The following is a 71,226-nucleotide window of genomic DNA, read 5'->3' as shown; positions in this document are numbered from 1 at the left end:
GTAGAATGAGCATCTATTTTCTTGATTCCATTAAGAAAATCTGGTGGTCTAATGAACTGGGAGTGGGGCAAAGACTCCTCACCCAGAAGTTCCTCAATATGTTCCTGCTCATTTCCGGGCGAGGCGGGGGTCCATCCCTAAGGAAGCCCACCTGCTGAGAAGGAGTTAGAAATGGGAACAGTCAGCTGTGGGGCCAGCTGGGAGCTCACACTCTCTGCAGGACATGGCAAGCCTGATTACCATGAAGCCCAAATGGGAGGGTGGGAGAGCCAACCTCCAGTTGCCACCCTGACAGGCCCTGCTCTTAGCACAGATGTCTGCTGGGGCTGGCGAAAGTTGCTGGAGGCCATCAGACCGCTCATTTCCTCCTCGCTCATTCAACTGTTCTTCATCTTCTGTGCTCCCAGGAGCCCTGGGTAACCAGGGACCCAGTGAGCACAGCCACCACCTCCTTTCACATCCGCCAGGCAGCTCAACTGATGGTATCTAGTTCCTGAGACCCCGCAGTGAACTCAGACCCCAGATAGTCTCTCTCGATAAAAGCCTGGTCCCTTTTCATCTCTTAACAAACCTCAAACCCTGGCTGAGGCTCAAACTTGTGGCTGGGGACCAACTCCTGGCTCAGAATCTGGGCTGCTTTCCTGATGCAACCTGATCTGCAGTGGGTGGTGGGAGAGAAGAGGAGAGTGAGCTTGGTGCCCATGCAAGGTACTGCTTCTCTTTGGTAAACTGAGGCTACAGACCAGAAGTGTACTGCTTGCTGGCCTCTATACACAGTCACCCTGTTTGGGGACAGCGCCCATCATCATGCCCAGGCTCTTGACAACTCTGTTGGCATCTGGCAGATACTTCTGCTGCTGCCGCCTCATGCATGGCATTTCCAACATGGACCCATCAACTCTGAATATAGCATGAACCAGTGGGAAGACAGAATTACCCAGAGGGCCTGCACCAGCGAGTGAAGGGCTTGCTAGGCATGCATGGGGAAGACCTGAGCCTGGATGCTCGGCCCTTACATAATTGCAGGACACTCACATACACCTATAACCTCAGCACTGGAGGGCAGAGACAGGCAGCTACACAGAGCTTACTGATCAGCCAGTCTGGGCAAAACGATGAGCTGGAGACCAAGCACAGAGAGAGCCTATTTCAAAAACAAGGTGGAGAGTAAGAAGCAGGAAAGACATCAGTGTTGACCTTTGACCTCCACCTATGCTTGCATAAGCACATGCACCCATATAAACAAGTTCACACTACAACATACACACACATGAGAGAGAGACGAGACAGAGAATGAGGTGGAGGAAGAAGAGGATAAGACGGGGAGGAGGGAGGGAAAGAGGATGAGACAGAGATGTCAGAAGTTAGGGAGAATTTGCCTAAATCAATCTGGCAAGGTTGTTACTGAAGACAGGCTAGCGTGATCAGGTGTCATCTGGTAGGTGACAGAAGGTAGGAACCCAGTTAGATCTGAAGACGCAGTTATTGCTAAAACCGTGTCATACGAGAAAGTACACGGGGCCGAGGAAAAGGTTGAGCAGGCTGCTTGAAACCTGACCAAGCAGAGAAAAGAATTCTCTCCAAAGAGAACAGGAAGTAAGGGACATAGAGTTCCAAGGCTGGGATGGCCAGACATTGGGCAAGATGACAAGGTGCAGGCAGAGAATGGGATATGGGTGTGCAGGGACCTTCTGGACCTATAGATAAGGTTCTGGGGTACGCATGTACTACTTTGGGCCATCTTAGGTCTGAGTTCTGGAAGATGATGCTTATGAGGCAAGGTGAGGTAAGGAGGGACTTGGCAAATGGGCTGAAGAAGGGCAGGGACCCTGGTGTGAGGGGGAATGGCAGGGAGTGTGATGGGAGAGTTCTGAGTTGTCTAGGGCCCACACATTTTGAAAGCCTCCCAGGCATGGGACTGCCGAGAATGTTAACAGGAGTGAACGAGCTGAATGAGCTGGTTCTTGTCTGTCTTTGCAGGCCTTGGAGACAACTGGAGTGACTCCCAAGGCTCACACCCAGGGTTTCCATCAAGAACCTAGACAGTGTAGAAAACTTCATCCAGACACTAGAAAGCACCCCCTTTTCTGGGGCCTTCATGATGCCTTGCTGGTGCCCAGCAATGACCCACTTCTCCCCTAAGTGTCAAGTCCTCCAAGTCATGGCCAATCATAGGTCAGTCTCCACCCTGAGAATGGCCAGAGGGACATCACCCCTGTGACCCTGGGGTCCCAACAAAGGATCCCTCAAGAACCAGTATCGTACTTTTCCTTGCAGGAGGAGCGAGACCCCTGGAGCCCACATCTCTTAACACACCTTGTGGTGAGGTGGGAACCGTTTGTATATTAGGGGAGGCAGCAGCCTCAGGTGGACACATTGGGCAGTAGAAGAACAAGAGGAAGATCCAGGCTCTGCTCTTCTCCGGCACATCTGTACACTGACTCGTGTCCTTCCTCCCTATGCATGTTCCTGCTTAGTTCTGATTCCAAAGGCACAGAAAACCATGATGAGTGACCAGCTAAGTGTCCTCACTAATAGACCAGTCATTCAGATGATCCTGAAGAAGGTGGGCTCAAAGTCCTAGGGGGTGGGCAGCCCAGGCACAGTCCAGACATCCCTTTCCACGTGTCCTTGATCAGAGAGCATCTGCCCTGATGACATCACCTCGTGCTGGCCATGTTATTAGTCACAGGATTACAGTCTCTTAGGCAGTTCGATAAGATTTATAAACGCCCCGGGCATGACGAAGTCTCCTTGTGAGTGGGCTGCTTCCTGAAAGAGACTCCAGGGACGGCTCACAGCTTAGACGGAAGAGTGCTGGCATGGCCATTGGTGCTTGAGATATTCGTGATTGTTTTCTGTGTGAATGGCCTCCGTGTCAGGGAGAACACTGATATCTCTGTGGATGACTTGTACATGCTTGAATGAAATGTGGAGGTACTTGGAAAGACTTTGTCCCTAATACCTAGGACATATTTGGTACCCATCCCCTGGAGACTCCCTAGAGAGATTCCCCCGTCCATAGTACGATGGGTGGCAGTTTCTAAAAATGACGGAAATGTTTCTGTCCCGTGTGTTCCCCCAGGGTCTAATTAGTCCCAAGAAATGGACCCTGTTTCTTCTTTCTTTGAGTCTGAGCTAGCTGTTCGGTGTCCCACAGGCTGTGGAGATACACACAATGACTGTGGGGACTTCTGAGACTGCGTCCTACAAGATAACATGCTTTTGTAAAGTACCTAATTATGTTAGTTGAATTTTACTTAAATTGGTTTTTAGTTTTTTCTTTGACAGTTTTATACATACATATAACTATTTTAGTTGTTTTTATCCCCCCCATTGCCCTCTCTCATCTCCCACGGAAACCCCTTCCCTTCTCTAACGTGTGTGTGTGTGTGTGTGTGTGTGAGAGAGAGAGAGAGAGAGAGAGAGAGAGAGAGACGGAGACAGAGAGAGAGAGAGAGAGAGAGAGAGAGAGAGAGACGGAGACAGAGAGAGAGAGAGAGAGAGAGAGAGAGAGAGAGAACATGCATAGGCATGAGGCACATTGAGGCACATTAGAGTTGCCTGAATGAACACAGGTGGGAGATTATTTCCTGGACTTAACGGTGGCTACAGTGACAGTCCTGCTCCCAGCAACCATCAGCTCTCCGTGACGATGAAACGTTGATGGGCCCAATCTTGTGTGGGTCTTTTGTGAACAACCACAAGAGCAGCACACTTTCCCACTCTTTAGCCTTACGTTTTCCTGTCCTGTCTCCCTAGATGTTCTCTTAGCCTTGGAGAGGGTGAGAGAGCTGTCCCATTCAGGGCTGAGCACACCACCATGTAACATGCTTTTGATTGGCATGTTGTAAGAAGCTCAGACCCTCCTGGAGAGTCCATGCTGTGTTCCATGGAAGGTCCCAGCAGACAGCCAGCACCCATCACGGGCTATCAGATAACAGCGATGTGGGAAGGATTCAGATGGTGCAGCCCCAGACATCAAGCCACCAGTCAGAAGCCAGGCAGAGCCCAGAAGGGCCAAGCAACCCTTGTGAGTGATGCTCACACCGCCCATCCGCGGGCAAAGGAAATGCTGGTGCTATTCTCAGGCACTCCATTTGGGGGTGATTTGTTATGCAACAGTAAACAAAGAGAACAATGCCCTCCGGTGAATTCAAGCTTCTCTCAGAGCCTAGTGCTTGTTCGTAACTGTGAGAAAATCCTGACTGGACACAGGGCCAGACCCTGACAGCATCAATGGCTTGCATCCTGGTGAGGTCTGACCAGGTACAAGTGGCTTCTGGATCTGGGGGAAGAACTCTAAGTGCCAATGTAACAGGAGCCCAGTGGCCGTGGTAACAGGAGGCAGCATGCCGCATACAGGATGCTCTGACTGGGGTTTCTGTGTGATGGGAAATGTCTTCATAGCAGCCGCAAGCTGTGTATTCACCTCCAGAATTGGGCATCTCTAAGAAGGATCAGTAAAGTCATTATTACTCCAAGGGGCGAGCATGTTATAGAGCTTCCCAGAGCCTTCTCCACTGAGGGTAATATGCACACATCTGAAATCTGATCCCACCAAGTTACTCCTGAAAACTGGAGTTTGTGCGGTCGATAGGGATGAACAGGCCCCACACTGAAGGATATCTAGCCATATCTACAAAGCAGATGGTCATCATGACAGGTTATGCTAGGATAGACTGACTGACCACTGCATCCAAGAATGTGTTGTATCTTAACATTTGCAATATTGATAGCAATGCAGTAATCCAATAGCAGGACCCCATTAATATTATTTTTTTTCTTAGTCAGAAATTTTATTGGTTTTGCTTTAGATGTTTTAGATTAAAAATAAATAAAGTAACCCTCAAGGGAAATTTCTGTTGAAAGATTTAAAAATAGGCCATGGATTGGTACCAGCAAGAACCACTTACCTTTGGCATTTCATGGTCAGTTATGAAGCAGGTGTGATGGCTTGAATGTAATAGCCCCCCTCCCCGTAGGCTCATAGGGAACGGCACTATTAGGTGTGGCCTTGTTAGACGAAGGATGTCACTGTGGAGATGGGCGTTGAGGTCTTTATGCTCAATCTAGGCCTGGTGGGGAAGTCTCCTGCTGCCTGTGGATCCAGATGTAGAACTCTCAATCCTTCCCCAGCACCACGTCTGCCTGCATGCCATCATGCTTCTTAGCATGACAACAGTGAACTAAACCTCTGAAACTGCCCCAATTAAATGTTTTTCTTCATAAGAGTTGCTGCGTTCATAGTGTCTCTTCACAGCAACAGAACCCTAGCTGAGACAGTGGGAAACTCTGCTCTGGCTTTCACATGTTGTCTGACAGCCTTAACTTTTGAGTTTGTAGAAGCAAGAGTTTTGATAAAAAGTCATTCAAATTGTTTATCTCAACATAAAAGGGATACTGAGGTGGGCAAAAATAAAAAGACATTAGAGGAGCTAAAGATCTCCGGAGATAATTCTGGTGTCTAGTCTGCACTCCCCAGTCAGGGATCAATCAGTTATCAGAATCTTCCAACATGGGTATGGCTTTCTCATGCACCTTCAATTCAGGAAAGCAGGGCATGAGAAAGAAATGAAGGGACTTGAATAAAAAAAGAAATCAAACCATCCCTGTTTGAAAATGGCATGATTCTATACTTTAAAGACCCAATTAGAAAACTCCAGTAGCAGGATACAAAGCCAACATATATAAATCAGTACCTTTTCTATATGTCAATAATGAATTTGCCAGGGAAGAAATCAGGGGGACATTTCATTCACAATAGCCAAACGGACAAACAAAAACACCCGAGAATAAACCCATCCAAGGAGGTGAAGGACCTCTACAAATGAGAAGTTTAAAACCCTGAAGGAAGAAAGTGAAGAGGAGAGACCTCTGATGATCGTGGATTGACAGAACTAATCTCGTGAAAATAGTCTATATTACCAAAGCAGTATGTAGAGTCAATGCAAAATATCCATAAAAATTTCAACAACATTTTCATAGACTTAGAAAGAAACTAGAAATTCATTTGGAGGCCCAAAAGATTCCAAATACCTAAGATAATCATAAGCAGAAAGAACTGGAATTTTCACAATCTTGGATCTCAAATTATACTACAGAGCCATAGTAACCAAAGCAGAATGGTGCTGGCACAGAAATATGAAACAGAATAAAGACATAAACATGGAGAGATACAGCCATTTAATGTGACAAAGGTGAAGAAAAGAGCCATAAATGACACTAGGAAAATTGGATTTCCGTATGTGGAAAAATGAAACTAGTTCCACATCTCTCATTTCACATGAAAAAAAAATGGATCAAAGAACTGAATGTTAAACTTGAAGCTGAAACTTTGAGAGGAAGGCACAGGGAGATGCCTCCAGATAACAGTCACATGCAAGGACTTTGGGCAAAGGACTCCAACAGCACAGGAAATAATCCTCAGAAGGAGGGAGGATCACAGGTTCAAGACTGAGCAGGAGAGATGGCTCAGCAGTTAAGATTACTCGCTGCTCTTTCAGAGGACCCAGATTCAATTCCTAGCACCAACACGGCAGTATCAGGAGACCTAATGCCCTCTTATTATATCCATAGGCACCAGGGCACCAGGGCACCATACGTGCAGGGAAACACTCAAATAAACCTGGGGGGGGAAAAGGAATTTCAGATCATTCTTGAATGCATAGAGAATTTAAGACCAGCAAGATTCAAAAATCTAGAATACGTATGCTCTCTCTCTCTCTCTCTCTCTCTCTCTCTCTCTCTCTCTCTCTCTCTCACACACACACACACACACACACACCCCACCCATGAAAGCACAAGAGGACTAAGAGGAGGGAAGACCAGGTCTAAAGAAAGGAATACAGGAGCAAGAGACAATGGGAATGAAGCAAAGCAGTGCATGTTCTCTGTCATATGTAGAATTTAATTTGCATTTAAACAGGCTAGCTAGCCGGGCGGTGGTGGCACACGCCTTTAATCCCAGCACTCAGGAGGCAGAGGCAGGTGGATCTCTGTGAGTTCGAGACCAGCCTGGTCTACAAGAGCTAGTTCCAGGACAGGCTCCAAAACCACAGAGAAACCTTGTCTCGAAAAACCAAAATAAATAAATAAACAGGCTAGCTATACTTGTGTGTGGGGGAGAGGGCAAGGCAAAAGAGAAAGGAGGGTTGAAGCAAGTGCTAAATAGGAGCAAAATACCAATTACATATAATGCAAGGATCACAATGACGCCCATTATTCTGGGCAGTAACTAAAAGAAGAAATTTAAAAGGACTGATCATGCTTGTAGCGCCCAGCTCTGCCGGATCAGAGGCTGAGCGCTGGTGGAGCACCCACCAGACTTCTGCAGGGGCAAAGGTGGAGCACCCACCAGACTTCTGCAGGGGCAAAGGTGGAGCACCCACCAGACTTCTGCAGGGGCAGAGGCTTAAGCGCTGGTGGAGCACCCACCAGACTTCTGCAGGGGCAGAGGCTTAAGCGCTGGTGGAGCACCCACCAGACTTCTGCAGGGGCAGAGGCTTGAGCGCTGGTGGAGCACCCACTAGACTTCTGCAGGGGCAAAGGTGGAGCACCCACCAGACTTCTGCAGGGGCAGAGGCTTGAGCACTAGTGGAGCACCCACTAAACTTCTGCAGGAGCAGAGGTGTTGAGTGTGTGTGGGGGGGGGGGTCTGCAATACATGGTAAGAAGTTGGCACATCAGGGCTTTAGGAAGCCTGATGGGCAGTCATCTCTGAAGGAAAGGGACCAATGGGGAGCTTGGGCCTGGAGGTAGAATTGAAGGATGAACACCTGTCCCTCAGTCTTGACATCATCTCTCCAAGACTTCCAGATTGAGGAGCAGGTACTAACAGGCTCCTCTGCCCCCAGGAGCAGGACTCAAGGGAAACAAAGGAATCGCCTAGGGAGAGATACCTATGGCACTCTCCTTCCTCTCCACTTCAGTGTAGCCCTTACCACTGAAGAGCATGGGGGACCCAACACTGGCTCTGCCCTGCAGAACAATCAGCCCCACCCCACAGAGCTGGGAGGCTCATCACCTCGTGAGCTGGAGCCCAACCTGAAGCTCCTTACAGGAGAAGGCAGAGAGGCAGTCCAGAGCCAGGCCAGGGAGAGCAGGGACTCATCAGGAATAAAGCAGTCTAGTTGTGGGAGTTGGGACTCAACTGCTGCTCAAGCATGCTTCATCATAGCCAACATGTTTAGGTGATGGAAAAACTAACCGCCAGGTTTGGTGATCGTTCATGCACTGGAATACCATAATTTCTCCAAATACACAAACAGTCCTGGTGTGCTGATAAACCCTTGTAGATAAACAAGACTGAGTGCCAGATGTGGTGGTCACACCTTTAACCCCAGCACTCAGGAGGCAGAGGCAGGTGGATCTCTGAATTTGAGGCCAGCTTGTTCTACATAACTCCAGGACAGTCAAAGCTACACAGAGAAACCCTGTCTTGGAAAACAAAAACAAAAAAACAAGAAAACAAAAAAGAAAGGAAGGAAGGAAAGAAAAGAAAAGAATAGAAAAGAGAAGAAGACTGGATGTACTAATGCTGAGTGGAGATCTACTCCCACCCCAGGTCCTGTAGGAAGGCTGTCTGCACCAGCTGTGGGCAGCCTGGCCTGGATGCCTCCCACAGCCCCTGGGATAGCTTACCAAGAAGGTTCATGGGCCAGGGCACCTGCCAGTTTCATCCAAAGTCCTTCAGAGAGGCTGGGGGACAGGCAGGGATTAGACAGGTCCCCTACTCCCTCTGGCCTCCAAGCAGACCATCTGCTCCCTCTGGCCCAACCCAGGAGGAAGGCCCAGCTGGCCCCATTTCTCATCCCTATTGATTATTGTGGCAGAAGCCCTAGGAGCAGAATGTAAATCAGTGTCCCTGGGGTATTTAACCTAGGGAGGGTTAGTTGGAGGTGGCATCCCTTATAAGTCCCACATCTGATGTTTTTATATTAATTCCTATAGTGGCCAGATTAATTTTTATTCCACTGACTGTTATCTCTTCTTCATTGACTGGGAGACATTTCTCAGAAGTGCATATCGCAATGAGTATCAGTCATTTAATGGGGTGCTGCCCCGGGGCTGCAAGGTTTTCATTAAAGAATGAACATTCCTTTGATCCAAAGACTCAGTCTTTGGAAATAACAATGCACAGGCGAGCCCAAGTCACTGTCACAGCCTTCACCACCTGTGGGGGAGGGTAGAAACCGCTTAGGAATTCACGACCATAGGCAGAGGGTGCCCTTCCCCCACCCACATCTCCCTCATGTCTTACCCATGCCCAGAATCTGACTCAAACAATCAAGCCACCACACTTGGCAGAGGCGCCCTGCCCACCCCCAGGGATGGACCTGTGCTCCCCAGCCTTTGCTTTGCACTAGACACCCACCATACCTGTCCCGAAATCAGCACCCCTTTCCTTGAAAACATAGCGAGGCTGTTGCTATGGCCTTTGGAAAGCAAAAAGAAAGCATTAGGCGGAAATCCCCAAGTCCAGTACTGAACTTGGCTACAGATCATAGGTAGACGGAGGCTCAGACCATGACAATGATCTGCATCTTTGCTGGTGTGGCATAAGCAGTAGACTGGCAAGGGTCAAGGAACCTGGGTCTGGCCCAGATAAGGAAGGAAGGACTGGCAGAACCACAGTGATATATGCAAACACAGGTGCCTGCAGAGGGCAAAGCGAGTAGGTTTGGGGACTCTAACTGAAGCCAGGGCTGTGGGCACCAGTCACCGGGGCAGAAACTGAAATCAAAGGAGCCGCAGGGAGAAGGGGCACAGTACTGCAGGGAGAGCTGGCTTGCTTTAAACACAAGGGAGCCCCACTTCTCTCTCCTGCCATGCCTTGCATTAGAACAGTGGGTTTCAAACGTGGTCTGAAACCAAGAGCATCTGAAGTCGGAAAGCCTGTGACAAGCACAGCACATCCTCTCCCACCTGACGCTCGGGGACAAGCTCTCCACTAGCTCGAGAGGACAAGCAGAATGGAACAAGAGAAGTGTGGTAGTTTGAATGAGAAATAACCTCATAGGATCAAGTGTTTGAGCCTTTGGCCCCCAGTGGGTTCGTGCTCTTTTAGAGAGGTTATGGAGCCTTGCTGGAGGATATGTGTAACTGACGCAGGCTTTCAGGGTTTATAACGTTGTCTCGCTTCCATTTTTTTTTTCTCTTTCTACTTCCAGTATGCAGAGAAAGATGTGGTCTGTCAGCTAGGCCTGCCACCTACTGCCATGCCTTCTCCACATTTGCTGACTCTCTCTGTCTGGAACTCTGAGTCAAACGAAATGCTTCCTTCTGTAAGTTTCTTTGGTCATGGAATAATAATAACTGGACAAGGCCTTCAGAGAAAGAGGACATGCTATTATGATTTGGATTTTAAATGATCCCATGAACTCATGTGTTAAGAGTATGAACTCCTCACCATGAAGGTCTGGTAGATGGGGTTCCTCGGGATGTGACTTTGAAGGTGATACCAGGATAGCCACGCTCAGGTGAGCAGTCTCCTCTGTCACATGCCTGCTGCTATGAGGTTCTTCCATACAACAGTTCCGAAGCAGCTGGGCCAAGCTTTGGAAACCGTGACTTAAAGCACAATGCCTGTCCTATCAGCTATGTTGGGTATTTGGCGATAGCAGGGAAAGCGACTAACACCAAGCTTGGGCCTCAGCGACCTCACGGGTAAAGCAGAGATCATGTCACCATCTGGAGGGGCTGCGCCCCTGAGTGTACTCCATACACTCTGTGTGTGTCACCTCCTAGGCTGCTGCCTTTTCTAGAGGACATGATTCTCGGAGATTTACCTCTCAGAAAGAGCTCGCTTGACTCACCCAAAGTCAGGCATCTGTGATTGGACCAGGGCCTTTAGGATTTGGAGAAAGTTGATAAATAACAGAAAGCAAACAAGTAGGCAGGCCACACCCCCTCCCTTGTGTATCTGTTCTGGCAGACCAGTCTCTGCTCTCAACCCACACACGATTCCTGAAAGTCCAGAGGATCCATGCCCTGTTTAAGGAGCTGCTTTTGAACTTACTGGAAACTGCGTCCAAGAAACCATAGGTATGGCTGTGAGCAGTGTCTAGAGACCAGCTGCATCCACAGGCCTGAATTCTGCAAGGAAGTCTAGGATGAGGTGGGGTCTGTAAGGGAGGGGGCAGACCTGCGGAGAAGGAGACCCAGGTCTGGCTCAGCCCCTTTGGCATCCACTGCCTCATTCACTGCCCCAGAAAGCCAGATGGTTGGTCACACATGATCTTATTAATGAACAGTCTTAGGATCCCTCATGAGGAATGGAAGACTGGGGCACAGTGGGGAATCTGAGGCAGCCCTTGAGGGCTAGGCTGGGGATGGTAGGGAGCAAAACAGCCACGGAAATGAAAAATCTAAGACAGATTTTTTTTTCCTCAGTTCTAACCACTGGAGATGCAGGAAACATGGCTTCAGGTATAACGGAACACATGAGCAGAAGGCAGGCTTTGTGAGGCCCCCCATTATCACCAATGACTTACTAAGAGCCCCCACTCCCCACCCCCAACACATCCCTGGGCTGCTGCCTCTCTCATATTCCTGCCTGTATGTTCTCTACCAGCCAGATCCAGGGGCCAAGGTGCCCCCACCTCCTTCTGCGTTCCATACCATATTCACCGTGCTACAGAGACAAGCTCACCAGGATCCTACCCTGGAAAACGATTCTAGCACAGGCCATCTGATAACGTATTTCTCTGGTGCTTGATAAAATACAATTTGGGAGGAGATTCAGACAGCAGAACGAGTTGGGAAGACACACTCAGCTCCCCACGTCTTACCTAAGCTGGGCCGAAGGCAGTTCGGGACCTGACAGAGGCCAGGATGGGCAGGTAGAGGCCCATGTCTAAGCCCCAAGAGCAACTTCCAGACATGATTGCATCTGACCTTCTCCTTGAGTCTCCTGTCTCTGGCGCAGGGCCCATGGTGAGCTCAGCTCCTTCATGCTTCTGGGCTTCGTTGGAGAGAATTTTGTAACGCGTCCAATCTACAGAAAATTGCCAACTTCTGGAATCATCGGAAGTACCCATGTCTGCACAGGGAAAGCCCTCTTCATCCCCGATGACCGCTTGTCCAGTCTCCTCTCTGGGGATGCAGTAGGCTGGGGAGGGGGAGCTTCCTTGAGCCAGCAGGATGCTTCCAGCCTTCTACCTCAGGTTTCCAAGAGACCTCCCAGCCCAACCCTGCTGGCCTGAAGCGCAGAGGCCTCCAGAACCTTCCTGAACATTCCTCAGTTGAGCAACCACAGTCCAAGCCAAATCCCAAAGGAACCTGGAGTGGGCAGGCCCCTCCCCTTTCTGAGGTGGCTCAGGAAGTTTAAAGGACCAAGGGAAAAGCATTCCTGAGCTTTTTAGAGAGTCTCCACAAAACACTTCCTGATGTTTGCCTGACACTAAAACCCTATTAAAGTCGTAAACTTCTCCCGCAGAACGCTTCTCAAAAATGTATTTATCTAAAGGGCATCTGTGTTTGGTCTCAAACACAAATGCTCCAAATGTCGGGCCCCAGGTGATTTATTCGGAGCGCTTTGTTCTCGCCCTGCCTAAGCCCTTTCAGCTTCAGACCCTGGCTGCTTGGCCCCTTTACTCCTTCCGCTTCCATCTGAGGGGCAGCCCAGAGGGAGAGGGGTACAGGGGAGCCTGTGAGCATCCAGTGGGAACTGCAGAGAGTGGGGCAGGGGTTACCGTTACAAGATGCTCATAAAGCCCTCCTGCCAGCATGGCCACATTCCTCCATGGTGGAACCCTGACTAGCCTCTTTACCCCCCTGGGATTGCAGGTCAGCTCAGCACATTCGGATGAGGCTGCTCCTGGGACCTGGTGCAGCATCCACAGAGCATCTGAGCCGGAGATGGCTGCTGAACAATGGAGAGTTGGGCATGCAGAGACCCAAAAATAGACAAATGGTGGGGGTCAGTGCTGGGGAGCCCCCTGAAGTCTGCTCGTTGGGAAGACAGGTGGGCTTTCCTTGGAGGGGAGAAGCGCTAAGATCCCAGCTTTAGTGAGCAGGCCTGAAGGCCTCAGGCTGCAGCACAGAGTCCCCTGACAATCCTTCATTACAGCATCTTAATATGCATGAACTCATCAGCCCCTTTGCAACGAGGCCCTGGAGAGCAGGCCCTGCTGGGGCTGCACTATGTTTGCTGGCAGTGGGAGAGGTTTCAGAAGGCCTGGGAGGCTAGGGACTCTGCCCGAAGAGGGATATAGGACTCTCAGGGTGGGTGGATGCCCAGAGGGTATTCCCACAATGCTACACTTCTCTCTGGGGCCTTGGCATCTTCGAGCCATCAGAAAGCGAGTCCACAGAGCTGCTGGGGCAGTCTGTTGAAGCCACCATGGCCCTCCAGCACCATACTGCTTCTCTGCCACTTCACTGCAAGAGATTAGGCCAAATGACCATCTTCCCCTACAAGAATCTCATGGGAGAGGCTGGGAGGGCGTTTGGTGGGGGTGGGGGGATTGTTTTAGTTTAGAGCCATGCTGTCTGATAAGTATACTAGCCTCATGAAGCTATTTAATTTTACATAAATAAATTTTTATAATTCAACACATTTAAAAATTCAGTTCTTCTGCCACATTGCCCCATGGCAAACGCCCAGAAAGCATAGAATGGAACAGGACCAGCATGGCAGTGCCATTTTCACTGGACAATGCTCTTAAGGGCTATAGGGCAGACTGGGTACTTCTGGTGAGGAGGCAAGGGCAGCATCTGGTCCATGGGACAAGTCGATGACGTCAGAAGCCTGAGTAGACCTCCTGCCAACAGCGCTGCTGCTGAGAGGAAAGCTGTGAGCTGGAGCTCCTAAGGCATGTCTGCTGCTCACTTCGGAGCCGAGTTGCAGAGCAACCTACGAGTTCCTCAAGACAGCTGCTGGTTCTGTTTACAAGCAGAGGGCTAAGAGTCACAGGGGGCTAGGAACTGCGTGGGCTGCGCCCCCTCGCTTTGCCCCTCTGACTGGCTCGTGGCACTCCTGCCCCCCCCCCCCCCCGCAGCATTCCTGTCCCCAGCTCTCCACACTCCTGCTCCCTGTTCATGGCTACTACCACGTGTGCAGCAAGCAAACAACATCCGTACCCGTGTCTACAGGCCTGAGCTGACTGTGGACACCATGTTTGCAGCCCACAGAGATCCCGAGTGAGGGAAGCATGCAGAGGCCATGACACAGCAGTAAGTCAGTGGCCTTAATATTTGTCGGTGGTCCAAAAACACAGCAGGTGTTTTGCCTCTGAAGGCAGAAACTCTCTCAGAGACCAGAGGAGAGAGTGGGGACAAAGGGTGCAGGGAGGAGGACTCATGTGGTCCCGCCCACACTTTCCAGGCAGTGTGGGAATTCCAAGCCATTCCTGTCACATCTCCTGGTATCTACGGGGCAGCGCTGTATGCCCAATTCCAGCCTCTTTGCCCAAAGTCAGCTACTCCGGGTCCCCAGGCCTGAATGCCACCTTCTGTGTCCATCCTAGCTTACATGCCAATGAGCATGTGTCTGGCAGCTCAGGGAATGTCTATGAGAAATAGTGTGGTGGGGGGAATCTTCGTTTTTTCCACTGTAGGTCTCCATTTTCTGGCATTTCAATAATATTGTAAGCACCCAATAAATACATGCCTTTCTCAAGGTGAGGTGGAAACTAGGCAGCTTGGGTAAAACGCAGCTCCACACTGCCTGCAGGACTAACTGAGACCCCTGCCCCTGTTTGCTCTGAGAAAGCCGGCCAATGTTTTCAGGTCTGGGCTATGCTCCTGGACTCGTGACCCCTCAATACCCTGAAGGTCAGGCTCCTGTCCCTGCACTAAGCTTCCCTGACATCTCTAGATGCTTCCACACTATGGTCCCAGAGGATCACATAATACCAAGTCTCTACTTTATCCCTAGTTTATCACTGCAGAGTCCGTGATAGGCTCTGGCAACACTGAGGACATTAGCAGCCAGGGTGGGACAAGAGGGTCACTGAATCCTATTGACTGACCTCTTCTTCTGCCATGGAGAGAGCATCTCTGGGTTCCCTAGATGTGTCTGCCCTCCTGTAGAACACTACTACCCAGTCTCTCTCTCTTTCTCTCTCTCTCTCTTTCTCTCTCCCTCCCTCCCTCCCTCCCTCCCTCCCCCCTCTCTCTCTTTCTCTTTCTCTCTCTCTCTCTCTCTCTCTCTCTCTCTCACACACACACACACACACACACACCACTGCACTATAGATCAAATCTGGGAGCATCATCCATCCTCCTGAAGGTTTAGCTATTTTAGTCTGAAACTTGAGAAGTTGGAGATAGGATTTGTGATGATAAAGGTAAGCTTAATTTTTCATTTCCCTCCAGCTAATAACTGACTGAAAATAGGCCCTCCTCTGCTTCCAGAAGCCAAGGGAAAGGAAAAAGCTTCCCGGTGACAGGATAATTTGTCAGAAGTTATGAGTGAGTTCAGCAGAGCTGTATAGGAAGTGTATATTGAACAATATGACACACTGGCTTCTAATTGCTTCTGCCTTTCTGATCAATAATACATGTTTTCAAAAAGCCTTCTGTTTGCATTTACACAATGGACGGTAACTACTGCAAAGGATCCATTAAGACCTATTTTAAAAAGTGCATTCTTAAAAAAGTTGTCTAAATCTGCATTACAAGGCAGATTATGAAACTGCCCTGGGAGACGTTTCTTCTAAAAGGCAGCCTGGCCACTTCTGCCGGACCTGCCAACTGTGCTCACTGCCCTCTCCATGGCTTGCTGGCGAGCCAGAAAGCTTTCTCCGCTGCCCCAGATGATGCACTGAGACACAGTCAAGCCGGAGGCCTCCACAGCGGCCAGCTGAGCCCTCCGCCAGGACACAGAATGAGCAAACTCCCCAGGAGTCCGGGTAGGTGCAGCCATACATCCACCTACTGCTCTTGAAGCTCGGCTAGAGTCAGAAGTGGCAAGGGGTGGGCTCCGGGGTTCTGGGACTCTTTCCTTCCAACACACCTGTGGGTCAGAAGGCCTGGAGCCAATAACCAAGTCAGGAGGGTGGAGGACAGGAGTTAGCTCAGGTAGGCCAGGCTTGCATTTGATACAGTGGGGCTTCCTCTGGCAGGTGGGAAACCTGGCACAGAGGCAAGCAAGCAGTGTGGAGAAGGGACCACCAGGCTTCAGACGCTACCTTATCAACGGCCTCTGATTATCTCTGGCTTTCTACTTCTAAACTTCATGGGAACACTCACAGGGCTATTCATCGAGACTGTGGTGGGCTCTGACTGTGGGCTCCCTCTCAGGGAACCTGGGGATAAGGGAGCTTCACATGAGACCACAGACTTGAGACAGAGAAAAGCCTGTAAGATGAGAAAAGCACCCACTGTCCACCCAGTCTGTCTAATTCTTATTGCTTCAGCGCAAAATAACACAACTAGGCAGTTGTCTTGTTAGACCGGTGTTAAAGAACTCTCTGGAAGATGCTGAGCGATGTAGTCAACCTGGATCTGCTACTGGGTGAAAAGAAAGGGGTGGGATTCCTCCAAGGAAAGGGACAGGGACAGGGGGAAGAAGGGGGAGGGCGAGGGGAAAGGAGAAACTTGGGAGACCAGGCAAGAGGAACACACAGGGAGCTGGAGAAAGAAGCGAAAACAGTCATGTGGGGTAAGGTCTGTGCAGTCCCCAAGGGCCTCAGTTAGGCCCTGTTGTCTGCCTTCATGAGGTAGGGACTCAGGTCTCAGGTGTGTCTAGTTAGGACCCAAGAAGGTAGAAGAGGTATGTATGTCTTCTCACAGACTTAAATCCCATCGACAAGTGTCTTCGGTGGGCACAGAGGCTGGCAGCCAGGCAGGATCCCCAGGGACCAGGCAAAGTATGGCCTTTGGCTATGCTATGCCAGCCCAAGCTATCCTGTGAATGTGTTGATGATGCACCATACCTACTTGCCTCCACTGCGGTGCCCTCGGAGGTAGCTGTTGGGCATGCCCCTTCTTCTAGCCGCTCCCTGGAGGGCAGCCAACAGCAGGCAGGGAGGCAAGCTATGGAGGAGCAATAGGCCCACCATCACCCACCTCAACACCGCACTGAGGTAGCAGAGTGCAGTGGTAGGTAGGTGGAGAAGAGGTGTGTGGTACCCACAAGGTCACAAGGTCGCAGTATCCGTGCTCCCAACTATTGCGTCACATGGCCTGTAGGAGAGGTGTCCACATCCACTCTGAGGGACCTAGGCTTCTACGGCTTCCTAGTCTGGGCTGTACTTATGGACTTGTGACTCCTCTTTAAAGACTCTGAGGGCCACATTCCTGGCCCTGCCTTGAGCTTTCTTGATACCCCTGGACCCTATGTTCCCTACACCTATGCCTCCATATTCCTAGAGCACCTTGCCCAGTCTCCCATTCCAACGTAGCTCTTTTCTACCAGAGCTGTCCTGCGCCAGCTGGGATCTTTGTTTGCTCTGAGCCTGGCCTCCACCCTCTTGTCCTTGTGTTGTGTTCCGGGGACAGACCCAAAGGGCTCCAAATGGGCCTCACATACTCAGAATCCAAGTATGCCACGTTCTGCAAATACACCATGTGAGTTGCCTACCCATTAATTCTTCCTAGCCATCAGTCAGCTCCCTGGGCGGATGACATGGTGGACTCAGGTAGAACTGCGGGAAGACCAGGATCCAGACTCAAACTAAGTCACTCCAGAGCAGCAGCCTGCACCACAACCTTTTAGGGAGATTTTGCTTTAGATCGTGTATGAGTAGCAACTTAGTGGTACAGCATTTGCCTAGCACACTTGAGGTTCTGTGTTTGATCTCCAGTATCTTTTTGTTTTGAAAGAAAGAAAGACAGAAAGAGAGAGAGAGAGAGAGAGAGAGAGAGAGAGGGAAGGAGGGAGGGAGGGAGGGAGGAAGGGAGGAAGGGAGGGAGGGAAAAAGTTTCTCTGTGGATGAAGTTTAGTACCTACCCAACCATACCCAATTCTAGCTCCTAGAGCACTGTGGCCTTCAGTGGAGAAAGGGTAATGCCAAGGTCAAGTTCTAGGGGAACCCAGGCAAAGCAATGGTTATGACTTGCTGAGCACATACTCAGCATTGACACTGAGTTCTGTCCACAAACATACTCCTTTTTAAAAACAATATGTCCTTTCTCTGAGAGGAAGATGTTTACAGTTGGGGAAACTAAGGCTCAGAGTAAATAGATTAGGAAGAGTCAAAAAGGGACCTGCAGACTCTCCCTCCCACAGAAGGAAAAGGAAGGGAACAAAGGGCAGGGCTCCCTAGGTGAAGCACAGGATAAGACCTTTGCATTGTAAGACAGCCTGGCCTCAGACCTGCGCAGTTCCCTCTGGCTGTGCTCAGATTCTTTAGGCTCATGTAGAGCTAAGTTTTGACCTTCCACACATTTTCTCAATTCCAGCAGGTCCAGGACTTCCCTTTGATCTAGACACTGCTGTCTCTAGACAGTTCCTGGGCATGCACGAGGGAGGGCAACAAATGAACTCAAGTACATAGGTGTCTATGCATAGGCACATGTATGAATGCATGCATATGTGTGTTTGGAGTTCACACAAGAGTCCACTCAAGATCTTCTGAGAAGAGAGAAATGTCCCCACCATGGTATCTGGACACTCGAGGGCACAAAGACTTGAGGGACAGACAAGAGTGAATTCTAGCACAGGTGCTTTAAATGGCTGGAGTTTACCCTGGTATCAGTGAAGGAGGGGTAAGAGGGAGGCTGATTGAATGAGTGGACCAGATCTTGTTTTCCCTCTGCATTCTACTGGAAAACAGCCACAGGAACCTGTTTGTAGCCAAAAGCTACAAACCTTCCTCCCTTCTATTCAGGTCCCTTCCTTATGCTCGGGACCAAGTGATAATTCCGGAAGTCAGGTGTATTGGCACTCTGTGACTGACTCCAGCTTTGTAAACCCAAAGACCAGGGCTCTCAGGATGCCTCTCCACGGCTGGAAGGCTAGTGGTCTGGACACCCACCCACCAGCACACAGCTCTGAATAACATCTCAGCTGGCCTGCTCCCAAGCCAGTCTGTGTCTTGGCAGCTTCTGCTCCTGCCTGTGAGGGTGACTTCACTTTGACTTCATATCTGCAGAGTGATGTACAGATTGCTTATTCAGCCCTGAGCTCAGCCAAGCAGGAGGGTGGGGCTCCGCATACTGCAGGAGAGGAACAGCTGAGCCCTCCCCAGACGCAGGTTCTGGGACCTGTTTGTTCACTCCAAGATCCGACAAGAGTCTGTTTTCCTTTCCTTCCACTAGGTGCAAACCAGGCTTCAAACGGCAGCTGGGAGTGGGGAGAGCTGGGCTTTCCCCCACAGAGATCTAGAGCCCACATCTGACCTTCCATTTCCCGTGTAGAAGCGCCCATATCAGGGGTAAATATACTTAGGCATAATTTCTTTGTGGGGGGAATTAGATTCTTCTGGCAAACTTCTGTTTCCATTCCCCCAACATGCACGCACCCCTGTACCAGCTGCCGTAGTCTGTCAGCTCACATCCAAAAAGCTCTTCTATCTGGTAAGAGCATACAGTTCCAAGAACTGTGTTAGACTACGGCAGTGGGTCTCTTTGAAAGGCGTGCCATTAGCCAGTTTCTTGATTCTATTGGTTGGACCGGTCCTGGGCATAACAAACAAGCCCAACAAGACCCCCACCCTCTCCATCACAGGATATATATCACAGAAGCAGGCTCTCTGGCCCTCTTTCTCTTGGTCAGGGCTCCTCCCCTCTTCCCGCCTCTAGCCCCAGAAAAGGCTGCAGGCTCCAAACGCACTTCCCACTCCCGCCCCCCTGATAAATGGCGGAGGATGCTCTCGAGTCCAGAGACTGGAGGAACATCCGTCTAGTGTCTGGGTCTCTTTTGAGGGTATAGGTAACCAGTCGGCCCAGATCTTGAATCTTCTGTGTTGCTCTTTCTGGGAGGCGGGAAAGGACAAACGCAACAGCAAGCAGACGAGCAGGGTGAGAAAGTGGCTGTACCGGCAGATAATCATGAATTCAGACTGCCTATAGTGGACCAGCACCCGCACGTCAACCTAAACCCACCCAGTTCCAACCGGCCCTCAGTAAGAAAGGAAATCGCAGTTCCCGCAACAGTCGGGTGCCGCCCCACCTTGCCCCACGTAGTACCTGGAGCCCCGCCCCTACACACACCCGCACCCCCCGGTCCCGCCCCTCCCGCTGCCCCTCCCTCTGCGCCCTGCCCTGCCCCAGTCCGCTCCCGGGGCGCAGCCAGCGCAGGTCTGCAACTGGAGCAGTACACGCAGTAGCGGAGAGCGGCTCCGAGTCCGCACCTGGGAGTCGAGCCCGGACGCAACGCGCCCGCAGTGCCCGCTGCGCCCGGGCTGGCATGGGGAGGCCCGGCTGAGCGCCGCACCCCACCGCCGAGACCCGCCCGCTCTTCAACTGCGGCCCTCGCGCGCACGGGCGATGGCGAAAGCGACGTCCGGCGCCCCAGGGCTGGGGCTGAAGCTGTTTTTGCTGCTGCCTCTGCTGGGCGAAGGTGAGTCCTACGGGCGGCTGGGACGGTAGCGACCGGGGCGAAGTTAGTGCTGCGCACCGAATCGGGGAGCTGACGCGCGCAGAAGCGCACTGACATTGGATGGCATAGGCCGGCTGCGCGCCCGGTGGCCTCCGGGCCTGGGAACCGGGTCTCTGCGGCTAGCGGCTGCACCCGGAGCGCTCTGGCCGCCGGCTGGGCGGGGCTCCGGTCGGTGCGGGTCGCCGGACGAACGGCGTGGTGGGTGCTCCGCCAAAGCCGCAGCTGCGCACCCTAGGCAGGTCGCGCCTCCAGCTGCGGGCGCGTGCCCGGGGGAAGCGGACAGATCTTGTCGCGGTTGGGGAGCAGCTGCGAGCGGACGGGGTTAGGTAGCCTTGGGAAGCCCGCGACTTGCGCCAGCGCTTGAAGGCTGCTGCTTCCAGGTCTTCCTTCCACGTTTCACTGCCGCACTTTCTGTAGCTTCTCTCTTCTATCTGAAGGGAGGCTCTTTAGTAAAGGGTATTTTTTCCTTGTGTGTTTTTGCCGCGCTGGTCTTTAAAAACCGAAAAACCTGTGGTTTTTGTCGTATCTTCCCCCTGGGGGTATGTCAAGGTCTGAGCCCTGCCCGGTTTTCAGCTGGAGCGCCTGAAAGTGTGGCTTTTGGAGGTGTAATAGAATCCAGGGCTGACATTTACCCAGTGCTTTGGGCCCGGCCACTCGGGAGTGGAGTGTGGCGATGTGCTCAGCATCATACACACATAGGAGTTCTTCATTAGGTGTGGCTTTAAAGGCTGGTCACTGTTCTCATTCCAATACCCTGGCCAAACAAACCCTTAAGGATGCAGGATGCTAGTCCTCGTGGCTGCACCTGTTACTGTCCTTCCAACCTACCCTAACTTGGTTCCCCCGCTCGCTCTGGAAAATACATACATACCAAGTTTCTCTACTGATATCAGAACAGAGCCCATGCCACCGTTCTCTCCTTCCTTACAAAGGGCTTTTCTCTCTCCCTGTTTGCAACCTTTGAAAACAGAAAATGCCTTGACCATCTTGCCTCTAGTCCCATGTTCTTCAGAGACTAAAATTACAGACTAGCTCAGGGCTGTGTTTGTTGTCCTTCGAGCATCGTAGAGACGGATGCCGAGAGGGGGATGGGATGACTATTTGATCATCCTTTGGGGTGGGGGGTATTGGAGAGTATGTTCCTAGGTCTTAGGGTGCGGGGTCACAGTGCTGCAGAGGGCATGTAGGCAGGAGGCTGCGTGACAAACAGGTTAACACTCTGGAGCCTCTCTACGTCTTTGGATTTTAACTTTATAGTTTCAGGTGTGTATTCATGAATGAGCCAGGCAGCTTCCCCAAACTCTCCGAGACCTGTGTTTTAGCAAGGTCTCCAGTGCTTGTGACAACTCAGCTCAAGGGTCTGGCCTGGGCATTTGGTGGGGGTGTAGGGAGCTTTCTGCGTGAGACCCCTGGCCAATAGAATATTAGGTAGCCCCAGATCGTGTATAGAATCCAGGGACTGAGAGCCACTGCCTTATATCCATCCGTTTCTGATGGCCAAGAAACCATGATAGTGGTCCAGAGAGGGGAGCAGCAGCCTCATACCCAGGAAGAAGTAATTGGGCTTTTGGAGAAGTCCTGTAGCCTCGGCTCTGGAACAGCGGTTGTGACACCAATGATCTGCTCCAGACTGCCACCAGAGCTCGGGTGCGGTTTCTCAACGTGTTATAGGGAGCTGTTCAACCTCCTGCGCCCTCTAGTGGTCACAGTGTCGATGTCGTAGTTGCTGGACCTGTGTCCCAGGGTTTGGAATGGGTCTGTAGAAGAAAGGGAGGGAGCCTTGCTCAGCTCACACTTATCCCTCATTTCAGGTCATCATTAAGAAGTGCTCCACCCTTTCTCTTGAACTCATGATCAAGAGTCCAGTGGGCACACATGCACTCCCACAGCATGGCATGGTTCCCTTCCTACAGTACTGTAACCCCCGCCCCCATCTTCTCATTACTGTTGGGCCCAGTGTCCTAGAACTAGAGATGGCAACCTCCTTCTTTAAGTTGTTAGAATTTTCTGGATTTTTCCACTGCTCAGTACAGATACAACTTGACTGTATGGATGAGGATACTAGATTGCAGCTTCTCTGCTCCCGTACATATCCCAGAGAGCCTTGGTTCCCCCATCCCACCCCATGTCCCAGCTACCTGGCATCTTCCTTGGCATGGCATCTTGCTTAACATCCCTAGCTGTTAAGAACCAGAGGATCTGGCACTATGCACTGGGAGGGTCCCTTTCTAGACAGTACTTCTGTAAGTGTGAGGGACCTGTGTGTGTCTACACCAACAACCTTGTGATTAAATACACAACCTTGTGATTAAGCCGCTGGTGTCAGGGACACACAGATTGACCTCTTTGTTTCCTTTTTCCTCCCTTCCCCTAGTGAGCCCAGGGGATCCCAGAGATTTGTCTTGATCCTCCCAGATCCAGGCTCACCTGGGTCCTTCCTTGGCTCTAACTCCAGCTGCTGAGCCCCAGTGCTCCTTCTCCCTGCTGGGCGGGCCAGGAAGCTCCTGAGGGTGGGGCCTGAGAGCAAACAGAAAGTGGGGAAGTGACTGAGCCCTGCTCTAAGTTGCCTTTATTTTGTAGAATTGCTCTAGGAATGGGCTAAGTAAATCACTTGTTTTCTTGGTGGTGTGAAGAAAATGGGATGCATTCACCTAATGGGGTGCTAATGGCCTTTTAGCCAGGGGAAGGGAAAACTAATTAAAAATTATGGTATCTGTTGAAATGGAGCCTGGGATAGGAAGGGAAAAGGGAAGCTGGAAGTTGCTACCTCCCTCGGGATCATCTCTGCAGCCTGGCAGAGGACTCTGCCGCTACCATTTCCAGCTAACCAGCAATAACTACCCTGGTTATCCTGTGGACAGCACTGTGAGGGTTGTCATCTTTTCCCCATTTTACAGGTGAACAAACTGAGGCGCTCCCAATCTGTAGACTCTGGAGCCCATCGAAAGCTAAGGACTCTCCAGCTCCTGGTCTCTTGTGTTTAGCAAATCTTATCTCTGGGCCAAGAGGGCTTGGTTCCAGGAGTAGAAATGGAGAGGAGCCTAGGAAAAGGGAGTGTCCCTGCCTGTCACATCATAGCAAGTCACTCATGTTTGACAGCAGGTACTCTAGAGAAAGACTAGATTTGGGGGTGACATATGACACAGAGCACCACTCAACAGACACGAGGCCCGAGCCCCTCTGGGTCTGAACAGAGTTCTAAGTGAGATGCTTGCTGCTCTTACTGACAGTGGGAGTTGCATGGGCTAGGAATGAACACTAGGCCTGGCTCTCTCAGAGCTGTCCTGGAAAGGGAGCCTGTGTGCTCCAGGCACGGCTAGAAGACATGTTTGTGTATAGCCTGAGGGCTGGTGGTGACAAGGCACTCCAGGATTGCCCTCTGTGCAGTGTCTGCTGAGGCACCTGGTGCTCTAACCACGGTGCTGTGCTAGGGGAGGGGTGTAACTGTGTGCCATCATCCAGGTGGAATCCACGTACCCCGGGGCACTAGGAAAGACTGACAGAGGAACACACGCTGCATGCCCAGGAAGCGAAGGCGGAGTTGGCTGGGAGTCCAGCCTCCACTCACTCAGTAGATGCTTGGCCGTGATTGCACTGTGGAGGAGTGTGTGTTGTGTGTGTGTGGGGGGGTGCTTCTGGGGTAAGGGCTGGGGTGTGCCTACTGCTGACCTCTTACCTCAGTCTTCTTCCATCAGTGCTCTGCCTTCCTCTTTTTCCTCCTTCCCTGTTATTTTTCTGTGTGAACGCCTTGATGGTACTAATCAAAAAGAGCCTTGAGTGTTGTTTTGCAAGGAGGAGCTATCAGCAAAAACTACACCTAGTAGTTTGGGGGAGAGAGAGAGAGAGAGGTGCAGTTCAGATAGAGGTGAGTAGTTGGCAGCAAGACAAGATAATGAGGATGCTGGGCAGTCCTAGCAGGGAGCAGCATTGCACGTGGATCACAGAGGAGGTGATGGTAGTGGGGCCGCCTCCTGTCTCTCTACTGTGTGAGGGCCGTCCTCTGTGCTGTACTATGAGGTATTTTACCCTAGGAAGCTGTGGTGGAGTTGGTACAGTGATCCCCATTCGTAACAACAGCAAGGGCTTTGTGACCTGTGATTTGGGGGAGGCTGGGGCTGTGCCACCTGCAGTGGGGCTCCAGTTTCTCTCAGAGGACAGAGATCCTTTCCTGACAGAGGTTCCAGGACGCCAAAGAGCTCTTGTGGACTGTGCCTGCTTCCTCCCTCTTTGTTTCCTCAGCTGTTCCTTCCCTTATCACCCACTTCCCTGTTTGCTGCAGTGGAGAGGCCCTGAGCAAGCCTCAAAGCCACCTGATGTATTGTAGGGGGCTTCAGGGACCATTCCCACCCCCAGGCTGAGGCTGGGAATCTCTCCCGACATCTACTGACTATTGGGTGGAGTACTTTTGTACTCCAGCAGCTCCTTCCAGGCACGCTGGTGCCCCTTAGAAGGCTTCCTGGTGAGACCGGAAAGGATGCTTCTGAGGCACCACCTGGGCTCTGAGGAGAGCAGGTGGCCAGCCACAAGCAAACACTTCTGTTTGCTTTTGCCTCACAGGCAGCTCCGCTCAGCAGAGCAGCCCAGATGCTACTGCAAGTTAACTGTACCTGAACAGGTGCGTGCCTGCCTAGTGAGCAGACGGCGTAGCCTTGTCTCTACAGCAAGAGGTGCCTGTGGCCTGGATCGTAGCAGACGACCCCTTCTTTAAAACCCAGGAGTATCAGATGCCCCTCATGGTGGTCCCAGGTCTTCCCTCCTCTGTGGCCTGGGGTGCTGGTGTCTGAATTCTTCCGAGCTGTCTGAGGGGCAGTGCGACCCCATCGCAGGAGATGAGGGAAGCTGGGCAGTGTTCATTGAAAGTGATTCCACTTCCTCACGTGGTCCTTGACATTTTCACATTTGAATTCCGGGGGGTAAAAGGAGGGGAGCAATTTTTAATTATCTTGAAACTTAAGAAACCAGAGAATGCTGGGAGTGTCAGGACCTGAATTGGGGTGAGAGTAGAGTTATGGTGGACATGGTGAGTGGTGGAGAGAGTCACTGAGTTTCTTGGACGTTTCTTCCAGTGTGACAGAAAAGATGGGGACAGATTCTGGGTGACTCGGGGGCTTTGTCTTCTGCAGCCTTTCTTTATGGCCCTCTACCCTTACCCGGGGCATCTACTGAGTTGTGAAGTCAGGAATCCATTTCTGCCCACCAGCGATCCACGCAGCAAATGATGCTGGGAACCACCCCCTCCCAGGAAGGATGGCCTTAATGTGCTTTAGCACCTTGAGATGTGCTTGCCCTGGTGAGTGCCCTGCCTGGCTTGTGACTCAGCAGAGGTATTCAGTTGGAGGTCGTCCCTGCAAGTTGATCCAACAGGTCCACACCCAAAGAGCCCTCGAAAGTCTGGACTGAGCAACATTGCCAATGTTTGCTTCCCTTGCCACCCCAGCCTGTACCTGCAGTTCTGGGTAACAGACTCCCAGCTTCATCTCCATGACTTAACATGGGTGCCCTACCTGTGTGACAGCTGGCATGCCCTCCACATCCAGGAATGCCCTCTCCCAGAAGAAGCTGCACCCCAGAGCCTGTGCCCTGGGACATAGGCACAGAAAGATCCAGAGGTTGGCGGAGCCAGGTTTGGAAGGGCCTTGAGTCGCTTTGCCTGTGTTGTGAATGTCAGAAATGTCAGAATCACAACACAGCACCCATTGCAGTGCTGGGTAGCCTGAGAGTTAGAGAGAAGTGGGCCGAACCCAGGCTGTGGGGTACCCATTCTAGAGGTGAGGGGTCTCCAGACTTCCGACCCTTTCTGTTGTGATCACCACCATGATGAAAAGCAGTGTGGTAAGCAAGGGGTTAATTTTTGTCTCACAGCATACAGTCCATCATGAAGGGAAGTCAGGGCAGGAGCTGGAGCAGAGACCATGGAAGGATGCTGCTCACTGCCTTGTTTGCCACGGCTCGGCTTGCCTTTCTATATACAAACCAGGACCGTCTCTCCAGAGATGGCACTGCCCACTGTGCAATGGGCCCGCATCAATCAAGGAAATTCCCTCACAGACTTGCCTACAGGCCAATCCCATGGTGGCATTTTCTTAATTGGGTTTTTCTCTTCCCAGATGACTCTGTCTTGTGCCAAGTTGACAAGGAAACAAACAAAACTAGCTAGCCTGGAACTGTTAACTGGCCTCTCCAAGTGGGCCCCTCTGCCCATTTTCCTGGATGGTGCAGCAGGGGCCTATTCTGGGCCCTGTAGCTGAGGGTGAGGGAGGTGACAGTTTACTGAAACTGTTTCTTAAAAAAACCTTTTAAATGAAACAGACATAGCGTAAGGGTAACTTTTGAAGGGGCTAGTGCAGTGGCACTTGCCCAGTGTCCCCGGTGTCCCTCTGGTCCATCACACCCTCATTATCCCCAGAAGATAATGCATTACCATATATGCATTAAACATTGTCCACATTCTTCATGCCTGCTTCTATCTCCAGATCTGCTTGTTCTGGGCAGGCCATGTAAATGGTTCAGCGTGTATGGTCGTTTGTATGTTCATCTTCATTGTAGCGCGTGTCAGTATGCCATTCTTTAAGGGTGAGTAATAAACCACTTTTGTTTGGATAGCCAGCCACACTTTCCTTGGCCTGGGGAGGTGTGTTTTCCTTTGTGAACAGTGTTTATAAGAACGTCCTCTGGACTGCTTCTCGGCTTTTAAGACTTGTTTTCAGTTCCTAGGAGTGAAGTTGCTTCAGGCTTTGGTGTTTGGTCTTGGAGCAGCTGCTGAGCTGCCCTTCCCAGAGGCAGGGTCGTTTTCAGCCACTGTATGGAAAGGCTGCATTCCACCCACATTTTCTCCGCCACTTGCCAGTCCCTGCTGTTGTCGGCTAGTCCCTAGTTGTTGTTGGCTAGTCAGTCCCTCCTCTTTGCTAGTTCCTGCTGCTGTTTGAATAGTCTAGCCTTCCCAGTGGGCTCAGAGTGGGATTTCATTGTGCCTTTGGCTTGAGTTTCTCTAAAGACTAGACAAGCTGCTGTTTGCACACTCATTGGCTGATTGTGCGTATTATTGGACAAGAGTCTCTAATTTTCCTCTGACAATCTGGTACATGTATATAGTGCATTTTGTCTTGATTGAGAAGCAACTTCATCCAGTAGCATCTTGGCTAGTTCTGAGACGTCTCCTGAGAAGACAAAGATGCCCTTGGATGGACCTTGAATCTCCGCTGTCCACTGGGTGTCTGAGTTTCTCAGGAAGCCATGACTTTTGCGCTGCATTGAGCACAAATGTTCCAGAAATGATGGCATTACAGCTAGTGCAGGAGAAACAGATACCCTGGAACCTCCCTGTAAGGGGAGGATGCTGGAGAGCAGAGACCCACCCCACACCCAACCAGGGAACTGGCTGCCTGGGAAGCCAGGGCTGCCCTCTCACTCTGCCTCTATCCAGACTAAAAATAACTGGGCAGATTGGTCTAAGTTGATTACGGTAATTGCTGCTGTGATGTCATGCTGCAGGCCAGAGCTGTGTTGCAGGGATCACAGCCTGTGCGGAGGCAGTGGCCTCTCTTCTGCATCCCCGCTCAGGGTTTACGACCAAAACCGACAAGGTCCAGGTACCAGTGATGGGCCTTCAGCAATGGCTCCCCTGTCATACCAGGGACCCCAGGATTCCAGAGCGTTTGACCCTGGGTCCTTCGAAGCCAGAAACCAATCCTGTGTGGTCCCATGCTTCTATCCCCTTCTCCCCACTATCTTCGAAAGTGGAGGCTTGGAACTTCTTTATCTGTCTCCCCCTTCCCAAGAAGAGGCCCATTGCTTCTAAGCTCCAGAGATCAAAGTGGCCTCTTGCAGCACCTTGGTCAGGACACATTGAACTGCCCCTGACTTTCCAGCCTCAAGGGGCATCCACCTTTTTGAATTGGGAAGACATGGGTGTATCTCCCCGGTAGCATTTTCAGCCTGCTACTGTAGGCATGTGAGTGGAGAGCCCCTTGGCCTGGATCTCTGTGACCTGATTTCTCAAAAGCACTATATGAACAGCTGTCCCTGAACAGAGGAGCCTGGGCCAGGCCGGCTAAGTCCTAAATGACTCTGGATGGCCTGGGGCCATTTTCTGTCTTGGTTTATTGCTCGGCGAGATGGGAATCCTAACATGCATTAGGCATTTTGATGTGCTTCAAACAGCACTATAGAAATGTCGTCGGTGAACACTGAAGGTGACGCAGGGGGCATTAGGATGGAGTGTTTAAAAGGAGCTTGAGGTATGTGGGGTGGCCATTCAGCATGTGGCCATTTCCTCAGTCAGGCCGCTCTGCCGGGTATGTGGGGACAGCTGCACAGTCCGGAGTCGTCAGGGTCAAAGCTGGTAGTGTCGTGGCCCAGTGGCACCAGCAGTAGTTAAGGCCACAAAGTACTAGCGAGAGCCCTGGAGCTAAAAGGGCCTGGTCTCCCACACACGGTCATCTATAGACCACTTGGGTGGCCAGGCCTTGCCTGGCCTAGGAAAGAAATTAATTGTAACCTAATTGGCAGTTTCCTTTGTATAAAAGCCGGAAGAAACTGCCAGCAAGACCCCACGATTAAGTCAGTAGCAGCTGGGAAATCATATTTGGGTGGGAGCATCCTTCATCTCAGTGAGGCCAGTGCAGCTGGTCTGGGTGGGTATGGAAATGCAGGTGGTAGCTGCAGTGCGGACTGGATAAAGCCTGGTGCCCGTGTTTCTTGGAGAAGAAGGCTGGGTCTGTGTGTAGAAGGCAGCTCTGGGGTCTGGCTATCCCAATGACCAATTAAACCCTAACCCCAGCAGTGTAGTAGATCCCTCCCCTCCTGCAGCAGAGAGCTTTATGATGAGGGGGAGGCTTTGGAGGGCTGAGCCCTGGAGGCAGAACTACCATGATAGAGATGCTATGCTGCAGCACCAGTTCAGGATGGGCTGGTGAGGACCATATCTGGGTGTGCGCAGGGAGCACAGAGCCTCCCAAGCCAGCAGCAGCCCCACCCCGTACCAGTCTTTTCTGTCCAGCTGCTACCAGCCACCCTGCTCTGGAAGCCTAGTAAGACAGGTGTCTACAGAGATAGTGCACACCGAGTCTTCTGCTTTACACTAGGGGTCCAGACTTGAAGGGATGAGGTGTGTGAACTCAGAAGATGGGTCTGGAGGGGATGCTAATAGTTGTGGGAAAGATGGAAATGACAGTTATGATTGTGCAAGCGGTTCTGGTGCTGATGGGAGAAAATGGAGATAGATAGAGGTCTGGGGTGGAGATAGAGGTGTGGGGATGGAGCTGATGGAGATAGAGGTCTGGGGTGGAGATAGAGGTGTGGGGATGGAGCTGATGGAGATAGAGGTCTGGGGATGGAGAGGATGGAGATAGAGGTCTGGGGATGGAGATGATGGAGATAGAAGTCTGGGGATGGAGATGATGGAGATAGAGGTCTGGGGATGGAGAGGATGGAGATAGAGGTCTGGGGATGGAGATGATGGAGATAGAGGTCTGGGGATGGAGATGATGGAGATAGAGGTCTGGGGATGGAGATGATGGAGATAGAAGTCTGGGGATGGAGATGATGGAGATAGAGGTCTGGGGATGGAGATGATGGAGATAGAGGTCTGGGGATGGAGATGATGGAGATAGAAGTCTGGGGATGGAGATGATGGAGATAGAGGTCTGGGGATGGGGATGATGGAGATAGAGGTGTGGGGATGGGGATGATGGGAATGGCAGAAAGCATCAGAACTTCACATCCGTCAACTAAATTTTGCTCCCAACAACCCTATAAAAAGGAAGGGCTTAATCTCCTTGGGAGCAGAGGGGAAAATGAGGCACAAAATGTACAGTCCTTGCCCAAGCCAGTGTCCCAGTTCTGCCAGACATTGTGCACCCCGTCACCCCAGACTTAGAAGCTGATTTGAACTGTTGTTTCTGACAGGGCTTCTGAAGTCATGGTTTCTTAGCCCCGAGAAGCTAGACTTCCTGTCAGCATCTGCCCCTTTCAGCTCTCTTTCCTGAACTTTACATATTCTTCAGTCCTCTACCCTCCAAGCCAGGCTACCCCTGTCCTGACACTGTCTTTTCTTCACACTTCATAGGAGAGTCCCACCTCACTGGCCTACATCTGTGGTTCCAGCCAAATGATTCGGAACAAGCCGCTTGTTTAGGTTTGGATAGTTATTTTCTTGTCGTTATGTCTAAATGCCTGACAAGAAATGGCTCCTAACTGCTGGGCTATGTCTCCAACCCCTTGGTTGAGTTTTGTAAATGGCATTTGTCATAGTTAGGGTTACTATTGCTAGGGTAACTATTTCTGTGATGGAAGAGTGATGGAAAACAAGTTGGGGAAGAAAGGGTTAATTCTGGCTGACCTTTCCACATCATTAAAGGAAGTCAGGACAGGAACTAAAAGGGGGGGGGAGCAGATTCTGCTGAAGAGGCTGTGGGAGAGGTGTATTTTATTGGTTTGCCCCCCATAGCTTGATCAGCCTGCTTCCTTACAGAACCCAGGACCACCAGCCCAGGGATGTCAACACTCAACAATAGGCGGGCCCTCCTCCTCAATCACTAATTAAGAAAATGCTCTGTAGGCTTGCCTTCATCCTATGGAGGCCTTTTCTCAGTTGAGATCCCCTCCCCTCTGATGATTCTAGCTTGTTCAAACTGACATAAAACTAACCAGCAAGCACAGTATTGGACTAGTTTTAAGATTAAGGCTGAATGTTGTGTGGCTGTTAATTCCACATTCTGGGTACCCATCCATAGGCACTAAAGCTGCATCCGTCTTCGGCTGTTGTGGTGAGTACTACTATAAAATGGATGTGTAAATCACTTTGGGATTTAAGTTATTTGGGATGATGCTCTGAGATGGAGTTGCTGGATCCTATGGGGCGTCTGGGTTGCATACCTTAAGGAATCTTGACATGTTGTCTATAGTACCCACACCATTTTAAACCCCTGCAGCATGCACAAGGCTTCTAGAAAGAGCTCTTACTACTGTTTGAAACCACTATCCTGAAAGTTATTGGGCATACTACACAAAGTCAGTATACCACGAGGCGCCGCCAAGGCCAACGCCCACAGCCCTCTCTGCTTAGCATTTCTGTGACTCTTCCTGGTCTTCTGTTAGTTTGTTTCCATAGCTGTGACCGAAATAGCGCCCAGAAACACCTTAGAGGAGATAAACATGTTTTGGCCCAGGTTTGTGAAACCAAAACAGGATCTTTATTGTTGTTAAGGAGCCACATTGTGATACATTGTTATTAAGTCCCCATACCTTACAAGAATGTTTGTTTCCTGAGCCTAAGATAGCCGGAAAACAATGTTTTTCAGCCAACACCGAACTTTTAGCCCCATGATACATGTCTACTCCTTTGCCTTGCTAAACTCCTAAGCCTGTGAAATACGATTGCCCATTTGCGTTATGGAAGTGTCTTCTAAGATACCTTGATTATTGTCCTTTTGTTTGATGTTTTCCTGCACTTACCTACCCCACAGGCATCCCTGAGACCCCCACTCTTCTATCCAGGTACTGATAGCTAATTACCTTGTCAGCTGTTACCTATCACCCCTAGCCCTTCCCCATAAGAGACCTCAAAAGCTAGTGAGGGCCTGCTTCTCCCTGAAATCCTGAATTCAGGAGAGGTAGCCAGCTGGCTAGTTCTAAATACAGTTTGCTTTAGTCAGACAGTCATGGAATTGACTTTTCTCCTCGGGTCTAACAGCGCTAAGTTTGTCTTGACTGGAAAAACATGATGGAGCTGGGCAGGAAGCAAAGAAATTCCTGGCTCTCTCTTTCTGTTACGTCATCCAGGCCCTCAGCCTTTGGGACAGTGCAGCCCACTCTCAGGGCCGATCCCCCCTTAGTTGATCCTTTCTGGAGATGCCCACAGACACCCCCAGAGTGCATGTGCACCTCACTAATTTCTGAGGTGCTCGTTAATCCAGTCAAGTTGACAAGATGAGCCATCACAGATTGAAAGACAAGAATCTTAGCTATGTAGTGCTAGGAACTAGATTATGCCCACATGATCTGGCTCTTCAGCAGGACATCGGGTATTTTCATTCCCCTCAAATTCACTGTCTGCCACTCCCAGGCTGTCAACCCTATACCCATGTAACAGCCCTCATGATCACCTGAAACCTGCTGAGACTCTGCCTGACGGCTTCCACTGGGCAGGATGTCTGTGACCCACCCAGGTGAACATGTGCAGCGGTGGTCCATCCCTTTTCATTGCTGCCCTAGAATTCTATGGCACGGATGTACCAGTTTGCTTCTCCGAATCCCCACCGAAGGGCATCTGTGTTGCCTTAAGTAATTCTGCCGTGTAGTATTAGGATACTTGATGGAGGGGTAGTTTAGGTTCTGCTGGATAAATGCAGTGAAGTTGCTGGGTTATGTGTAAGAGCATGTTCTGATAAAGATAATCACTTTACGGTGCTCTCTGTTTCTGGTGACTGATATCTGCCCTGCTTGTCTAGCAGTGTCTCATATCTATGAAACATCCTCTGGCCCCCGGCGGTTTGTTAAGAAGCTTATTAAATTCCTGGATCACGTATGATCCCAGGGCTCACCACATTGGGGTAGCTGAGAATTATTTTGCGACTGTTTTGTACTTTGCCCCACTCCCTATTCCTTATTTTTCTATCTTTGCTTTAATATGGTGTAATTATCAGGCATGTTTAGCTGTGTTCATGTTCTTTGGACTTGAGGTGAGAAATTCTTGCTAAGGTTAGAATTTAATCATGCTTTTTGACCATGAAGAAGCTGTTTCTCCCACCGCGGCTCACACACTCTCCTGTCTCCTGCAGCCCCACTGGGTCTCTACTTCTCAAGGGATGCTTACTGGGAGAGGCTGTATATAGACCAGCCAGCTGGCACACCTCTGCTCTACGTCCATGCCCTACGGGATAGCCCTGAAGAAGTGCCCAGCTTCCGCCTGGGCCAGCATCTCTATAGTGCCTACCGCACACGGCTGCACGAGAATGACTGGATCCGCATCCATGAGGACACTGGCCTTCTCTACCTCAACCAGAGCCTGGACCACAGTTCCTGGGAGCAGCTCAGCATTCGCAGTAAGGGAATAACCTGGCACCCTATCCCCATTCTCCCTTAGCCTAGATCTCAAGGTGCCGTCATCTTAGCTGCCAGTCTGTGGCTAGGGATGGCTTCCTTAAGGCTCCTGTGGGCAAGGGTGTACAGTCTGGGGTGAAGGCAGCTGCTTTGTAGCCACTTTAATGAGAGACCCCTGACTTTGGGAGCATTAATTACTCCTGGGCCTCCTGAGGCTATTGGGAGTTGGGAGGACCATCAAATGACTTGGCTCTTTCTAAGTGGAGCAGATGCTATTTGCAGTGGGGCGCTAAGGGTGTGCAGGTTGTGAGAGAGAGAGTCCAAGGAGCTGGAAAATCCCCAGGGGGTTAATTTAGCTGGTGACCTGGAACTTGCTGAAGAACACCAGGTCCCTCCTGGGAAGCATGTCTCCCCATCTGCAAGAGGCTGGAAGAGGTGTCCAGGAAGGAAGCAGAGCCCATGGACACCTAGGCAGCAACAAAAGCTGAGGCTGGAGCTGCAGTCAAGACCACACAGGATGCTAGCTCTGGTGGGGGGAATGGGGGATCCGCGTGGCACGATGTGGTGGTACAAACCCGGTAGCCCACACCTCCCAGCACTTCCTCTGAGGTATGATGTCACTCATTACACTCCTGTCTGCAAGTGAGGGATAGGGTAGAATACTGTGAGTAAAGGGTGAGCTACCTAGTCCAGGATGTGGAGAGTAACAGACCTGTTTGACGAACACAGCCAGTATCATAAGATGGGAGGGCGCCCGAGATGGACAGTTAACCTGTCAGCATGCTTTGTACGACCGTTTCTCAATTACACTAGGATTCCTAACAGTAGCAACGTCGCATTAAGCACACAGCAATCTGGACAGCTTGTTCAAAGAACACTAACTGCCACGGGAGTTAGTATAATAATGTATTATAGGATAAGAGAAACCGAAGGGAACCCTGTAGCCACTAACCAGGCGTAAGGTGGAGGCCCAGGGAGACGCGGGCCTCAGCCAAGGTCTAGACCTCACTAACCAAGGGATTGGTACCTCAGTGGTAGAACAATGAACTGGAAATTCTTCCTCTGAGTGTTGATGAAGTATGTCCTTGGGATGTATCTGGGGAAAAGCACTTGGTGTTAGTGCCCAGGGAGTGCAGCTGGTGCAGGAGCCTGTGCTGTAAGGTCACTCACCTGAAGGGGCCAGGGAATGTTAGCCCCAGGGCCAGAACATTTCCCTCGGGAGGGGCCTTTTGAAAAGAAACCTGAATGACAAGAGAGGCACACCAAGGCCTCTGCATCCTGCGGCAGAGGTGGGGCGGTAGCTGCTGAGGCTTTTGTAGACACACTGAACCCTGGAATCCCTGCCCTACTCTTCATCAATCATCTGAAAGGGGGCTGTCTTCTTTTCTCCCTACAGATGGTGGCTTCCCCTTGCTCACCATCTTCCTCCAGGTTTTCCTGGGGTCCGCAACCCAGCGAGAGGGTGAATGCCACTGGCCAGGCTGTGCCCGCGTGTACTTCTCTTTCATGAATGACTCCTTCCCAGCGTGTGGCTCCCTCAAACCCCAGGACCTCTGCATCCCAGAAACAGGACTGTCATTCCGCATCAGGGAGAACAGGCCCCCTGGCACCTTCTACCGGTTTCAGCTCTTGCCTGTGCAGTCCCTTTGCCCGAACATCAGTGTGGCCTACAGGCTCTTGGAAGGTGAGTGCCAGCCGGGGGGGAGAGGGCAATATTCTTCCGTTCTGTTGCACAGAAGGCATAGTGCTATTACCTTTGGGTGAGCCACCTGTCATCTTTTGCCACTGTTTAATATTTCAGCAATATCTCACTAGTGTCTGTCATGGGCCCAATATTGTAGAAGGTTGGGATACAACTGTAAACAAACAGGCCTGGCATCTTGCCTGCTTGTAGCCTCTAATCCTCTAGAGGGTAGAGCCCATGATGTGTTGAGGACACACCAGAAGTGATGGAACATACGTTCAGTTGTGTGATCAGGGTAGAGGACACTCAGCAAGGTGGGCTGGCACCAGATCCACAGCTCAGGTACCCGACTCTGCTAAAGCATGGTCTTCTGGGGTTGGAGTGCAGTTAGCCACGGAGGCAGGAACCGTTTTAGGGTTTTTTCCCTGGAGCATGGGGAGCAAGGCAGGCAGGGAGAAGGTATGAGAAGTCTCCACTTGCATTTGAGGAGGCTTAGTCGGACTTCTCCATTGGGTATGGTTCAGTGTCAGGCTTATATATGGTGGTAGAGTTATGGAGACGAGGTACCGGGGAGACTTCTGAGTGGGGGGATGGACTGACATGAGGCTGGAATTGACATGAGAATCGGGGAGTGTCCTGCATGCTCTTACAGGGACCTAGACGGGTTCTTCCTGAGCTAGATGTGGGGTGTGCATCCCAGTTCCATCGGTTCTGCTAATGTCAACGAGCACGGTGGATCTTGCTGGGGAGCTGGCCCTTTGGGCCAAGTGGACCTGTACCCTTCGAAATCCAGTCTGCTGTAAAAGAAATGAAGGCCCCAAGAGACCAATGTGGTCACACACCCAGGAGATAGACAGCAGAAATGCAAACCACATCCAGAAATATCTGTGTTTTTAAATCAATCGTGCCCAGATGTCCACTGTTTGTTTTCAAGTCAGGAAATTGTGATGTTGTCTCACATTGTCTAAACTGAGAAATACCACCTCTGTGGTTTTTTTAAAAAAATGACTAACATCATTCTTAAACCAGCTAGTACCTGAGCTGGTTCTCAGCATGCACTCTGCCCTCCTGGACCCCACCCCGAGCCCACTACAGAGGTTGGGAGCCCCTCCCTGTCTTAAGAGAGCTGACCCTGTGTCAACTATTGTTTACCTGTGTGTGTGAGTGAGTCCCAGCCACAAATAAAGGTAGTAAACACACACCTCAAGCTGCCTACGTTTGGAGTAGTGAGTGCCATTGTCCCTGTGGGGGCTACAAAGGGACAGACAGACACTAGGGCGCCAGAGTTCTCACAGAGTCAGGTAAAGCATAAGGAAGGCAGTCCACACCTTATCCCCTACTCTGTGGTAATGCGAGATCCCTTCTGCTTCGTGACAGGGCAGAGTCTGCCCTTCCATTGCGACCCTGACAGCCTGGAAGTGAGCACACTCTGGGCCCTGGACCGAGAGCTTCAGGAAAAGTACGTGCTGGAGGCCGAGTGCATAGTGGGCTCTGGTGACCATGAAGAGAAGGTGGCCATGTCCTTGCCAGTGACCGTGTATGACGAGGACGACTCGGCGCCCACCTTCCCCGGAGGCGTGGACACTGCCAATGCCGTGGTGGAGTTTAAACGGAAGGAGGTTTGTTCACAGTTGTGTGTGTGTGTGTGTGTCTGTCTGTCTGTCTGTCTCGTCCTATGTATCTGTTGGTGGTTTATACCTTGATCTGTTGAGCTGTTCCACCAGCCATTTGGTCCTTTGGTTCTCTACGTGTCTGTCCCTTTTGTCTTGTCTCTTTGGCTGACTGCCAGCCAGATAGCCAGTAGGAAACTGGACTCTGTGAAGGCCCCAGCCAGGGGTGCTTAGTTTGTGTCCAGTCAGGCCAAGGGCCCCAGGGAGACCACCAGGAGAACATTCTGGCTTGTCTGACGTGGCAAGAAGGAGGAGGGTACTCCCTTCTGCTGGCAGCTGGGCAACCTGTCACAAAAGCCTCTGAGACAGTCAGGAGCCAGGAGGTGATTCTGAGAAAACGTCCTTGGCCGTGCTGCTCTGACCAACCTAGGTGATGTACTACTGCCACCTGCTGGATATCATACTACTCTGCAGAATGCTCCTGGACTCAACAGCAAGGGGGAAAGTTACTTCTCTAGGAACCAGGTGCAGGTTTCCTGGGGGAGGGGAGAGAATGTCTGATTGGACAACCTTAGGGGGTGACCCAAGTGGCCCTGTGGATTTGCCCACAACTCTTACTGAGGTCCTGGGGATAGCTTTATCAGTTCTGACCGTCCGCCTTTGTAAATTCTGGGCTGTGCTAGGTCATGTGGTCTTCTAGCCATACCTGCTCTAACCAGCATTCTCTGCTCCCTGCAGGGCACTGTCCTGGCCACTCTGCACGTGTTTGATGCAGATGTGGTGCCAGCATCTGGGGAGCTGGTGAGGCGGTACACAAGCACTCTGCTCTCGGGGGACTCCTGGGCCCAGCAGAACTTCCGGGTGGAGCACTCACCCAACGAGACCTTGGCCCAGGCCAACAACAACTCTGTGCGGGCCACCATGCATGACTACAGTAAGGAGCCAATGGTGTGATGTCTTCCCAGAACTTCAGGGCACTCAAAAGCACACAACACATGAAAACTGCATACATTACACACATACAACCATTCATACCAGAACCACAGATCACAGCCCTCCAGTGCCACAACCAATCTGTATGTAAACATACATGTTTTGTGTATACAAATGCTATGCAAACACCCTATTCATAAACCCATTTACACATGCTATTTCTGCCCACACCTACCATTAAATATGTCACTCACACATGCCACACCCACATAACATGCTACACCCACAAAAATTCACGCTTGCTCTACATGCATGTCAAATCACAGGACATAATATATATAAACGTGCACCATCCATATGCTCGTGTACCTTCTGTCTCTGAAACACATGTATACACACACACGTGAATGTGTACACACACACACACACACATAAATATACTCACTAACTCACTAGAGATCTAACACAGGAGAATTCCAGTTTTTCAGTAACTAGTATTATAGCAAGGTTGCCCACCAGGCCTATTTAGTATCTGGTCATGTACATGAAGGTATCGTGTGTGCACGGTTGTATGTTGAAATGGGAGTGTCGCGTGTGGCATAGGGCATGATCTCGAAGCCTAGTAACTGGCTTTGTCTCATTGTGTCCCCACCTCCAGAGCTGGTTCTCAACCGGAGCCTCCCCATCTCAGAGAGCCGAGTCTTGCAGCTGATGGTCCTGGTCAATGACTCTGACTTCCAGGGGCCTGGGACAGGTGTCCTCTTCCTCCATTTCAACGTGTCTGTGCTGCCTGTCACCCTGAATCTACCCAGTGACTACTCCTTCGCAGTGAATAGGAGGGCCCACCGTTATGCCCAGGTGAGCACATGGCCCACTGCGTGACGTGAGATGGGGGGGTTCCTAAGACTGCAGTCGGAGTTGTGGGTGGATGGCACCTCTTCCCTTGCCTGCCAGTGTAGAGTTAGCATAGGTGGAGCCATGGAAGGTTCCAGGTGGAACCTTGAGCCCAAGTGTGTACCTTTTCACTGGAGAGGGCACCTAGTTTTTTCTTAGCTCCTGGAGCGACCCCCCCCCCCCCCCACTTTTTATCATCTCACTTCTTGGTATCTTTAAAGCATTTTGCACTAATACAAAACCATCTTCTGGTCACCCTACATAAGCCCTCTTGGAAAGATGTTACTGGTGTACTGATCAGCAGGAAGGGGGGTTTGAGGAACCACTGGCCTCAAACCATCAGCACAAGAGCAGATTTTTGTTGGCGAGCATTTGCGCATGCGGCAGACAGTGGGTGGCAGTCGTGCCCTGTGGGGAGAAGGTCAGGGTCACATCCGCTTTTGTATGTTTATGTGCTAGAGAAATTACAATGCGATGTTTGTGTTTGTCTTCAGGAAAAAGTAAAAGACTGGGGCCACGTTTAGTAGTATAGAGCTTTCCTGGCAGGTACAGGGTTCTGTCCTGAGTGCCCCTAAAATACATAAAAGGTAGAAGAGTGAAAAACAAGCCATGAGTGTTCATTAAGGATAACAGGGAAGGAGGTAGGTTCGTCCCTCTCCCACCCCTTGCCACCACTGATAAGCATTTGTGTCCCGGCTTGGCTTTTTTTAGGTGTACTCCGGGTTTATTTGCAGTCTGGGTATGCATGGCTTAACTGACGGCAGCAGGTTGACCCATCTTCAGAGTGTACATTCAGGACTGTCCCCTATTGTCCCCATGGTCTTCCCCATTCTTACAGTCAGCCCCAGACCCCCCACTGACTCCTGTCACCAGCGTACAGGAACCCACCTGCAGATCTGTCCTTTGTCCCTTCTTTGGGGTGTTAACATCAGATCAGAAGTAGGCACGACAGTACTCAGGGCCTGGGGAGGAGTTAGAGGCCTCAGTTGGAGGTAGGTCCACCTCTGTTTGACAGACTGAGAAGCCCTAGTCATTGTCCTTGTGACTTTCTGGCCCCATAGTTTTTAAAGCCAGATTGAGGCCAGTGATTTGGATACTTTTAAGGGTCATCTGAGAAGGTGGAATGGGCATTCTTCGTAGGGGAAACCGAATTGACCAGAAGGCTGGTTTGTTAGGGTGTCAGTGTGGCCTGTGGGCAGCTGTCCCTACTTTGGCCCTTAAGAGGCTGGCCTTCTAGGCCTGTTCTGCACCTGTGGACGGGGCCCCACATCCAGGACCACTTCTGCAGCGCCTAGCAACCATAGCTGACTGGAGTGGCTTAGAGGTAAAGAGTCAGTGACGGGCTGCAGAGCCAGGCTTCCTCAGAAAGGGGTCTCTTTCCAGAACCCCTATAAAGAGGCCTCTTAACCTCAAGTGGGACAAGTGACAGCATTGCAGTCACGCAGCTAGGGTACAGCGCTCTAACAGTTGGGAGACCCAGACAGGGATTATGGCCCTCACGTCTGATTCCTGATGGTGTGGCTATCTGGGGAGTGTGTATCTGCTGTGGGTGTCTAAGCAGAAGGTTGACCAGGCAGGTGGGCCTGGAGCTTTGGAGACTTTAGAAGGCTGTACATTGAAGAAGCCTGCCATCCAGGCTAAGTTGGGGTCCATCCTGGGACTTGGTCTACCCAAGGACCTTCGCAGTTACTGACTGAGGGGTACTGGTGCCACCCTCCTCCCTCCAGATTGGGAAAGTCTGTGTGGAGAACGGCCAGGAGTTTAGCGGCATCTCCATCCAGTACAAGCTGCAACCCTCCAGCACCAACTGCAGCGCGCTGAGTGTGGCCACCTCAGCTGAGGACACCTCGGGGACCCTGTTTGTAAATGACACAGAGGCCCTGCAGCGACCCGAATGTACCGAGCTCCAGTACACGGTGGTAGCCACTGACCGGCAGACCCGCCAGCAGGCCCAGGCTTCGCTGCTCGTCACAGTGGAGGGGACATGTGAGTGTCAGGTTTCATGGGGGGTGGGGCGTTGTGGACGATCGCAGAAAACTGGTGTTGGTTGTTGCTCTGAAACTCTGGGGTAATCAGTCACCTGTGTGTCCTTAACTGGTCACCGTCACGTCCTTCCTACCCATATCTGCTCCTCGGACAGGAGAATAACAAGTACCTTCCTCTGGCTCTGGGACCCCAGCCCCTTTCATAGGACACTCTCTAGTTACCCCAGAAACCACAGAGGCAGTAGAGCTATGGTTGCACTCTGTCCATGGTGGGTAAGGTCTAGAGACTGGGCTCACAGCAGCCCTTATAACCTTGGCGTGTCTGTCACTCCCAGTCGTTGCTGAAGAAGTGGACTGTCCCAAGTCCTGCGCAGTCAACAAGAGACGACCTGAGTGTGAGGAGTGTGGTGGCCTAGGATCTCCGACAGGCAGATGCGAATGGCGTCAGGGAGATGGCAAAGGTAGGCTCAGGAGCCTGCGGGGCGGGGGAGTCTGTACTGGCTGCCACCAGGAGTGAGGATGGCCACTTGATAGGGGTTCCTACAGGCTCTGCCAGTCCCTGCAGTAAGCCTCCCCAATTCTTGCCTTCTGAGCCTTACCCCTTGTGTACAACCAGTGCCAGCAGAAAAGGCAGGGTATGGGGTCCCAAGTGCTTTGCCACCTTGAACCTTGAGGTTCCTCAGTTGAATTTACTCTGGACTTGAGTGGGATATACAGGGGACAGAGCAGATCTTCTGGAAGGTCCCAGCCAAACAGTGTGTCTGCCTCTCTGTGACTATACGTCTCCCACTGGCAGTATAGTTTTAAGTGGTCTTTGCCTTTATGTAGTCTCCTATCTGAGGTCCTGGGACTCCCCAACACTTCAGCCCTTGGGGGGACACCTCTGTCCCATCATTCCTCAGCTGACACCTGAGGTGTGTATAGCCTCAGTCTCCTCGTCCACTGTCTTCTGGAGAGGCGGGTTTAGTCGGGGACCACGACAGGATATGCCCGTGTGGGTGACACCCTGCTGTGTGTTCCATCACAGGGATCACCAGGAACTTCTCTACCTGCACCCCCAACACCAGGACCTGTCCCGATGGCCACTGTGATGCCGTGGAGAGCCGGGATAGCAACATTTGTCCCCAGGACTGTCTCCGTAAGCCCATGCTAGGCCCACGGTGATGCATTTCGTTATACAGGGAAGGACAGAGGCAGGGGAGCTAGCGGAGGAGAGCCTGGAAAGTCCAGCCCCTACCCGCACACAGTCTGAAGCCACATCAAGCTAGGCTGGGGGATAGCACCACGGCTGTGTACCGTCTTAGTTTATGTAAGGCCCTGGACTCCTCCTCAACACCAAAGGACAGAAGTGTGTAGTAGTAGGTTCAAACAGGCAGAATGCGTCAAGCCAGTCCTCCTACCATGTCATTAGAATGATTGTTGCTGTTTCCCTAGACTGGGCTTTTGTAGCCTGACCTACGTATCCTTGGCTGACTCACGAGCTGCGGTCCCCGTTTTGCTGGCTCAGGACCTACCTTCCTTTGGTCTATTTTCTACATCTTTACTTTTATTGGGGGATAGCCTTGGATGATGCCTTCTGGGACCTCAGCGATGACTCTCAAACATTCTTGGTTCCCCTTACTTCCATAGCCATTGTAAGGGGACGTTGTGTTAACCCCCATGCCCAGGCGGAAGAGCTTCTGAGCCTTCACTGGGCCTGGGCTACTGACACCAAGCTGAGAATGCTGTCACGATCTGAGGACTCTGAGGTGTCAAGCTGTACCAGGAGACTGAGTAGGTTGCGTATGTCCTCAGGTGGCAGCATCGTTGGGGGGCACGAGCCAGGGGAGCGTCGGGGGATTAAAGCTGGCTATGGTACCTGCTACTGCTTCCCGGATGAGAAGAAGTGCTTCTGTGAGCCAGAGGACAGCCAGGGTAAGGAACGCCTCATCCCACAGGGCTCACTGGACCTCCCCAAACCCTGAAGAGGGTTCTGAGCAAAGTTTGTGAGGTCCACCAAGGGGAGAGACCATGGGGAGGCCATTGGACCCCAAAGGCTCCCTCCTTCCCTTTGGGTCTCAGTTGTCCTTTGGTGCAACCATGAATAGGGGCCGGAGTCCCTATAAGCATCTCCTAACCACAAGTTCCCAGTGAAGGACGATCAGAAAAGAATAACTTGCTCAGACTCCCTCTACGGGGTCTTGCCTGACCTCTGGCTCTATGACACACTCCTGGCAGTTGAGAGCTTTTGGTCCTTTCTTCTCCCCTTCCAAACATCTCAATGACCATCCAGATATTTGTGACATGAAGGCAGTACAGCTGGTGCGGCTGGCATACTGCCTCTGCGGTCTGACCTGGGGTGTGGCCTCTCAGACCTTCACGGTGCCGTCCCTGCCAGGCTGCTGACACCTGTCCGTGTGCCCTGCCACAGGCCCGCTGTGCGATGAGCTGTGCCGCACAGTGATCACAGCCGCCGTACTCTTCTCCTTCATCATCTCGGTCCTGCTGTCCACGTTCTGCATCCACCGCTACCACAAGCATGCGCACAAGCCACCCATTGCTTCCGCGGAAATGACCTTCTGCCGGCCAGCCCAGGGCTTCCCGATCAGCTACTCCTCCTCGGGCACCCGACGGCCTTCACTGGATTCCATGGAGAACCAGGTCTCCGTGGACTCTTTCAAGATCCCGGTAAGGGGCCCTGAGAGGTAGGTGGACAGTGTTGGAGGATACATGGCCACATAGCCTTTCTTTACTGCTTGGGGCACCCACAGGTAGTTGATAAGGCATTGCCTGTATCTCCTGTCACAAAGGGCCAGCAGCAGGCAGATCCTGTGGCTTTGTAAAGGCAGGCTGTCTAGGAAGGATGTGACAGGCGCTGCTGTAGATGGGTCTGACTGGGTTCCAGGATGTGGGGTCTTGAGGTCCTAGGGAGTGTGAACTTGGCCCTATCTAGCAGGCGAGGTGTGAGCAGAAGCCCCAGGAAATGGAAGCAGTAGTCCTACACACACACACACACACACACACACACACACCACCCACCATATGTAGAAACAGTGTTCTTCAGAGTAGGAACAATAGAAGAAGCCCGTGTTTGGGCACAGAGAGTGTTGGGATACTGAAGGGCTGGTCCTGAGTTCCAGGGCAGCAGCAGTAGACAGGGTCAATAACCTAGGCATGGATGGAAGAGGCCCTGAGGACACAGTGCAAAGTTCCGGCTGCTCTTGAGATGGAGGTGGCTTTCCTTGGGCGCTGCTCAGAGTCATGCTACGCCTGAAACCTCCTAGTCCTGGCCACAGCTTCTCTGGGCTTGCCACATGTGGCTTCTGCCCTCACGGTCAGGTAGACTCTGCCCCTTCAGCATCCTGCCCTCGTCTATCCAGGGCCTGGAAGCCGGGGTGCTCTGGGAACAGCTGGAGACAGTGCTCTGAGACAAGGGGTATGAACAGAGTGAGGCAAAGGTTTGGGTGGAAGGAGCTGTGATGTGGATACCTGTGGGAGCCCCCATGGCCATGGGGCCTTGGAAGTTTCCATTCCAGATTGTGAAGGTGGCTAGGAGGTCCTGCCTCCCCCAGGGCCTGTATGAGTGACATCCAACCCTCGGTTGGTGTCTAAGAAGCCATTCCTAAATGTGCTGAGGCTGCTTCCTTCCCTCTCCTCCTAGCGTGTGGTCCCTGCTCCCGGCAGTAGCTGGGACCCACAGCAGGCTTCTGGAATAAGCCACCAGAGGTCTCCATAACCCAGATGGCACAGTGAGGCCACCTAGCAAGGCTGTACTGCTGTTCCCAAGGGTAAAAACATACAACATCTGTCTGTTCCAGAGCTAGCCTAGCAAGAGGACCCCAAGTTCAAGGCCAGACTAGACTGAAACAAGCAAACAAACAGGTGCTGCCATTGACCAGTCTTGTGCAGCTCAGGAATTGGGGTGGACCCCTGGAGTCAGGGGACTAATCACTCAATTTGACTTTTCTATCTCAGGGAGTAAAACTTAATTCTCGGGACTGATGAGCAAGGAAAAACTTAACTCTCTGGGATTGGCACCAAAGGAAAACATGCACAGAGATAACTTTTAGGGTCTTTCTATCATATCCCTCTCTCATCTCTTCATTTCTTTTCTTCTCTCTATTCCAATGTATGCTTTCTGTGAATTCTTATTATTTTCCTTACAGATTATATACCCGAGAAAAACCTTTCAAGCAGTATAAAAATTACAGTGTCGTTACATTTTATTTTTTTAAGTGAATGATTACAATGAATTCAAATAAAAAATGTTTTCCATATCCCTTATATTTTTACATATTACAGGTGAAAATGAATTATCCCCAAGAACCCACATACATTCATATCCAACTTGTTAGAGATTAACAGAGTGTAAGCAAGCCAGGTATTTTCTCAGCCAGTTCTTTTTCTCGCGGGCTGCATTTTGTGGTTACAAAGAAAGGATCAATTACTTTATTATTTATCACAAACGATAATCTTATAAACAATCTTGAATCCCAAATCTGAACTTTTATATATGAAAAACAGCTCTATTCTAAATCCCCAGGGGGCACACTTACTCATCTATAGTTGTTTATATCAGGAAGCTGAGGGCAGAAATGGATACAGGAAATTAATCATCAGCTTTGATCAGCAGCCCATCCTAGCAAGAAAGGTACATTAGCAAACATGTAAAGGCACAGCAGTAGCAAGAGACATTCTGGGGATGAAGCCCTGGAGGGTGGGTAGGTGGGCTTTCCTATCTGAGATTTACCCATCAGTACCTGGCTTCCTGGTGGGCTGACTCCTGAAGCTTAGTTGCCACCTGGTGCTCCTGACTTGGCCACTTGGAATAAAAATAATGATTTTTCTTAAAATTTTAAAGGAGTATGTTTGTATATTTTTTCACATACGTGGTCTAGTCTCTGATGCACCCCACATAGGTTTCTCATGCCTGTAATGGAGGTGTGGCAGTGGGGCTGTGACTCTGGTGCTACCCATGGTGTGTTTGCACTCAGGAGGCTTCAGGAAGCACCAGGATCACTTCGGAGCTTGCTAGAATGTAGGACTGTGTACTAAAAGGAGGCGCTCCCCACATGCCATGTAGATGTCAGAATACTATCTCTGGTCTCGGGAAGCTCTGTGTCTGAGGAATCCTGAAAGCATCTTATAAACAGAAATTGAGGTCTACATTCAAGGACACGGGAGATGATGGGCATGCAGATGGTACCAGCGTCACAGGGTGACCACTTCCTGCAGGACTGTACATGGCTGGTGAAAGTCTAGGCGTGAATCCAAAGTGGTCATATGATTGTGTGTGGGTAGGACTTGAATGGAATGCTGGGAAGGAAGCCTGCTAGCCAGAGATGAAGCTGGGATGTAGCAAAGTGGGGGTGCATGGGGGTGCATAGGACAGGCCATGCAAGGAGCAGCTGCCTCGCACCTCAGGGTGGGAGTTTCTCCAGGGCTGTGACGTCTTTCTTTAGCAGGCAGCCACATGGGGTGGGTGGTATGGAAAGTCCTTCTGTGTATGTGTTGCTTTTATTGGTTAATGAATAAAGAAGCTGCTTTGGCCTGTGATAGGACAGAATAGAGCTAGGCTGGAAAACTAAGCTGAATGCTGGGAGAAAGTAGGCAGAGTCAGTGAGAGTCCATGTAGCCTTTGCAGGAGACAGACATGCCATAAGCCACAGCCACATGGTAATGCACAAAATAATGGAAATGGGTTAAAGTAGGTGGAGTCAGTGAGAAGCAATGGAGCTGCCACAGGAGACAGACCCCGAACACCAGGTGGAACCTTACCAGTAGGCCACAACCACGTGGTGATTGCAAATGATACAGTTTTTGTGTGATTATTTCTGGTCTGAGCTGCCAGGAACAAACGAGCAGCCTCCACCAATAGGTGGGCATTGCTCTGAACGTTTCCACTGTGGGGAAATTCTGGGCTGAGATGTGTTCTGAGCCATGGGTGCTCATTGAGTCCAGGCTCTTCCCCTGGAGACTTACGGCCTCCCTGGTGAGTTGTGAAATGGTGTCTGTGGCTCAGGTGATGACCAGCTCTGCATACCGGCTCTTGTCGGGGCAGAGCTAAGGGTCAGTATTTAATGGACCTGCCTTCTTGATCAACTTTGCCCATTGCTTCTTTCTCCCTTCTCTTCTAACGGCCCCATCTCCACCCTAACACAGGAGGATCCGAAGTGGGAATTTCCTCGGAAGAGCTTGGTTCTTGGGAAGACCCTGGGAGAAGGAGAGTTCGGAAAAGTGGTCAAGGCAACAGCCTTCCGTCTCAAAGGCCGGGCGGGATACACCACAGTGGCTGTGAAGATGCTGAAAGGTACCTGTCTAGGTGCCACATCTGCGGGGTGGCTGTGACCCTCCTTCCACGAGACCCCCTCTGCAGAGCTCCCATTGCTGTTCTGTGGTAGCTGCCATCTGAGCACCCCGTGGAGATGTAGCCAGTGTTCTCAAGAGGCAAGGCGAGGACCTTGCTCTGCTGGAAGATGCTGTCATACAGTTTCTGCACCATGTCCAAGAACAGCTCAGTTCCTGGAAATTATACCCCAGTCTGCCCCATTTATTGCTCTCATCCAAGAGGCCACTGGGGTCCAAATGAAGAGACTCCTCTCTCTATGTAAGGACTGTCCCCCATCCCAGCAGCCCTAGGGGTCTTCTCTGTTCCTGTGACCTGTCATGTCCTGGGTCTGGCTCTCGATTCACACAGGTACCTTTCGTACGCAGTGGGTATGATTCTGATCAGAGGCTATGGTTGCACTGAATGGCGGGTAGCCTTTCCTGTAGTCAGGTCTCCAGCCTTGTGAACTGAGGGCCCCTTGGCAGCCGGACTGTGTGATGAAGAGCTCATGCAACAGGCACATAGCTGAGTTCAGTGCTATGGTCAGGGACTGCAGCACGGAGAGCTCTGTATTTCCCCAGACACTCAGACCAATTTCAGCCCTCAGTTCCTGGCCTCCCTAGACCTGGCTCAAGGGGTCCTGGCACCCTATTTCCCAGCTGTATCTGTCTTTCATCCAAGTGCCAGAGGCAACAATGTGCCACTGGCCAGCCAACCAGGAAGAGTGCCTGGTTACAAGTCTGACACTTAGTGTAACTTTGTATTCAAGTGCCTAGTGAGAACCAGAGCCAACCCTGGCCGCCCTCAGGACATGTGTTTCCTATGATTTCGGTGAAATCTGATCATCTGCACAATGTCCCAGATGCAGTTAGGCCAAAGGAAGCATGGAACTCTACTTCACTGGGAAAACGCGGATGTATCGGGAGCTGCAAAATGCTAACGCTGCCTTCACTCTGCTGCCTTCATGCAGTATCTCACAGTAACTGAGCGCATGCTCCGAGCATTAGAGAGGCCACAGGACTCCAAGCTGGTGTCGGGCGGATTGTAGAATGGGAGATAGGGACTCAGTATGGGGGCCTCTCCTTTGTCCAGCACCTGTCTCTACAAGCAGGTGCGTGTGGACATAGGCAAGACGACTTTTGGGAAGACTGAAAAAGGACAGGGGTGTTCTCTGTAGGCTCCTCTCCTCTGAAGACGGCCGCTAAAGAGACGTGCTGCCGTATACGTAGACGGTGGTCGTGCGGACCCTGCTTTTGTGGATGCTAAGCTCTATGGGCTCTTATCCCAGGGGTATATGAAGCCACTGTTGGAGCCCTAACCAAATGAGTGCTGAGAGCCTCCATTTAAACCCAGGACGTGGGTCTGTGAGGGAGATGGCAGTCTGTTTCATGCTCAGTGTGGTCACGGGGACCCCAAGCCTGTAATAACACGGGTTTCTACATGCTGTGTTTCAGAAAACGCCTCCCAGAGTGAGTTACGAGACCTTTTGTCAGAGTTCAACCTCTTGAAGCAAGTCAACCACCCCCATGTCATCAAGCTGTATGGGGCCTGCAGCCAGGACGGTAAGGCTGGCCAAATGATAGGGAGGGCAGATGGGCAGGTAACCACCGACAGAGCTGGGACCACCTTCTCTCCTTTGCTATACGTCACCCACTTAATTTTCCTTTCTGGAAGTCTGGGTGTCTGGCTCCATTTTGTTCTGGAGAGTATCTGTGTCTGCTAGCTGAGCAGGCACCTCTGCCAGAGGTTCATGTTATAGCACTCCTTGGGCCTGCTGAGGGCATGTCTACAGCATTGGCACCCATTCTGGCGAGCTCCAGGAGTGAACAGTATCCTGGCAACCTACAGAATAGCAAGCGTGCTGTTCCCCACAGGTGATCCTAACCCCAGCTCTGCAGTGAGGGAGCATTGTCATCTTCTCAGATAAGGACAAGGGAGCTTGCACTGTCCGTTAGTTTTTCTGACTTTGAAGCACATGCGTGCGTACGTGCCCACACGCGCACACACACGTGTACACACAGTGTGAGGAAGGCAAAGAACCAGAAGTAGGCCTGACTGCACCCGTAGTTTTTGAAGGCAGCAGGAGCAGGGAGACGGACTGGTGCAGAGCTAGCTGGGGCCAAGACTGAGCTGTCAGATTTGTACAAGCCTTAAACCTTCCTGCCTCCATTGGTTTTCCGTTCCCAACCTGCAGGACCAAGGATGGAAAAAGTATAAAGTTCTAGTAGCGGGTTGCGTTAGCTCTTAGAGTAGGGCTAAGAACAGAGTTCATTCACTCAGACACTGTGGGGACGGTCTTAGTCTACCTTGAAAGGAGCTGATGTCCATGTCACGGTCAGTGTGGGCCAGGAGTGCATTGGCCTTCCATGGATTCATGATCCATAGAGCCTTGACTGCTGACTGCCTAGAGCAGGTCTGTCCCCATCCACTTGCTGGTAGGGTGACAGCCTGCAGCCTCCCCCACCGTACTCGAAGCCTGAGGCTGGCCTGACCCCATGCCCAGGGCTGCCTCTCTCTGTCCCCAGGGCCACTTCTTCTCATTGTGGAGTATGCCAAGTATGGCTCCCTGCGGGGATTCCTTCGTGACAGCCGCAAGATTGGGCCTGGCTATGTGGGCAGTGGAGGCAGCCGCAATTCCAGCTCCCTAGACCACCCGGACGAACGGGTACTGACCATGGGTGACCTCATCTCCTTTGCCTGGCAGATCTCAAGGGGTATGCAGTACTTGGCTGAGATGAAGGTGAGCGCTACAGACTTTGTGCTGCTCCTGGTGCCCATCCCGGCTCCTGCCCGCCCTGGCTGGTCTGAGGGTTCCTGCTGTTTTCTTTCTGTAGCTTGTACATCGGGATTTAGCTGCCAGGAACATCTTGGTGGCTGAAGGACGGAAGATGAAGATTTCGGACTTTGGCCTGTCCCGAGATGTTTACGAAGAAGATTCCTATGTGAAGAAAAGCAAGGTACCTGGCCACGAGTGTGCTGGCGAGTTTCCAGGTGGGGCAGTGGGTTCACAGCTGGACTGACAGGCTTGGGTGTCACCTTTAGAAAGACTGGAGAAGTGGAACTCTATCCCTGGGTGCCCAGGACCTATCAGACCTTTCTTGTATATGATCTTCGTGGGGTTTCTGCTACTTCCATTGCTTTCCAAGACACCCCAATACTGTAGTCTGCTCCCTACAGTTCCTCAGTTCTTAGAATAAGGCCGCTGACCACTGTGTGACTGCTCTTTGCTCCTAGGAGGGTGAAGTGGCATAGGCAGGCCCATGATCGTCTTTCTTTTGTTGTTTTACATAGACATCTCCCTGGGGGCTCTGGGTAAAACTGCGTCCCTAAATGCACCTCAGGGCTCCTGAGACATTCCTCCAGGTCTGAGCACTAGATGGACATGTTATTCACTAACATCATCATGTTCCTATGGTAACTGCCTTGCCTTGTCACCTAGCATCTGTCCTCCCAGAATTCCCATGTGACAACGCAGGTGTGAAAAGTTTTGGGGCGTGCTCAGGGATCTAGTGACCCAGCGTTGGAGGCAGCGCACACAGTTTCTCGGCTTCAGCCTTGCTGTAGGGTTGTCGACTCTTTGTGTTAGCACTGGTTATGAGGACTGTCTTTGTTTGTTATGGGGTTTCTGTGGTGACAACAGACCTCAGACCGCACAGAGGAAGTAGAAGAGGCTGCTGTGCCACACAGTAGAGGATGTGGCAGAGACTTCTGTGCGTGTACACACACACACACGTGCACACACACACGTGCATATACATGCACACACACACGTATCTTCCAGGGAAGACTGTTGTCAGTGGAAGTACACAGGTATAGCTTATAGTAGCTTATAGGGGCTTTGGCAGCCCCTGAGAGCCCAGGCTGCAGGGCTACATACATACACAGTCATACATCATGAAGGGCGTAATCACAGAGAAACATGTTTGAGCAATAGAAGTGGTCATGGATGTGTGCTTTCACGAATGAGAGGGCCGTAAGATTCCCTCACGGAGCCATCCTGTGCAGATGGTGAGGATAAAGGAAAAGGCATGTCCACTAAAGCTGTTCATTGTTTTTGAAAAGGATTTGTTCAGTGAGGTAGATGCTCACATTGCTGCGGGGGGGGGGGGGGGCTCATTCTGAGATGCTGAAAAGGCCTTAAGAGAAAGAAAATCCAGCTTTGGTGCACAAGCATTTTCTTCTCTCAAGGTTTTGCAGATGAGCCTTGGTGGTGGTGTACCAAGTTCATGGATGGAAACTAGGAGTTGGTTTCCCAAACGCATGTGTTCTTGGGATAGTAGAAATGAACTTGCCTTGCAAGACACATTTTTGGCTCTGCCCTTGGGAGCACTGTTCTGCCACTCAGGGTGCTCGGAGCCCTTGTGGCTCTACTATACATTTTTTGGGTTTCTTTGTGAAAAGTTGTCATCTTTGAATGTGGGTGGTTGCCTTGACTCCCAGTAGCATCTCAACAAAGCCAAAGGTTCAGGCTGGAGCTGTGACCCCTTCAAGATTGTGCATAGTTGGTCCATCCCAGGACCTGGTATCCTAGGCTCCCTGCGGAGCTGGAGCTAAAGGTACATGGCTGAGTACCTTGGTTACGGAGCTCAGAGCCACACTGATGCCTCCTTCTTCTACCTCTAGGGCCGGATTCCCGTCAAATGGATGGCAATCGAGTCCCTCTTTGATCACGTCTATACCACTCAAAGTGATGTGTAAGTGTGGGAGCTGCCATCTTCGGGTGGTGGTTTTGGTCCGTAATGCTTGTCTCTGCAGCTTTGTTCCGGATACCCAGCTGTAGTGTTGGTCATGTGCAACAAGCTCAGGCTAGGTCATCAGCCATTCATTCAGCAAATGGCTGGGCCCAAGTAGTGGTTATGCCAACCACAGTGGAGTAGGAGTGGGGTGGGGTGGGGTCGGGTGGGGCGGTCGTGGCCCACTTCCCTCCATGGCTTCCTCTGCACTTCCCTCCCATCCTCTGGGTGGGACCTGCAGACAGCTGCTCTCCCATGAGTACTGGAAGGAATATGACTCAGACAGGGCATCCGGTGATGTCACCTGCCCACAGATGGGGAGCGGGGACCCCACTACAGTTAGTCTTTTATGAGTTTGTGGACTGCTGTATCCCGCACTGCTTACAGATGGGAGCCCGTACAGATGACAAGACGGGATTTATTTTTCTAAAGACAAAATACTTGCTTCTAGAAAAGGAAAAAAACTTGCTTCTAAAGTGGTCCACAATCTGCAGGCTTGCAGATCTTGAGAAATATGGGCTATGAAAATAGAGATCTTTCTTAAGCAATTTTAGACAGTTGTTTTCTAATAATACAAAGTTGCTTTAAAAGAACTGGGAAATGCAAAGAAGAAGACAATAGGCGTCTAACAGCTTTGAATCACACTGGACCCTTCCCTCCTGGTGCCCTTCAGATAGCTCCTGTGGTGTGCACACACATGCTTTGTTGCCAGGTGATACATGTTTTGTGATACTTTGATTTCCACCCTATCGTGTGTTCTTATATTAAATATTTTCTCTGAAAGGTGCTCCGAGTCTTTATAAAAGTTGCACAGCACACCTTAAGTTCTGTTGCTGGGGTCTCACCCCTTTAAGTTCTGTTGCACCAATGGCAGCAGCTTGGGAGGGACTTGAGCATCCCAAGTTGGTCCAGGTAGGCAGGGGGACCTCGCCCACTTGAGTTAGCACCTGCGGGTTCAGTCAGAGCTAGGTTGAAATCCCTGTGTCATCCACTTAGGCATTGGCGGCTAAAGATACAAACATCTGGGTTTCACTAAGGAGGCTTCAGGAGCCAGGAAGCTGCTTACTGGTTCCCTTGCTCACCACAGGTGGTCCTTTGGGGTACTGCTATGGGAGATTGTGACCCTGGGGGGCAACCCCTACCCTGGAATTCCTCCTGAACGACTCTTCAACCTTCTGAAGACAGGCCACAGGATGGAGAGGCCAGACAACTGCAGCGAGGAAATGTGAGTAGGTTTTCCTTGCTGCCCTCCCCTCTGACACTCAGCTGTGGGCCCTGGGTGGAAAGTATAAAACTGTCCTTCATTCTCTTCTCATCCCCAAGAAGCCTGGAATAAGGTGGGTGGTGATAGGGCAGAGGTCACACAGCCATCAACGGGTAGGAGGTACATGTTGTGGTCCCTGACTGCATGAGGGCTGGTGGACTTCCTCAGAACTTCTGAGAGCTGATGGAACTGGCAGGAGCCTGGGGCCTCCTGCAGAGTGTGTGGGAGGACTTGCGTTAGGGGAGGTGTAAGACATAGAAGTGGGCAGAGCCAGCCTTAGCCTAAGACTCCCAGACCTGTTGTGCTTTATACCAGGCAGTTAAATAAACGATCCAGTGGCCAGGTTAAGGGGGGAGAGGGAGGCGTTAACTAGAGAAGATAACGCTGGGAGTATTCATGCCGCAGTCAGTGCCTAGCTGAAAGCAAGGTTAGACATGCCAGGGTGGGATGATGTCTCCGCGAGCACCTGGGCTGGCAGCTAGGGACCCAATATGATCCCTGCATGACAGCTCCAGAGTCCTCAGCCATGTCCAGCCCTTGAGGAAACAGAGCTGTGGGACAGAGGTAAAAACGGATAGCCAGAAACTTGGTTAAACTTTTAATTCTTACGAATTCCATGGAGGTATGTAATGCAGCATAATCACGCCTAACCCGGTTTCCTCCCTTCAGCTCTCCCACATCCCTGAAATATGTCTCCTTCCCAATCTCATGTCTTACTTTTGGATAACTCATGAGGACCAGTTAGTGCTGCACAGGTATGGGGCCATCCACTGGAACATGGGAGTCTTAACAGTAGCCACACCCTCCGAGGAGGATTCTCCCTCTCAAAGTGACTAGCCACTGTCAGTGGCCCCTAAGTAAAGTCGAGTTTTGGCTAGCTTGATCTTGCACTGGTGGTGTACAGTCACTGTAAGTTCATGAGTGCAACAGCCATGTCATGTCCAGAGAACAACATAGATTATTTCTCGCCATTCTCTGGGCCTTACATCCTTTCCATCTTCTCTTCCGTGATGTTCCCTGAGCCTTGCTTGGGAAGAATAGGCATTGATGTGTATGTCCTGTTTATGGCCGAGCACTGAGTAGAGCTGCTTATTCTGGGCACTTTGACCAGTTTGCACATGCATCTGTTGACTGCTGCTCACTGCAAAAAAAAAAAAAGAAGAAGCTTCCCTGATGAAGGCTGAGCCTAGGTCTATGAGTATAAATAGGAATTATTTTGAAAGCAACTTGACGTCATGACCATTTAGCAAAATACCTCTCCAGTCATGGGCTTTTGACTAAGGTTACAGAATCAGGCTTGAAATTCCCTCCTGTGAGCAAACCTCAAATCCAGTCAGAAAGTTGTGACAATCTGACTTTATTTCCACCTGAGAGTCTTTAACTGGTTCCTTCTTTGTACAGGTTGTAAGGACTTTGCTTCCTCCTCCTCAGCCACCATAGTGGGTGCAGGTTCACATTCTGTAGACTCATGTTGAGAAGGCCACCAGAGGGCTGTGCCAGTTTGTCAGTGCTCTGCCGTTGGGACCAGTGAGGCTCCGAGTTGCACATGGTCCGGAAACAGCATACAGAGTGCAGACTCTGGGTGTGGGGGCACCGCCAGGGCGTCACCACCTGCCTGTGTCTTCCTCCAGGTACCGCCTGATGCTGCAGTGCTGGAAGCAGGAGCCGGACAAGAGGCCAGTATTTGCTGACATCAGTAAGGATCTGGAGAAGATGATGGTGAAGAGCAGAGTGAGTCCCAGAGTCACTGCCATAGGCCACGGTGGGATGCTAGTTTGAGGCTCTCTGTCCCTGCTGTAAGGCAAGAGGAAGACGACTGAGCTATCCCATAGGGCGGGCAGATGATGAAAACGTGCCCTTCATAGGGCAGGCAGATGATGAAAACCTGCCCTTCAGCCAGTCCTCTTGAGCCTTCCAGTAATAACATCTTGGTTTCTAGCTTGTCTTCAGGCAAGACCTCTTCACAGGCAAGTACTGGAGAATTCTGGCACCCAGAATTCTGGCACCCGGGAATGTGAGTGTCTCTTCAAGGGCGTCTTGCTTTCACCGGAATAGAAGTTCAGGCATGCCAGGTCTTCTGGATTTTAAGAAGTTTATGTTTTCCTCCAAATTTTATTAACTGGTCCTGTAGATTTCCAAGGCCGGGTGTGAGCCAAACACAACATGTGGTAATAGTCAGTCTCTGTGCCACGGTGAGGAAGTCGATTGGTTTCTGCCCGGTATTTATTGAGGCACTGTTTGTTCTGTTTTTTACTGGATGCTAGGGAGACAGGGAAACATGAGCAAGCAGCCATCCTCTCACCACTTCCATAGAGGCCTTGTCTTCATCTGTGCTAGAAGTACTGACCCATCCTTCCTTCGAATTCCAATAGCAGAAGTGCATGATCTAGGTCCCCAGAGATAAAATTCAGGAGTTTGCCCAAGGGAAGACTTAGCTGATAAGAGCACCTGCACGATCATGAGGACCTGAGTTCAAGTTCCAGCATCTATAAAAATGCTAAGTGTGGCCAGTGCTATGAAGGACAGGGACGGGAACAGGAGGGTTTCTGGTACTCTCCAGCCCCAGAGTCAGTGAAAGGCCCTGTCTGAGTGGAGGGATTGGTGGAGTCATTCCCCTTAGGGCTGAATGTTCCAAGGTCTCTCACACTCTTCTATGATCTGGCTGTAGGTCTCTTCCCATATATGCAAGAGGAAGTGTCTGGTGATGGCTGAGGACAGCTCTGATGTATGAGCATAGGAAAATGTCATTAGAGGTCATTTTATTGCTGTGTTCCTTTAGTAGAATACTAGTATTTGGTATCTTGCCTCAAGTTCTTGGTCACCCAAGCAGAGTTGGGCATGGGTTCTATCTCATGGAATGGGCCTTATGTCCAATCAGATACTGGTTGGTTACTCCCACAAGCTTTGTGCCGCCATTGCGCTAGCCTGTCTTGTTAGGAGGGCACCGTTGCAGATGGAAGGATTCGTAGATTGTTTAGTGTTGACGTTTCTCCTTTGGTGTGTGCACAGATTTCCTTACAGTACCAAGAACACTAACCTGTAGAGTTGAAGGCTCTAGATAGGCACCAGCTCCAGGTCTCTGCTCAGTGAGTTGTGTAGGTGTTGTCTTGAGCAGCAGAGCCTTGCTGACTCTTCGTGGAGTCTAACCAGTAACCGTGGCAACAGCCTGGGTTTTCTCAATTAGTTGTAACCCATCCCTGGAATATTGCCATGATATATGTATATGTTTTAGGAAGCTTCTGCTGTATTGGGTTTCCATGTTATCTCTCTAGTGGTCCTTAATTTTAGCTACCTCTCCCTGTATCCCTGCCTTCATTCCCACTTCCCTCCCCCTCCCCATTTGATCATCCCATTCTTGCCCCACCCTTGTATATTCATAACTATTCTATTTCCCCTGCCTAGGGAGATCCTTCCCTCCCCCAGGTCACTATACTTAACCTCTGTGGTTCTGTGGACTATAGCTTGGTTATCATTGACTTAACAGCTAACATCCACATATAAGCAAATACGGAACTTATTTGTCATTCTTGGTCTGGGTTATCTAACTCAGGGTGATATTCTTTGTAGTTAATCCATTTACCTGCAAATTTCATGTTTTAATTTTTAAATTTAAATTAAATCTAGGTTGTTTCCAATTTCTGGCTATTATGAATAGAGCAGCAATGAACATGGCTGAGCAAATGTTTCAATAATAAGATAAAGCATCTTTTTGGAGGTATATATGCCCCCGGTAGATACAGCTGGATCTTGGGGTACATCAGTTTCCACCTTCCTGAGGAACTGTCACACTGATTCCCCTAATGACTGTTCAGGTTTGCACTGGCACCAGCAATGGATAAGTGTCCCCTTACTCCGCATCCTCACAAGCATGAGCTGTCATTTGTTATCTTAGCCATCCTGACAGGTGTAAGATGAAATCTCAAAGGAGTTTTGGTTTGCATTTCCCTGTTAACTAAGAATGGTGAACATTGAAGTGCTTCTCAGCCCTTTTGAGTTTGCTCTTTTGAAGATTGTTTATATCTGTACCCCTTTTTGAATTAGGTTATTTTGTTTTCTTTATACACAGGGTTTTTTTAGTTATTTATATATTATTTTTATTTTTGCTCTTTATCAGATGTAGGGATACTAAGAATATCTTCTCCCATTCCGTAGGGTGCCACTTTGTCTGAATGACGGTGTCCTTTGCTGTACAAGAGCTTTTCAGTTTCATGAGATCCCACTTACTAATGATATTAATTGCTTGGGAATTATTTTCCAAATTAAGTAAAAGGAAAGGGAGACTATCTAAATTAGCAAAATTAGAGATGAAAGGGAGGACATAACAACAAACATGGAGGAAACTAGAGAATTAATAAGGACAAATCAAATCAGAAAATCTAAAATAAATGGCTAATTTTCTCAATATATACCATCTGCCAAAGTTAAATAAAAATAAGATAGGCAATTTAAACAGACCTGTAACCCCTAATGAATAAAAGCAGTCTTTAAGTCTCCCAACCAAAAAAAGATGCAGGGCCTGGTGATTTTAGCACATAATTCTACCAGACTTCCAAAGAAGAATTAATACCAATACTCCTCAAATTATTTCACAAAATAGAAGAATGAACTTTGCCCAATTCATTTTTATGAAGCCACAATTAGCCTGATACCTAAATCACATAAAGACCCAGCCATAAAAGAGAATTACAGAATTCTCTTATAATTAAAGTGTAAAAATTATCAATAAAATACCTACAAACTGAATCCAAGAACACGTCAGAAAGAACACCCACCTTGATCAAGTAGGTTTCCTCCCAGAACTGCAGGGATGCTTCAACATGGGTAAACCTGTCAACGTAGTCCACCATATAAACAAACTGAAGGACAGCAACCACATGACCATCTCACTAGATGCAGAAAAGACTTTTGACAAATCTAACATCTCTTCATGATAAAAATTGTGCAGAGATTAGAGATACAAGGGACATATACCTCAACATAGTTTAGAGCATTCCTATTGGCAGCATCAATTTATAAAGAAACTCAAAGCGTTATCATTAAAATCAGAAATGAAAGTTATCCACTCTCTCCATATCTATTTAATACAATAACTTGAAGTCTTATCTAAAGCAGTAAGACAACTGAAGGAAATCAGAGTATCTTTCTTTGCAGATGGTAGGATAGTATATATAAGTAACCTGAAAAAATCCACGGAAAAACTCTCACTTTGAGTGAGGTGGCTGAACATAAAATTAACTCAAAAAAAAAAAAAAACAACCCCATAGCTCTCCTATATACAAATGACAGACTAAGAAAGGATTATGGGAAAAACACCTTTTGTAATAGCCTCAAATGATATAAAATATCTCGGTAACTTAAGCCACGCAAGTAAAACACTTGTATGATAAAAACTTTAAGAAGAAAGAAATTGAAGATAGCAGAAGATGGAAAGCACTCCCATGAATCTGTAGGATTAATACAGTAAAAAATGGCCTTGCTACCAAAAGTAGTCTTCAGACTTAATGCAGTCTCCACCAAAATTCAACACAGCTCTTCGCAGATCTTGAAAGGACGGTTTTTGACTTCATATGGAAACACAAAAATCCATGATCGCTAAAACAGTCCTGATCAATCAAAAGAGCTGCGGGAGGTATCACCATCCCCTATTTCAGGTTGTACTACAGTGCTATGGTAATAAAAACAGCATGGTATTGGCACAAAAACAGACACATTGATCAGTGGAACCAAACTGAAGACCTAGACATAAATCCACACACCTATGGACACCTGATTTTTTATTTAAAACAAAATACACAGGAAAAAAGACAGCATCTTCAGCAAGTGGTTCCGCTCAGACTGGATGGCTGCGTGTGAAGAATACGATAGCTCATACTTAGCACCCTTCACAAAAATGGATCAAAGACCTCAAAATCAATGGAAGAAAAAGTGGGGAACAGCCTTGAACTCACACAATTTTGCTGTGTCTTGAGAAAATCTCCCAGATCTGTAGGTACAGGGTTGTCCTGGGCATGAGTAGTAACAGATGCCAAAATCACAGTGTTGAGAAACTGACAGGATGGCATTGGGACTGTCTACATAGCTAAACAGTGGCAGGTACCTGACACTCATTGTTCATGGGGGTGGAAACCTGTCACCTCCATGACTGCAGAGGTCCTGGGAGGAAAGCTGGAAAGCACCCATTGGGTTGAATCTACTGCTTGGCACTCCGCTTCTGCAGGAATAATGTGACCACAGTTAGTGCTTCTGGACCCAAGAAGTTGCAAAGAAGCCACTCCCGCAGCCCTATGCTCTTGGGCGGATTAAGGAACCTTAGTGCTGCACCTCAGTGCCATTCTCCCAGTGTGGGGAGGGTTCTGTGATCCCACAGAGGCTGAGAGAAAAGAGCCAGAACCTCTGCCCGTTAGCATTAAGGGGCCTTGAATGTTGAGGAATGGTCCAGAGTCGAAGATGACTGGCCATCTCTCTCTCTCTCTCTTCCAGGACTACTTGGACCTGGCAGCATCCACCCCGTCTGACTCTCTGCTTTACGATGACGGCCTCTCAGAAGAGGAGACGCCCCTGGTGGACTGTAACAGTGCTCCCCTCCCGCGCTCCCTCCCTTCTACATGGATTGAAAACAAACTCTATGGTAGAATTTCACATGCATTTACTAGATTCTAGCAACGCTGTTCCCTCTGCACCATCCCAACTCTCTGTACTGCTTGTCCTCAGCACTCTGTACTGAGTGTCTCTGACCCCCAACGAAACCAAAGCCTCCTCTGAACCCTTTTCTTTGTAAATACCTGACTTTGCATCCAGTTTACATTCAGGCATTTTTGCAGCTATGTCTTTCTCAAAGGATGTGAGAATAAGTGTCATTCCCACGCAGCCCAGCAACTTAAGATGACACGGGAGAAGCGAATTAGAGCAGAATTCTCAGGGGACTTTGGGAAGCAACTCACAGTACTTCTGACTTCGTTACCTAGATAAATTTGCCTCATCTGGGGAGGGATTCAGTTGAGCAAGGGGAAGTTGGCATCCCCAGTTTGCAGTGAGAGCTCAGCTAGAGGGCGCCTGGGCTGAGATGAGCCACAGGAAAGCCCTTCCACACTCCCGCTTTCAGATCCTTGTCCACCGCCAAACAGTGTGGGGCAGCGGGACAACCATGTGGGCCCTGGGCAGACACCAGACTGCGGCTGTCACATCCTTTGCACCGTACCCCCGTTCCAATGTTGTCCCTTACGAAGCCAGTGCTAAACACTGAGCCAATGCTTTCTGAAAGAACATAGTCTGTGGTGCTGTGGCCTTGCAATGGACAGTAAATACGGTTCTTGCCAAAACTCCTCCTTTGTCTTGGATTAAATACTTGAAATTTTTTCCGCTTTCTAACTTCATCCTTGTTCCTTTTTGAAGTCTTGAAGCTTCGAGCTCTTTCAAGTGAAGGTAGGTTCTTTCCACATGCTTCCTGAGTCACAGGTTCTCACTGGCTGAGTACTGCCGATGCTGCGGGGCAGCCTGTGTGTGCCCTCCGTGGGACGGGACGCCTTCCTCCTCCATCTTAGCTGGGATGACAGAACGTTGTCTACAGTGTTCCCACTACAGGAAGCTGTGTAGTCCAGCCATTTGCTGATGCTTTTTACACCGTCCTAGAACAGTTAGGTGCTTCACCAGATCTATTTCAGATTCGAAAGCCTAAACTCACAGACGTTGAGATGGGTAGAATCTGCTAACTTACCCTTGCCAGGAGCGTGTGGTATTGCCCAAAGTCAAACAGTGTTTTGGAAACCTGGGATGCAAAGCCATTAATGTAATTGGCACAGAAAGTGCAAGTTGGTTTAACCGTCAAAGGGAGTTTTGCCAAGGCCTTACTGTCTGCACATGAAGTTTGAGTTCTTCAGTGCAGAACAAATTATCTGTTTTCATTTTTAGGCATGTCAGACCCGAACTGGCCTGGAGAGAGTCCTGTACCACTCACGAGAGCCGATGGCACTAGCACTGGGTTCCCAAGATATGCAAATGATAGTGTATATGCTAACTGGATGGTTTCACCCTCAGCGGCAAAATTAATGGACACATTTGATAGCTAACATTCCTTTGTGAACGGTAACGGACTCCCAAGGGGGAAGAAACATGCCAAGAGCACCAAGTCCACCGGCCTCTTTGTGCACATCACACTGGCCAAGACCAGCCCCAGGTGGCAGACTTGTTTTCTGTAGTTTGTTTTAGCTGGTTTCCAAAGTGGTTTTACTTGGAGTAGCCGGTGGTCCTCCCTCCTAGCACACCTGCCCCACTGGCTGGGTGTTCGGGGCTCTGGTTAGATCCCCTTTCCCTTTAGGTTCGGGTAGCACCCCTGTTGGTCTGTTCTTCAGTAGACACCCACGAGCTCTGTGTTCACATGTGTGGGGTCTGCCATTCACAACTTGTATGAAAAATTGTACCTGAGCTGTTTGGTTTTTTCTGGTGGGTAAAAACCTACCACATACACAGAAGAAATGTTTTACCATGAAGCACACATTCAAACAACAACATTAGTTGAGTCAAGAGGCCAGGATGACCTGTCCTTGCTTAGAATGAGAGAGAGAGAGCCCGGTAAGGATCTCGTTGAAAGCGTCAGAGTCCACCAGGGCTGGGAGGGAGAAGGGACCTCAGGGCAGTATATGACATCCTGAATATAGGTTTTTGGTTGTTGTTTTTTTTTTTTAAGCATATAACTATTTTAGGAAAACGTTTTGTTTCCGTCATGGTTAAATGACTTAGATTTAGCACAATGGAGGGATTTGGTGCTGTCCTTGCTGTGTACGAGGCAAGCTTGAGAGGAGTGGCCCCACAAGACTGACTTTCCCTTGAGCCCTCTGCATTCTTCTCACGCATTCAGCACTGAGTGACTACCACCAACTGACCAGAACAGGATGAAGACAAGGGGGCGTTTGGAGCGAAGTGTCCTTCAGGCCCAGAATTGCAGAGGCCTTGAGCCACAAACGCTGCCCACCCCACCCCCCAACACACCATCCTGCAGTACATCCCACCACTAAAGAGTGCGCTTGCCTCAGCATCGGGGCAGGTGGGTTTGTCTCGATGTGATTGGTATCCTGTCAACGCCCAAAGGGAAGAACATCCCAGCTAGTTGTGAGAAGTTGCCCTGGTAACGACTGAGGAGAGAGCAAGGTTTTGGCTCTTATAGAGCTGGTGTGGAAGGCACTTGTGTCAGCTCTTCCTATCCGTCATGTATGCTGCTATGGCACGTGTTTTGGTTTCTTTGGTTCTGACCATGACTCTCGTGGAAGGTTCTTATCTTTCTGTACTGATGGTTTGTAGCCACGGATACTCCACCCTCCCGCAGGGTTTCAGGGGTGGCTCTTAGAAGTCTCTGCAGCCCTTTTGGCTGTCTCTGGACTGTCAGTTCCCAGGAAATGGTTATATTACCAAAACACTGCCTGGTCTTCAGACTTAAAGCACTGTGATAGGACTTTCAAATAATCGTAGTAAAACACTATTTTATGGGCATTTCGCAAACACTATAAAGTTGTGACATTTTATGTGGCTGAGAATGCTCAGATAAGTATACCAGATAGAGCCTTAGGAGTGTAATATTTGTGTGCACACACAACCAGGCCAGACAGAAAGATGAAAAAAATACTTAGGCATATAATATGGCTTTAGTTCGGGCCATTTTTTTCAGATACACTGATAAGTTTTAACTGTCTCTAGTCATGGGGCCCTTTTTGTTTTTCAGATTGCTTAATGATAGTTTTATTACATATACAAAAATAAGGATAAACTCAGATTATTCAACATGCCTGCATAGTAAGTGCCAATTGCTACAGCAGGTTGGCTCTCATAGGCTGAGAGCTCCAAATCTGAATAGCTGGCCCATCTGTGGGGAGTTAACACTTAATAACCACTGGTCTGTCTGTTCCAGAGATAGAAAAGTACCTATTCTTGTTAAAGTACCCATTCTTGTTAGCACTATCAGACAGATTTTCATCTACATATATGCAGAGGTTACCACATATTAAATGTTACTGAATATTAAGTAGCAATCTGTCAGCTATTAAAATTTGTAAGATTCATTATAGAAAGGCTATTAAACCATACCGTGTTGGTTTGTTTTTGTAATCAAGGTGACTAAGGAAATACTTTCAGTTGTGTAAATAAAATGATAAATCATAAAATGTGTCCAATTTTTTCTCTAACTTCTGGTTGCAAAACTGAAATCAGGTTGTTGACTTTTAGTTAAAACGTCACAATCTGCGGAGCACCTACGGGAGGACAGCAGTGGCGCAGGTGGTGGCATTTGTAGGAAGCATGGGAGAGCAGCACCGATGGTGGCCGTGGGGCTGCAGATGGGTGTTGCTCAATGTTCAAGCGGTAAGTCGCCTAAACCTGCAACACCAGGATTTCTTCCTCGTGGGAAACTTTGCTTAGAACAGAGCAGTGCTCCATGTTGATACTCACTGTCCTCTGGAAATTTTAGCTGCTAATTTCGGTTATCTTGTCATGATTATTAGAATCTGCATAGCGTAAATAAAAGTCACAGATAGTAAATGCAAACTGTCAGCCAGTTAGAAAGCTGAACAGACCAGCCACTTCTGTTCAGTTTAGCCTTGGTGTTTGGGCTCCTACAAGCTCAAGCCCCATCAGCTCCTCCATCCAGGGCAAACTCATTAGTAATACCAACCTTGTCTGTGACCATATTGTGGAGTACTAGGAACCAAGTTGTCTCAGTGTACACTTGTCTACTCAACAGACGTGTCACCAACACCCTCCTCACCCCTCAGGGACAAACTCTAGGTCATCCTGCCATCCTTTGCTTTTTCCTACTTTTAGGGTTAGTCTGGACCACAAAAGCTGCAAAGATGCCCAAAGTTCAGATGTATCTTGGGTAGTGGAAACAGCTAGTTTTTTTTTTGCCCAGTGGCATAAACTCTGAGGGTTTTGCGCCTTCATGTGATCTTTGATTCCTTCTAAACATGCCAATCCTTTGAATGATTCTTCCATGTCCTGCCATATGGCCAGGTATTTGAGTGGAAAACTAGATAAATATATCCAAGAGCAAGTCAAAGACAAATGTTTTATATGTAAAAGAATTGAGGTAGAAGCACGCTTCCCACTGCATAAAGAAAGCATAAAAGAAAGCTGCTTAAATACCCCTAGACAGGTGGAATCAAGGACCACCCCTCCTCTTCAAGCGTGCTCACCTAGCATAGCTTCCCCAGCCTCTAAGGCCTGGTCAGGAGGCTGAGGGCTTCACCTCTGTGGCTGTAAGATACAGAGAGGAAGTGCATGAGGAACAGCGAGTGAGCTTCTCTGGTATGCAGATTCTTGTGATAGAGCCACTTGTGTAAGATACAGAGGAAGTGCATGAGGAACAGGAAATGAGTCTCTCTAGTATGCAGATTCTTGTGGTAGAGCCACTTGTGTAAGATACAGAGAGGAAGTGCAAGAGGAACGACTAGTGAGTCTCTCTCTCCAGTATGCAGATTGTGGTAGGGCCGCTTGTTTGTTCCTGATTGCTCAGCCCCAAAATAATTATGCAGAAATTGTATTAATTAAATCACTGCTTGGCCCATTCACTCTAGCTTCTTATTGGCTACCTCTTAGATAATGAGGTAACCCATTTCTATTAATATGTGTATCACCACGTAGCGGTGGCTTACCAGCAAAGTTTCAAGCATATCTGGCTCCTGTGGCTACATGGCTTCCCTTTGACTCCAACTTCCTTTGCCCAGCATTCAGTTTAGCTTTCCCCACCTACCTCTGTTCTGCTCTGCTCTGCTATAGGCTCAAAGCAGTTTCCTTATTCACCAGTGATATTCACAGCATACAGAGGGGAATCCCACATCAGCGGATTGTCCAGACTGGCATCTTAGCCCTCACAGGAAGTCCCCCATGTGTCTTTGATTGCAGCACCTTAGCTTCATAGGATGTCCCAGTTCATTGGGGTGCTAGCTGTCAGAGGATGGATCATCTTAGGTAAGATCATGAGAAACCAGATTTCGTGTACAGAGAATGGTTTAATTTTGTCCCATTGCCATGCCCTGTAGCAAGGACAATCATCCCCCTTGAGAATACTTGAGAATAAGCAGATATGCTCTATTCATTTCCAGTGTTAACATGGGGAACATTATGTTTGTGATTACGGCATTGTATGTTGGTAACAAGATGTGTTTTCATCTTTGGGGACATGTTAAGTTACAAGACCTGGCCAATAAGCCCAGATACAGGAGACTTGGCAGGGACACATCTTACCTTTGGTGGCATTGCAGGGAATGGGGTTGGACAGTAAGCAGAGAACCCATAGCCTTGAGAGCATTTGAGCCACTGTGACATCGTCAACTCCCTTCTTTACCAGGATACCAGCGGCAGGTGACACTTCTAGTTAAAGTAAGTATTGATAGGAAAGATAAAAGAGGGGCATCCTACAGCCTAAATACAGTAGCCAGTTTTCAACTGGGAGAGTAGAAACAGTTTTGTAATTTCATAATGCACATACTTACCTTGAAAACTGTCCATTTTATGAATAAAAATATTAAGGTCACTTTGAGTGTTTTATTTTTGTCACTAGTCCAGACTTAGGACCGGAACAACAATATCTTCTTATTTGACTGTTTTTACCTCCCCTGAACTCTGATCCTTTCATAGGTTTTTAAATGTCTAGTCTGTGTTTAGATAATACATTAGGCAGCTTGTGCTACCTGAGACCAGAAACCAGGGTCAGAGTCTAGTAGCTGGACGGTGTTGGCGTCACATCCCTGTTGTGATTTCTTCATTCCCATCGAGGCTATGCCCTTCACATATCTTGGGTCACCCTGAAAGTCTTAAAGGACTTGGGAATTTTCCTGGTGCTTCTGTGGTCATGGGGCCTGGTTGAGTGAGTTCGTGAATTCTTGAAAACCACAGGGTAAGGAGTCAGACCAGAAGCTTGAGGAGCGTCCTCAGTTTATAGATAGAAAAGTGGGCTTATAATGATTTCTAAGACTAGGAAGAAGTACCCAGTGGGGGAGATGCCAGGATCACAGTAAGAGTAGGACTCTCCACACCTGGGAGGTGAGACAGGCAGGTTACCACTACAGTGGGAGTTACAGCCTCCAAAGAGAGAAGGAAATGACACTGAGAGAGGAAGAATTCTGGCATCCTAGAAGATGCTAGGCTAAGGAAGTACTGCAGCAGGTGTGTGTGTAAAGAGCTAGTGCAAGAGTTGCCCACAGCATGATTGCCTGTTCCCTGCACAGTCTGTACTTTGGGGCAACTAAGGTTAGCTAAAAAAGAATTAGATTTTCCCGTCTTCCTCCTTGGAGTCAGGGTCTAAACATTGTGTTTTGTAAGGTGTTACTGAATCCCACAAGGGGTGCGCCCTTTGACAAGCTACTTGGTTTCAGCCATGACTTTGGCTAAGCCTCCTTTCTTAGCTTAGTACTTTTTCTTTCCTTTTTATCTTAAGCTTCAACATAACCCCTTTGACAGAGTCCCTCTCTTTTGAAACAGCCCTTTTTCTGGAAAATAGTGTAAACGACACCTTGTTGACTGGCCATTTTCGTTGGCATTCTGTGTACAAGGTCATGAACATCCAAAGCCATGTACACTCCAAAAACATATTTCCTGTACCTTCTTTGTGTTTGTTCCATGGCTAGCTAGTTGATGAGTTATATGTGCTATATCGGCCATGTAGACTGATGTTTATCTCAGGTGGATGACTACATTCTAAAGGCATGCTTAAACTGCTGCAGTATAGCCCACTTGCTAACTTAGATGCTAATATATGGTTCATCCACCAATAAGCATTAAGTCCAGTTTCTCGTGAGGAGGATCTAATAGATGGGAGCGAGGTCAGAGAGTAGGCCAAATGAAGTAGAACAGTCACCAGGTTCCTTTCCTGGAGGGGCAGCAGAGAGGCAGGCTTCAGGATGAAGTGTAATGTAAGCAGGAGAGCGATTGTATCTCATCAGGTTAGCTGACTTGGGCGTGGGAAGGTGTAGGGTTAAGACAACCCCTTTAGGGGGCAGGGTTTGCCTCGGGTGAATACGTACCAATAAATGGGCGCCTGGGAGGCGGCTCCTCCCTTTCCTTCCTACCTCCTGTGCTACGCGGGAACTTCGGTTCTGTAAGTTTTATTTAATCATTAAATGTGTATATATTCTTTAATATTTGCCTGTGTTTATTCACGCCGATACATTTGGCGCCCGCCCCGTGGGGCTTTGCGGAGACCTGGCCCAAATCGGAGTCTCTTGGGGCCACTGCTCTCAGCGGTGGTCTCCCTGGGCGCCCAGACTGTACAGCTGAGATTCTGAACACTCGATCTTTCCCGGTGCCTGCTAAAAAGTCAAACAGGACGGAAGTATTAGCACTCCCCGGCCCCGCCCTGCCTGACAGTGGCACAGCGCCTCTGTAACAGTGTGATCAGTCTCTGTTCCCCTCCCACCTCCACCGGAACTCGGGTCACGTGATGGCGGCTCTGCGAGCTGGCTCAAACACGCCGCAATCCCTTTGATTTGTTCACTTTGGCGACTTTCTGTTTCTTTTCCGGCCCAATTGCTATTAATCAGCCTGGTGTCTGCTCCAATTTTGTTTTTGAGTCATTTATTTCAGACTTAGGCCTCGTGTACTCAAGTGGACTCTTTCGCCACCACTAGCAGGAACCGGTCATTGCAGGTAAAAGAATTTTTTCTTTTATAAATAATATGTCTGACAACGTGACTGTTTTAGATTTCAACAGCTTTTTTGAGTGTACCATGTGGGAGATTTTACAAGAGGTGTCTATCACCCCACATCTATGGATATTTCTGGGATTCTTAATTTTCTTTAGCACTATTTGGTTTGATAATAGGAAAATGATAAAATCTCTTAAGGCAGAGGTTGAACGTTAAAAAACTATTGAGAATGACAACAATCTTCTCAAGAATCATTTTGAAGTTCTCCAGGAAGAGAACAGATCTTTGTTTAACATGACTCGGTTAACTGAGAAAAATTTAGAAAAGGTATAGGCTGATGTTAAGGAGAAATTCATTACTATGGAAGAAGGAACAGCTGCTTTGGATCGTAAATTCCAGCAGTCCCTTTCCATAGGAACTGAAACATTAACTGAGAGAATCAAAACTGCTGAATGTGACAATCGAATTTTGTCTAAAGCTTATGATAGATTGGCGGAAAGATTGTCAATACAAGAAGGCATGTTTTATGCCATAAAAATTATGTCCAAAGATGACAAGTTATTTCTAATGGACAAATTTCATACTTTAGAATCTTCAATGAAGGCTTTGGAACATAATTCTGGACAAGAGATTCAGACATTGCAAAAAGCAATGGTGAATAGAATTGAAAAGATTGAGGAATTTCTAAATTCTGATGAAGAAGAGCAAAGGGTAGAAAGGCAAATTTTAACTACATCTGTGGATAAATCCCTCCGGGACAATTTCCACAAAGCTCTACCTACAGCTCTACATGCCTTTCCAGTAATAACAACAGAAAAGGTGATTGGTTCCAGAAACCCTAGGGTCATCAAGGAAGATACATGGGAGCCTGTCCATATGAATGATCTCAAAGAAATTAAACAGGCTGTCATGACTTTTGGGATGCATGCCTCTTTTGTTAAAGAGATGCTAAAATCTTGGGCCACAACAAGCAGAGCAACCCCCTCGGACTGGCTCCAGCTGAGCTCCGCAGTCCTTGAGAGTGGACCGCAATTGAAATGGAAATGCTTATTCAGGCAAGAGGCTAGACTTTTAGAACAGCAGGAAAAGGTGAAGGGAATTGACGGTTCCCTAGATAAAATTCTAGGTGAAGGGCTCTTTTCTGACCCTCAAGAACAAGCTAATTTGGATGAAAACACACTCTCTATGTGTACTACAGCAGCCTTAAGGGCTTGGGACAGGGTACAAGACCGAGGACAGAGAATGGAATCATTTGTCAGAGTTAAACAGGGCCAGAGAGAACCCTTTAGTGACTTTTTGCAAAGACTAAGGCTGTACAAATAGGGATATCTGACCCAGAAGCAAGACGTATAATGATTGAGTCTTTGGCTTACAAAAATGCAAATGTGGAATGCAAAAAGATCTTGGGGCCTTTAAAGTTCAGATCAGCGCCCTTGGAAGAATGGGTCTTGCATACACTGAATGTTGACACATTTGACTATGGCACTGAAGCATGGGTAGAAGAAGCAATTTCCAATGGTAAAAGGAGACACCAGAATACCAAATGTTTTAATTGTGGCAAAATGGGTCATATGAAAAGGAATTGTAGACAACGGATTTTCAGAAATAATAATAATGCATCTTCTAGAAATAACAGAAATATAAGGACTCAGCCTTCAGGTTTATGTAGAAGATGTGGAAAAGGCAGACATTGGTCGAATGAATGCAGGTCTACAAGAGATAGACAAGGCAATCTGATACGGACGGGAAACATGAGGGGGGGCCTCACAGGCCCCCATGGCAAACATGGTTCAGTCATTTCCAGTTTCTGCAAAGAACATGCCTCGCCAGGACAATTAGGAAGCCACATGCCTACTGTTACAAGCAATAGTGATCAGAAAGATGAGTTATGTGTGTTTTGGCAAACTTCTATAAATGATCGAAGACCTAAGCTGAGAGTGTGTGTATTATTACTGGCCTGCTGGACACAGGTGCTGATGTAAGTATCATTACCCCAGAATCTTGGCATCCATATTGGCCTCTTCAGAATGTAAATGTTCAGCTCCTGGGAATTGGAACCCTATCTCGAGTAAGGCAAAGCACGAGATGGGTTGAATGCATAGGGCTAGAAGGACAAATAGGAAAATTAAGGCCATATGTAGCCAATATTGCAATGAATTTATGGGGTCGTGACCTATTACAACAATGGAATACCCAAATTAACATTCCTGCTACTTCTAGAGCCTATATTTCTGAGAATAATATTAAAAGATATTACAAACGGAGAAAACCGGCCATTAGGGCTGTGCAAGAACAAGTAATTGATGTCCCTTCAGAGACACCAACAGCCTTGCCTCTAAAATGGTTGACTGAGAAACCAATATGGACAAAGCAATGGCCTTTAGCTGAGGAAAAGTTACAGGCTTTAGAACAGCTGGTACAAGAACAACTAGATGCTGGACATATAGAAGAATCTACCAACCCTTGGAATTCTCCTGTATTTGTGGTTAAGAAAAAATCAGGTAAATGGAGAATGGTGACAGATCTCAGGGCCATCAACAAGGTTATTCAGCCTATGGGCCCTTTGCAATCTGGAATTCCTTTGCCCTCTTTATTACCAAAAGGATGGCCTCTCATAGTTATTGATTTAAAGGATTGTTTTTTCACTATACCTTTGCAAAAAGAAGATAGAGAAAAATTTGCCTTCACAGTGCCTACTTATAACAATGCTCAACCTTCGAGGAGGTACCATTGGGCCGTCCTCCCCCAGGGTATGTTAAATAGCCCCTCCCTGTGCCAATATTTTGTGAACCAACCATTGCAAATAATACGCAAGAAATTTCCCAAATCTATAGTATACCAGTAATGGATGACATATTGTTATCCGATTCAAACATAGATACCTTGAACAGACTGTTTGAAGAAATACAGATACTTTTACCCAAATGGGGATTACAAATTGCTCCTGAAAAGATTCAGAAGAGAGATTCTGTTAATTATTTAGGTTATAGAATAGGTTTGCAAAAAATTAAGACACAAAAGGCACAAATTCGGAGAGATCGCCTACAGACTCTTAATGACTTTCAAAGACTGTTAGGAGACATTTCTAGTCTACGACCAGCTATCGGGATAACACCTGATCTAATAATTCATTTGAACAAAACCTTGGATGGTGATAAAGATTTAAACAGTCCTAGAGAATTAATAGCTGAAGCAGAAAAGGAACTGACAATGATTGAGGAGAAATTACAACAGGCACATGTGGACAGAGTGAATCCAGAGCTCGATTGTATTCTCGTCATATTACCATCAAAAATTTCTCCTACAGGAATTTTAATGCAGAGAGATGATATTATCTTGGAATGGATCTTTTTACCACATAAACCAAGTAAGAAACTGAAAACTTATGTGGAAAAAGTCTCTGAGTTAATTATAAAAGGCAAGCTGAGACTTCGTCAACTAGCAGGCATAGACCCAGCAGAAATTATAGTGCCTTTCACTGCTGATGAACTAAAGAAATTATGGGAAGATAATGAACCATGGCAAAGAGCTTGTGCTAATTTTTTGGGAGGCATTAATAACAACTATCCAAAAAGCAAGAGGCTTAACTTCATAAAGAGAACTTCTTGGATCCTTCCTCGAATCGTCCGTGATGCTCCAATAACTGGAGCCCGTACA

General features: G+C 49.3%; 1 protein-coding gene across 1 annotated transcript; it reads left to right on the top strand.

Annotated features, from left to right (window-relative positions):
- Positions 1–20,179: 20,179 nt before the first annotated feature.
- On the top strand, positions 20,180–63,085 carry Ret (ret proto-oncogene). Its single transcript, XM_041643043.1, has 20 exons — positions 20,180–20,452; positions 33,271–33,534; positions 34,929–35,216; positions 36,594–36,835; positions 37,565–37,760; positions 38,418–38,617; positions 40,381–40,639; positions 40,974–41,099; positions 41,666–41,776; positions 42,433–42,552; positions 43,049–43,305; positions 46,780–46,927; positions 48,400–48,507; positions 49,471–49,685; positions 49,780–49,902; positions 51,569–51,639; positions 52,766–52,903; positions 54,574–54,673; positions 59,423–59,570; positions 60,851–63,085. Exons 1-20 carry the CDS (start codon positions 20,380–20,382, stop codon positions 61,006–61,008), a joined length of 3,345 nt encoding a protein of 1,114 aa, XP_041498977.1. The 5' UTR covers positions 20,180–20,379; the 3' UTR covers positions 61,009–63,085.
- Positions 63,086–71,226: the final 8,141 nt, after the last annotated feature.

This window comes from Microtus oregoni, unplaced genomic scaffold, assembly GCF_018167655.1.
Source record: "Microtus oregoni isolate MIOR12 unplaced genomic scaffold, Mior012 000002F_ref0000024, whole genome shotgun sequence".
Lineage (NCBI taxonomy): Eukaryota > Metazoa > Chordata > Mammalia > Rodentia > Cricetidae > Microtus > Microtus oregoni.
Note: the sequence above shows the minus strand (reverse complement) of the source record. Positions and strands in the feature narration are given on the sequence as shown.

Bases quoted from the DNA above. Each gene is read 5' to 3' on its own strand.
- Ret (XM_041643043.1), top strand. From the start codon at position 20,380: ATGGCGAAAGCGACGTCCGGCGCCCCAGGGCTGGGGCTGAAGCTGTTT. The intron at 36,836-37,564 runs GTTTGTTCACAG...TGCTCCCTGCAG, and splicing joins TGGAGTTTAAACGGAAGGAG to GGCACTGTCCTGGCCACTCT. The intron at 43,306-46,779 runs GTAAGGGGCCCT...ACCCTAACACAG, and splicing joins TGGACTCTTTCAAGATCCCG to GAGGATCCGAAGTGGGAATT.